General features: G+C 34.3%; 3 protein-coding genes across 3 annotated transcripts; 2 read left to right on the top strand and 1 right to left on the bottom strand.

The window, feature by feature from the left end:
• Window positions 1–30,165: 30,165 nt before the first annotated feature.
• LOC139885717 (chloride channel protein CLC-c-like) lies at window positions 30,166–35,512 on the top strand. Its single transcript, XM_071869467.1, has 7 exons — window positions 30,166–30,593; window positions 31,599–31,799; window positions 31,877–32,054; window positions 32,692–32,954; window positions 33,170–33,439; window positions 33,595–34,726; window positions 35,175–35,512. Exons 1-7 carry the CDS (start codon window positions 30,412–30,414, stop codon window positions 35,262–35,264), a joined length of 2,316 nt encoding a protein of 771 aa, XP_071725568.1. The 5' UTR covers window positions 30,166–30,411; the 3' UTR covers window positions 35,265–35,512.
• Window positions 35,513–40,341: 4,829 nt separating this feature from the next.
• On the top strand, window positions 40,342–50,815 carry LOC139885716 (dynamin-2A-like). The gene is made up of 22 exons (XM_071869466.1): window positions 40,342–40,694; window positions 41,961–42,011; window positions 42,243–42,363; window positions 42,492–42,581; window positions 42,662–42,723; window positions 42,822–42,936; window positions 43,372–43,714; window positions 44,481–44,628; window positions 44,784–44,885; window positions 44,966–45,085; window positions 45,552–45,635; window positions 45,747–45,874; window positions 46,108–46,192; window positions 46,347–46,464; window positions 46,913–46,989; window positions 47,422–47,478; window positions 47,837–47,975; window positions 48,081–48,232; window positions 48,543–48,656; window positions 48,763–48,830; window positions 49,379–49,551; window positions 50,206–50,815. The coding sequence occupies exons 1-22, from the start codon at window positions 40,548–40,550 to the stop codon at window positions 50,445–50,447; spliced, it is 2,736 nt and encodes a 911-aa protein (XP_071725567.1). The 5' UTR covers window positions 40,342–40,547; the 3' UTR covers window positions 50,448–50,815.
• A 1,593-nt stretch (window positions 50,816–52,408) lies between these two features.
• On the bottom strand, window positions 52,409–53,710 carry LOC139885715 (F-box protein CPR1-like). Its single transcript, XM_071869465.1, has one exon. The coding sequence runs from the start codon at window positions 53,669–53,671 to the stop codon at window positions 52,541–52,543; it is 1,131 nt and encodes a 376-aa protein (XP_071725566.1). The 5' UTR covers window positions 53,672–53,710; the 3' UTR covers window positions 52,409–52,540.
• Between the last annotated feature and the right edge of the window lie 18,379 nt (window positions 53,711–72,089).

The raw sequence follows: 72,089 nt of genomic DNA, 5'->3' as shown, positions 1-72,089 counted from the left end.
GTAGTAATGAATCTTATATAGTGTAAGTATATCATGGATGCAGTAACAAGATTTGATAGATGGTTGTTTGTAGTGAAGATATTGAATCGACAAGAAGAATCAATCAAGAGAGAATACATAAAGTAAAAGAAAGGAAAGCGATGGCTAACAGATTCGTACAATTTTGTGAATTTGATATCTACAATATTAAATAGAAAGACTCATAAGCAGGAGGAGAACAAGAACAGAGAAAGGAAGAAGAAAAAGATAAAAATAAAAAATAAAAGTAGACTGTGATGTTCAATAAATTTTGTATGGATTGTGAAATGAATTCGATGTGTAACAGGGAGACAGAAAAACAAAATTAAATAAAATTTGATCATGATGGGTAACAGAATTGATTCTTTATCTGATTTTTGATATTTAATAATTTTTGTATGTATCTGCATAAATATGCTAATAAATAAATTCTGTAATTTTTATATTATTACTAATTATAAAGATACTAATAATAATAATAATAATAATAGAAATATTGATAAAATATAATGACAATAAAATTTTAAATGAAAATGATAATTTTAGTAGTAATAATATATATTCATAATAATAATTAAAAATTATAATTTTTCTATTAATAATAATAATGATAATGATATTACTAATTATAATAATATTAATAATTATAACACCTTAATTGTATTAAATTTCATAAATATATATTATAGATAGTAATATTAATAATACTGATATTAACATTCATATTAATATTAATGATAATAGTGAACAAATAATATTAGTATAATAATTATATTTTTAACTTATAACCCCATTTAATATATTAATATTACAATTTATTATATATATCGTATATTGTGTAATATCATTCAATGAATATTTAATATTTATAACTTATATATATTACATTATATCTATAATAATAATAATAGAAATCATACATCTTTATATATAGATTTATTTTAATTGCAACTTAATTACTCTGTATATTACTTTATATATATATATATATATATATATATATATATATATATATATATATATATATATACTTATATATATATATATATATATATATATATATATATATATATACTTATATTTATATTTATATAAACATATACATGTTTATTTACAAAGCAATTGTTCGTGAATCGTCGGGCACAGTCGGAGGTCCAATGAATGTATAGAAACGGTTCAAAAATTTTGAGACTCGGGATAACAGACTTAGCTTATCGTGTCAAAAAATATTAAATCGTATCAAGAGTTCAGTTTAAAATTAGTCGAAAATTTCCGGGTCACTACAGTACCTACCCGTTAAAGAAATTTCGTCCCAAAATTTGAGTGGTGACAGTTGGAATTGAAATCGAGAAAGTTTTAGTATCAGGTTTAAACTCAGATTCTTAATAGAAAGATTTTCATTGTCTAAGAATGTTTCATCGAAAGAAATGTAAAGATTTCTTAAGGATAGATATGCAGATAGTTTTATGAATGCCCTACTCGAGTCGAGTTCGGGTTCATAATGAATTCGAATCAAGTAACATGGTTCATAATGAATATAAGTCAAGTAACACGGTTTGTGGTGATGGTAAGGTCGATCAAGCATTACCACCATCACGTTCCATTAGAGCTTTCGCATGATTTACTGTAATATAATTACGTTGATCAAGTATTATTATATTACATTAACTCATGTTTTCATTCCAATATTACTCAAGAATATCCACGAATTTAAACTTCAGTGTTTCACTGAAATTTAGAAGTCAAAACAGTTTTCGATATGATGTACTAATGATAGAATGACGGCGAATATAATCACGAATGAGAACGATATAAAGATACCTTCGGGAATGTCGAGGATATTTACGACTAAGGAAGATATAACGATATCATAGAAATATTGAAGATATTATAATGTAGAAAGCAGATTTCGATGTTTTTTCGAGCTTTTTCCACGGACCATTATTTTATTATCAAACTTTTGACTGTTACAGTCATTCGTAGTTTTTGATGATTTATCAGCTCTTTTAATACTCCGAGAATTGATTTCGTAGATTGGGGTGCTTATTCAGAATTTCAGAATGGAAGATCATAATTCTAAAAGATACATGTTATATGTATACATATAACTGTTGATGTAGAAATGCTGCGAGATTCAAAATAATGATTGAAGCTTTTTGGTATGGCAACTATCGTCACAAGATCCAGATGGGCACATGATGGGGTTTCGACAAATATAATGATCAAAGATCAAAGAAGTTGTCAATAAGTTTACTGCTAATGTGATGAGATATAAAGGGTTCTCCGGTAACAATGACGAAAGGCAACTTATATATCAAAGTTATAATAAGGCTAATCTGAATGAAAGTCGAAGTTAATTTGCTGGAGCTGTGACAAAATTAGCTAATTTTGAAAAGGTATTGTAAAGTTATTTTCGGTAATAATACGCCAATGGATCTAGCACAGTTTTGACTTCAAAGTATGGCTTCGAAAGATGTAGGAATCTAAAAGTGATGTCTTCTGTTAAATCTTGACTTGGATTTTGATCGGTCAAAATCCGAATATGAAATTAAATTTGAATGAGAATAGTTGTTCTTTGGTGAACGGGTACGTATATGTGTGGTTGTATGTAGGATAGTAAGTGGCTGTTGAAACGGATTTGACGAATGTATAGTGTAACATATTAATATGAAATCTTAAATATTCCTCGGGTATTACCTACCCGTTAAAATATTTTCATCATTAACAATTTGTACGAAAGGATTTTTAATCACAATCTTTATGAAAACATATATACATATATATTTTCTTCGGATGTAATCATGGATTTAATGAGTTAATATGATATTAAACTCATTTGATTTTTGGTTTGAGCTAGAATAAGTAATCTCTAAAACTATTAGGAACCACATATTCTTCGCAGAATATTAATGAAGTTATGGTTCAAGACTTCATCGTTAATTATTAGGATCCACATATTCTTCGCAGAATATTAATGAAGTTATGGTCCAATACTTCATCGTTAATTATTAGGATCCACATATTCTTCGTAGAATATTAATGAAGTTATGGTTCAATACTTCATTGTTAATTGTTGTTGGTACTCCTTGGTATCTATGGTGAGTATGATGTTGATGTTCGTGGGACAGATTGTGAAATTGAGGCTTGGGATGCGGATGTTGTTGGTGGCGGTACTGTTGATGTCTGTAATGTTGCTGAAGCTGGTACATTTTGCACCATATTTTTCAAATTGATTATTCGAGCGCGAAATTCATTGACTCCTTATATTATTCCGGAATGATTGGCGGTTTGAACAAGCGGATGAATAAGGTTTTGGAATTGAGATAGTATATAATCATGGCGAGATATTCTAGAAATGAAGGTGAACATGGTATTACGAACAGATTCACCGGTGAGTGCTTCAGGTTCATCGCCAATAGGTGAATTCGGTTGGTGGAAGGGATCGCCTTCTTCTCGTCTCCATTGATTAAGTTGACTACAAATTCATCAGATGAATTGGGGATGGCTGATTGATTGATTCATTCATTCTGGTGACGCTGCTTTCGGTGCTGGAGTGGGACTCCATGTCGGAATCCGAGGGACTTGAAATGGTTGCAGAATTCATCTTGCATGGTTAGATAAAGGATTTTCGATGTGAAATGATTTTCGGATATCGGATGATATTCTATCTACATAGAATACCTATATATAGCAAAGAAGATCCCGTAGATTACGGAGGAATTTAAGGAAACGTGTCAGATAAGGTCTAACGTGATGGAATATGAATTCGTCTGTACACCATCTATGCAATAATTGCAATAAGACGTGTCGAGACTGAAAATGATAGGTAAATATTTTTCTACATGGAATGATATGCAAAACTTTTTAACATGCAGATCAGGTTCAAGTCCAGACTTATTAATATAACCTAAAAACTACTAGGTCGAAGTCCAGACTTCACTAATGCATCCTAACAACTAACTGTTAGACACACTAATGCAGACTCACTAATGCATCCTAACAACTACCTGTTAGACACACTAATGCAGACTCACTAATGCATCCTAACAACTACCTGTTAGACACACTAATGCAGACATGGTTCGCTAAGACCACCGCTCTGATACCAACTGAAAGGACCCGTCCTAATCCATCTGGACGAAATCACAAACATCTGGTCCCATTGCGATGATCGACTCCAAATAATGTCTTTAAAATGAGCAAATGCACAGCGGAAGATTTCTTTCATACCTGAGAATAAACATGCTTAAAAGTGTCAACCAAAAGGTTGGTGAGTTCATAAGTTTATCATAAACAATAAAATTCATCATTTTGATAGACCACAAGATTTAAATCCTGCATGGTACAAATGGGCCCGAATCCTATACCCACCTGTAATGTACATGCGATATCTTTTATATACAGTACACATTTCTCGTGTACGAAATCATCTTTCATAAATCTTACTAACCGTACACATATCTCGTGCACAAAAATAACATACACATAACCTGTGTATAAAATCATTATCTCTATACATAACATTCACATCAATTGGTGGCAATTATCATGTCCACATAATTCAATGGTGGCAATTATCATGTCCACATAATTCAATGGTGGCAATTATCATGTCCACATAATTCAATAATAATCCGCAGAACTTCTGTCTGCATAATAATTCATTCGAGGAATGTTTTGCTTGTGTCTATCTCGTCAAACATTTATAAAAGCATTTCATGTATTCGCAATTCAAAATATATTTCAAAAGCATTTAGTAAAGCAGTTATAAAAATAGCGTATGTATTCTCAGTCCCAAAAATGTAATGAGTAAAAGGGAATCAAATGAACTCACAATACTGTATTTCGTAGTAAAAATACATATAACATCATTGAACAAGTGTAAGGTTGGCCTCGGATTCACGAACCTATATCATTTATATATATTAACACATATAATTGTAATCGTACATTTTATATATATATTATTATTAGTTGTTATTTTAGTAACTTGTATATTTCATTAATGGCTTAGTTAACTATATTTATTTTATATACTTTAGATAAATACTTAGTATTTATTATACAAATATCAGTATAGTTAGGTTATATGTAATAAATATATTTTCCTTATATATATAATATTTATTGAGTAAATTAATAATAGTAATCCTAATAGTGATAATGAAAATAACAATTTTGATGATAACAATAGCTAATTTGTTTGTAGTAATAATAATATTGCAATAATGATAATAAAAGTAATGTAAATAAAATTAAGTAAAAATCATGTTAATGAATGTAATAATTTTAATTATAATGTTAATTTTAATGTTAATGATAATAACGATAATAATGATAAAAATAATGCTAATGCTAATAATAATAATAATAATAATAATAAGAGTTCTAATAATAAATATGATAATTTTTATAAAAATTTTAGTTTCAAATATAATACTACTTACCTTAAAATGATAATAATAATAATGATAATAATGATAATGATAATAATAATATCAAAAATAATAAGTGTGCTACCTTAATCAAACAATCTCCAAAAAGGAAAAAATAACTGCCCATGCCCGAGCTCGAACCCGCGACTTCTCGAATAACCTGAAGCACTCCTAACCATTCCTCTATACGTTATCTTATGAAATAATTAGGATTTTAAATCCTTTTAACTCGATTTATGTCTATTTCCTTCTTCTTAAAACAAAACCCATTTAACATCATCATCATCATATATAGCTAGCATCATCATCAAGGTCAGTACCCACGCATCATAATCTTATTCATATTCTATCATCATCGTTACTTAAACATCCCCATCATCATTTCCCTCATGATCATCTCATAGTCATCTCGTTCATTACCTTATCACACTCGTGGCTTCTTCACAAGATCATTAACATCATAATAACCTCACACTATCATCCTACATGTGTCTTCATCATCGTTATCTTCAATATCGATCACCAACCTTCATCACTCATCATCACCAAATCGTATCATAAATCACTTGTATTTCATGTACCGAATAAAAAAAAATAATAACATTTACAGCGAGTATAGGAGCTAGTGCCGTGATCTTTGTATGTCAAAACAGTCCACCAGGAAGCCCATTTGATTCATCAGTCCACCACAGAATTTAAAGGCCTGCGGCCTAGTTATGAAAGTCCAAAAAAAAAAAAAAACCCAACAACTAGAAGGAAAGTTTAACGGAAATTTTGGATTTTTGGAATGAATTTGAATAGCAGAAAAAATTATGCGTCACTTTATCCTTTTTACATCATCATACAGCATGATTCATCCTTCCATGATTTCGATTGTCCACATAAAATAATAAAAAGATAAACCATCCATATGAATGACCAATCAATATGTCGACCACAAGTAACCACATTCATCATAGCCTTTATTATGCTTTTAACTCCCTCTTTGTATTTATTTCACTCGAAAAGTTTGGAAAGAAAAAAAAATACGCAGTTGTATATTCAAACCATAAAGGTTGTGTTGTGGTTTCATGAAGTAATAACAAGAAACGATTTGGTTTCCGGATTGTTTGTTGTCTGCATTAGTCGAATAAACAGAAAAAAAATGGAAGTTGCTATTCGATTCTTGGGTTTTAACCAAATCAAATGCAGAAAAGAAAAAGAAAAAAAAATATGGGTGTTTGGTTTATGAGGAATTCGACCCAAAGGGTTTTTGTTGTGGTTATTCACTACGGTTTGCAAAGAAGAATAGAAAGACTCGATGGTGTTTAAGGTGGGTGTTGATTTATCATGCATCATTTTCTTAAACCATAATCATCGCTCATCATCATAATTGTTTAACAAATCATTATTTTGTTTATTGTTGTACAGGAATAAACTAGAAAAATTGCAACAGATCGTTGTAACAAATGGGTGTGTTGGTTTGTTTTCAAGAGAGAGATAGAAGGGGATAGAGAGAGAGAGATGGTGTCGTGAAGGTGAGTTTGAATGGTGGTTGTTTCTTGTTACTTCCCGACTACTCAAATAAAAATAGAAGATCATAAGTGGCACGGTGGTGATGAATGCTAGTGGTGGTGTGTGGTGATACCCGATGTGGGTGTTTACATATGTGTAAGTAATTTATGTATATCTATCTTAATATTTCTGTTTTTCCAATTCTCAAATGCAACAATGTATATATAAAATATGTTTATTATCAATTACTACCCCATTAAGATTCGGTCGTAATTTGTTTTATAGCTAAGATTGGGTCGACAGATGATATTCGATCAGAAGATTTTTAAATAATAAACAAATTAAAAGAAGACTTTGATACTCCATATTGGTACGGTTTGAATGAGATGTGTAACAAATTTTGTAACTATCTGTTTGATTTTTCTCATTAAATTGTAGTAATGAATCTTATATAGTGTAAGTATATCATGGATGCAGTAACAAGATTTGATAGATGGTTGTTTGTAGTGAAGATATTGAATCGACAAGAAGAATCAATCAAGAGAGAATACATAAAGTAAAAGAAAGGAAAGCGATGGCTAACAGATTCGTACAATTTTGTGAATTTGATATCTACAATATTAAACAGAAAGACTCATAAGCAGGAGGAGAACAAGAACAGAGAAAGGAAGAAGAAAAAGATAAAAATAAAAAATAAAAGTAGACTGTGATGTTCAATAAATTTTGTATGGATTGTGAAATGAATTCGATGTGTAACAGGGAGACAGAAAAACAAAACTAAATAAAATTTGATCATGATGGGTAACAGAATTGATTATTTATCTGATTTTTGATATTTAATAATTTTTGTATGTATCTGCATAAATATGCTAATAAATAAATTTTGTAATTTTTATATTATTACTAATTATAAAGATACTAATAATAATAGAAATATTGATAAAATTTAATGATAATAAAATTTTAAATGAAAATGATAATTTTAGTAGTAATAATATATATTCATAATAATAATTAAAAATTATAATTTTTCTATTAATAATAATAATGATAATGATATTACTAATTATAATAATATTAATAATTATAACACCTTAATTGTATTAAATTTCATAAATATATATTATAGATAGTAATATTAATAATACTGATATTAACATTCATATTAATATTAATGATAATAGTGAACAAATAATATTAGTATAATAATTATATTTTTAACTTATAACCCCATTTAATATATTAATATTACAATTTATTATTTATATCGTATATTGTGTAATATCATTCAATGAATATTTAATATTTATAACTTATATATATTACATTATATCTATAATAATAATAATAGAAATCATACATCTTTATATATAGATTTATTTTAATTGCAACTTAATTACTCTCTATATTACTTTATATATATATATATATATATATATATATATATATATATATATATATATATATATATATATATTATATACTTATATTTATATTTATATAAACATATACATGTTTATTTATAAAGCAATTGTTCGTGAATCGTCTGGCACAGTCGGAGGTCCAATGAATGTATAGAAACGGTTTAAAAATTTTGAGACTCGGGATAACAGACTTAGCTTATCGTGTCAAAAAATATTAAATCGTATCAAGAGTTCAGTTTAAAATTAGTCGAAAATTTCCGGGTCACTACAGTACCTACCCGTTAAAGAAATTTCGTCCCGAAATTTGAGTGGTGACAGTTGGAATTGAAATCGAGAAAGTTTTAGTATGAGGTTTGAACTCAGATTCTTAATAGAAAGATTTTCATCGTCTAAGAATGTTTCATCGAAAGAAATGTAAAGATTTCTTAAGGATAGATACGCAGATAGTTTTATGAATGCCCTACTCGGGTCGAGTTCGGGTTCATAATGAATTCGAATCAAGTAACATGGTTCATAATGAATATTAGTCAAGTAACACGGTTCCTGGTGATGGTAAGGTCGATCAAGCATTACCATCATTACGTTCCATTAGAACTTCCGCATGATTTACTGTAATATAATTACGTTGATCAAGTGTCATTATATTACATTAACTCATGTTTTCATTCCAATATTACTCAAGAATATCCACGGATTTAAACTTCAGTGTTTCACTGAAATTTAGAAGTCAAAACAGTTTTCGATATGATGTACTAATGATAGAATGACGGCGAATATAATTACGAATGAGAACGATATAAAGATACCTTCGGGAATGTCGAGGATATTTACGACTAAGGAAGATATAACGATATCATAGAAATATTGAAGATATTATAATGTAGAAAGCAGATTTCGATGTTTTTCCGAGCTTTTTCCATGGACCATTATTTTATTATCAAACTTTTGACTGTTACAGTCATTCGTAGTTTTTGATGATTTATCAGCTCTTTTAATACTCCGAGAATTGATTTCGTAGATTGGGGTGCTTATTCAGAATTTCAGAATGGAAGATCATAATTCTAAAAGATACATGTTATATGTATACATATAACTGTTGATGTAGAAATGCTGCGAGATTCAAAATAATGATTGAAGCTTTTTGGTATGGCAACTATCGTCACAAGATGCAGATGGGCACATGATGGGGTTTCGACAAATATAATGATCAAAGATCAAAGAAGTTGTCGATAAGTTTACTGCTAATGTGATGAGATATAAAGGGTTCTCCGGTAACAATGACGAAAGGCAACTTATATATCAAAGTTATAATAAGGCTAATCCGAATGAAAGTCGAAGTTGATTTGCTGGAGCTGTGACAAAATTGGCTAATTTTGAAAAGGTATTGTAAAGTTATTTTCGGTAATAATACGCCAATGGATCTAGCACAGTTTTGACTTCAAAGTATGGCTTCGAAAGATGTAGGAATCTAAAAGTGATGTCTTCTGTTAAATCTTGACTTGGATTTTGATCGGTCAAAATCCGAATATGAAATTAAATTTGAATGAGAATAGTTGCTCTTTGGTGAACGGGTACGTATATGTGTGGTTGTATGTAGGATAGTAAGTGGCTGTTGAAACGGATTTGACGAATGTACAGTGTAACTTATTAATATGAAATCTTAAATATTCCTCCGGTATTACCTACCCGTTAAAATATTTTCATCATTAACAGTTTGTACGAAAGGATTTTTAATCACAATCTTTATGAAAACATATATACTTATATATTTTCTTCGGATGTAATCATGGATTTAATGAGTTAATATGATATTAAACTCATTTGATTTTTGGTTTGAGCTAGAATAAGTAATCTCTAAAACTATTAGGAACCTCATATTCTTCGCAGAATATTAATGAAGTTATGGTTCAATACTTCATCGTTAATTATTAGGATCCACATATTCTTCGCAGAATATTAATGAAGTTATGGTCCAATACTTCATCGTTAATTATTAGGATCCACATATTCTTCGCAGAATATTATTGAAGTTATGGTTCAATACTTCATTGTTAATTGTTGTTGGTACTCCTTGGTATCTATGGTGAGTATGATGTTGATGTTCGTGGGACAGATTGTGAAATTGAGGCTTGGGATGCGGATGTTGTTGGTGGCGGTACTGTTGATGCCGGTAATGTTGCTGAAGCTGGTACATTTTGCACCATATTTTTCAAATTGATTATTCGAGCGCGAAGTTCATTGACTCCTTATATTATTCCGGAATGATTGGCGATTTGAACAAGCGGATGAATAAGGTTTTGGAATTGAGATAGTATATAATCATGGTGAGATATTCTAGAAATGAAGGTGAACATGGTATTACAAATAGGTTCGCCGGTGAGTGCTTCAGGTTCATCGCCAATAGGTGAATCTGTTGGTGGAAGGGATAACCTTCTTCTCGTCTCCATTGATTAAATCGACTACAAATTCATCAGATGAATTGGGGATGGCTAATTGATTGATTCATTCTGGTGACGCTGCTTTCGGAGCTGGAGTGAGACTCCATGTCGGAATCCGAGGGACTTGAAATGGTTGCAGAATTCATCTTGCATGGTTAGATAAAAGATTTTCGATGTGAAATGATTTTCGGATATCGGATGATATTCTATCTACATAGAATACCTATATATAACAAAGAAGATCCCGTAGATTACGGAGGAATTTAAGGAAACGTGTCAGACAAGGTCTAACGTGATGGAATATGAATTCGTCTGTACACCATCTATGCAATAATTGCAATAAGACGTGTCGAGACTGAAAATGATAGGTAAATATTTTTCTACCTGGAATGATATGCAAAACTTTTTAACATGCAGACCAGGTTCAAGTCCAGACTTATTAATATAACCTAAAAACTACTAGGTCGAAGTTCAGACTTCACTAATGCATCCTAACAACTAACTGTTAGACACACTAATGCAGACTCACTAATGCATCCTAACAACTACCTGTAAGACACACAAATGCAGACTCACTAATGCATCCTAACAACTACCTGTTAGACACACTAATGCAGACCTGGTTCGCTAAGACCACCGCTCTGATACCAACTGAAAGGACCTGTCCTAATCCATCTGGATGAAGTCACAAACATCTGGTCCCATTGCGATGATCGACTCCAAATAATGTATTTAAAATGAGCAAATGCACAGCGGAAGATTTCTTTCATACCTGAGAATAAACATGCTTAAAAGTGTCAACCAAAAGGTTGGTGAGTTCATAAGTTTATCATAAACAATAAAATTCATCATTTTGATAGACCACAAGATTTAAATCCTGCATGGTACAAATGGGCCCGAATCCTATACCCACCTGTAATGTACATGCGATATCTTTTAAATACAGTACACATTTCTCGTGTACGAAATCATATTTCATAAATCTTAATAACCGTACACATATCTCGTGCACAAAAATAACATACACATAACCTGTGTATAAAATCATTCTCTCGATACATAACATTCACATCAATTAGTGGCAATTATCATGTCCACATAATTCAATGGTGGCAATTATCATGTCCACATAATTCAATGGTGGCAATTATCATGTCCACATAATTCAATGGTGGCAATTATCATGTCCACATAATTCAATAATAATCCGCAGAACTTCTGTCTGCATAATAATTCATTCGAGGGAATGTTTTGCTTGTATCTATCTCGTCAAACATTTATAAAAGCATTTCATGTATTCGCAGTTCAAAATATATTTCAAAAGCATTTAGTAAAGCAGTTGTAAAAATAGCTTATGTATTCTCAGTCCCAAAAATGTAAAGAGTAAAAGGGAATCAAATGAACTCACCATACTGTATTTCGTAGTAAAAATACATATAACATCATTGAACAAGTGTAAGGTTGGCCTCGGATTCACGAACCTATATCATTTATATATATTAACACATATAATTGTAATCGTACATTATATATATATATATTATTATTATTATTAGTTGTAATTTTAGTAACTTATATATTTCATTAATGGCTTAGTTAACTATATTTATTTTATATACTTTTGATAAATACTTAGTATTTATTATACAAATATCAGTATAGTTAGGTTATATGTAATAAATATATTTTCCTTATATATATAATATTTATTGAGTAAATTAATAATAGTAATCCTAATAGTGATAATGAAAATAACAATTTTGATGATAACAATAGCTAATTTGTTTGTAGTAATAATAATATTGTAATAATGATAATAAAAGTAATGTAAATAAAATTATGTAAAAATCATTTTAATGAATGTAATAATTTTAATTATAATGTTAATTTTAATGTTAATGATAATAACGATAATAATGATAAAAATAATGATAATGCTAATAATAATAATAATAATAATAATAATAATAATAATAATAATAATAATAATAATAATAATAATAATAAGAGTTCTAATAATAAATATGATAATTTTTATAAAAATTTTAGTTTCAAATATAATACTACTTACCTTAAAATGATAATAATAATAATGATAATAATGATAATGATAATAATAATATCAAAAATAATAAGTGTGCTACCTTAATCAAACAAGCTCCAAAAAGGAAAAATAACTGCCCATGCCCGGGCTCGAACCCGCGACTTCTCGAATAACCTGAAGTACTCCTAACCATTCCTCTATACGTTATCTTATGAAATAATTAGGATTTTAAATCCTTTTAACTCGATTTATGTCGATTTCCTTCTTCTTAAAACAAAACCCATTTAACATCATCATCATCATATATAGCTAGCATCATCATCAAGGTCATTACCCACGCATCATAATCTTATTCATATTCTATCATCATCGTTATTTAAACATCCCCATCATCATTTCCCTCATGATCATCTCATAGTCATCTCGGTCATTCCCTTATCACCCTCGTGGCTTCTTCACAAGATCATTAACATCATAATAACCTCACATTATCATCCTACATGTGTCTTCATCATCGTTATCTCGATATCTTCCTCACGGACACATTACAATTCTTACACACATCGACCACTAGCACCGTCTTGCCATCCGCTATTTTGACTTCTACCGGACGACTTAACTTAGCTAATGGTTTATTAAGTTTAGGCACAAATTTTGGAGACACAAACGATAAATTTGCACCGCTATCAAAGAGAATCCTTGCCGGATTAGAGTTAACCATGAAAGTACCTGAAACGACTTCATTGGATTGCTTGGCTTCGTCATTAGTCGTCAAATAATTATGTCCCCTAGCCGACCCCGCCTCCTTCTCCATTCTTTTAACATGATCATTTCGGAGTTCGGGGCACTCCGACTTTCGGTGCCCTTCTTTTTGACAATTAAAACACGTGATTGTATTAGTAGACGGTTTTGGACAATCACGAGAGTAGTGACCCTTTTGCCCACAATTGAAACATGTGACCATGTGACCACTAGAAGCACCCCTCTTCACACTACCGACACTTTCGGTTGCTCCCTTACTCTTCTTGTTCGAAAAACTAGAAGCTTCAAACTTTCTTTTACTTGGCGCATAACTAACCGGACTCGAAGCTTGCCCTTCAAACCTCTTCGCCACCGCCAAAAGCTTAGCAAAAGTCTCAACATGACCAATACTAATTTTACCCTTCAAATCGTCTCTAAGGGTCGCATGAAAGTCTTCCATTAATAATTGATTGTTCCCCACATACTCTGGGCAAAAACGCACCTTAGCGAGAAAGTTGGTTTTAAGAGTGTTTAGGTCCAAAGACCCTTAACGCATGTTCCTTAACTCGTTGCGCAATTTGGAAAGATCCGCTTGCGTACGATATTCGAGGAAAAACTCCTTCTTGAACTCTGCCCAAGACAACCCCACAAAGGCCGCATCACCCACCATATCAATTTTACCATCGAGCCAATCTTTAGCATGGCCCCTCAACAAACTAGTAGCAAGTCTAGTCTTCTTCTCGGGTGGGCACTCGGTCGTGCGAAAACAACCTTCAATATCGGAAATCCAAGCCGCACTCTTCATGGGGTCGGGATCCCCGTGAAAGTGAGGAGGCTTAGTTGCCAAGAAGTTCTTATAGCTAAACTCCAACTCGCCCACATTTTGAGGTCTAGGAAACCTCCTTTCAACTTCTTCTTTAACGGCATTAGTCATCCGTTCTTGAATCATATCGACGATTTGTTCCGAAACCGACTCTTCGAATATTTGTTTTACCCTTCGGGAGAAAACCGAAACATAGTTTTCTAAAGCGGTCTCAATCTTGGTAGTCATCTCATCTTCCTCCACATGAGAGGGCCCACCATTGCCATTCGTATTCGTTCCTTTTCTCGTCTTCATTCTAAAGATTAAAAATGGATTAGACATCACCAACAATTTAATACCCAAATATACCTATGCATATGACCGCACACACACCACATCTAGCTCGATACTTGTCGCACATCCCTGCTTGACTTGACTTGCAACCGTAATAGTGGTCGCGACTCACTATTACGCTTACATGCCATGCCATGCTCAAAAGTATCACAACCATCTTGCTCGACGTTCAACATAATAACACACGATTAGTATCATCATAATATAGCATAGTTAGTCCACCTATGCATCAAAGTACTAATCAAACCCCACACTGACCCGTAATCCTACAAGTCCCGCATATAATTCCACAACACAAAAGTCTAAGTCTAGGCGCCTATCTCAAGTCACCTAAATCCCTTAGACCATGCTCTGATACCACTTGTAACGACCCAACCCGTTAACCAACCAAAACTGCGAAATAAAAAAAAAAATTCGAAGCAGGCCTGCCCAGGCTGGGTGCGCGGCTCGCACCCCTACCTGTGCGCGGCGCGCACAGGGCCTGGCAGTCCGCTGTCCAAATTGTTCCATTTTCGTAAAAAGATCTAACACTTACCATCATTTTTAGACGATACGCTTTTCACATCATAATAGTATAAGTAAAACAAGCACGAATCAATGATAAAATGAGTTTTACATTGCGGGGCCCACATACGCCCAAAATACCATTAAGTACGAAATACGAGTTTCGACCACAAAATGTTTAATTCCCAAATGTCACTAGAGCATGGTGTTTGGGGTTAAACTACTCAAATCTTGGTCGAACTTCCAAAAAGCTAACACCTCCGAGAACCACTAATCCAAGCGAATACCTTTGTCCTTATCCAAGCCGGATCCTAAAAAGGTAAACAACGAGAGGGTAAGCTAACACTTAGTGAATGCAATAATTATACACATACATATATAACCTACTTACTTGCAATCACGTACACAATTACCTCATACACGCTAGCAATTTAAATGACATACCAACGCAAGGTATAACGCTAAATCACCAAGATCACAAGCTAGCACAAACAAATAGCATATATAACTCAAATAATATAAAGTACCACGCTACAAACACATAACCATGGTTAACCAATAGTACAAAGGAATGGTACTTCGAATTTCCCATCGGTGTTCCCAACAACCGTTAGCGTACAATGAATCATAACACTAACCCCGGAGTGGTATCAATCGCCCGAACTTTAAACCCACCCGTTACGCAAGATGTGGTATCCATCGCCCGAACTTAAAACCCACACTTTACGCCCACACATAATGATATGGTATCGATTGCCCGAACTTAAAGCCCATATCATATATTAACCCGATGTGGTATCGATCGCCCGAACTTAAAACCCACATCGAATCTCGTATAAGTAAATACATTATATACACACATGTATAATCATTCCACTCACCTTGTCGACTTGGCGAGATTTCCAACAATAACTTGTAACCTTCAAAGCGAGTCACCTAACATAATTAATTCTCAATTAATTCACATAATAAGTTGGACTACCTACCAACTAACCTCACTAGTGCATTTATGACCCATTTGCACTAGATTCACACATTAAAGGTCAAGTCTCCCAACTAATCACTAAAAGCTAGTGATTAAGGTTCTAAGACTTCCATCAACACATAACTAGGGTGTTTTCATACTCAATTTAACCCGCTAGGTCAAACCCACCCATTTGACCCATTTCAAGTCAACCATAAACCCTAGAACCCATTTTTACTAACAACACAAGTGAGCTAGTGAATAACTAACCATTTTAGACTCAATAACACCAATTATTACTTTGAAACCCTAGGTTAATCATTCTTGAGTCCTCTTGACTCAATCTTACCCAAAACCCCCAAAATCACCAACAATAGGTTTTATGTTCAACACTAACCCAAGTTCTAACCCTTAAACAAATTAAATTAGGGAAATCAAAATTAGAACTTACCACCACAACCAAAACGTAGCTAGAGAGGGGATGAACAACTTTATAACTCGATCTAAGACCCGACACTAGCTCCTTCTTCCTTTACTTGAGCTTTCCCTCACTCAAATTTGGGTTTCTCTCACTAGAATTAAAGTAGAAAGAAAATGGTGGTTGAAAGTGGAGTTATGACTCCCAACCCACTGATCTGTGATCTTAACTCGTCCCCAAGTGAAATTACCACAATGCCCTTCCAAAATATCTAATTTAAAAGGCAGAACCCGGCTACAGTAGGAGTGCGCCGCGCGCACCCCTAAGTGTGCGATGAGCGCACTTAGGCCTGATCAGAAATCCGACTTCTGTTTAAAACCAGAATTTATTCCCCCGCTTTATGTACTATATTTACACTTATGTACAATATATATTAGGGTGTTACAACTCTCCCCCACTTGAATCGGAGCGCGTCCTCGCGATCCAAGCCGCATGACAAGCAGGAAGATAAACCAACACGAATTCTTCGGGTTCCCATGTAAACTAGGAACCTTTACTACGATGCCATTGGACCTTAAAGGTCCTCACCTCTTTATTACGCAACATTTTCACCTTTTCATCAAGTATAGCAATTGGCTCTTCAACATACTCTAACTTGTTGTTTAGCTCAATCTCATCCAATGGCATCCATGACGAATCATCCGCAAGACACTTACGGAGATGGGACACATGGAATGTATTATGGATCCCCGCAAGCTCTTCGGGCAATTCCAAACGATACGCAACTTCGCCAACACGAGCTAAGATCTTAAATGGTCCAATAAACCGAGGAGCTAACTTTCCCCGTTTTCGAAATCGAATAATACCCTTCCATGGCGAAACCTTAAGCATCACCATATCGCCTTCTTCAAATTCGATCAAACGTCTACGCTTATCGGCATAAGACTTTTGCCTATCTTGCGCCTTTTTCAAATGTTCCCGAATCATAACGATTTTATCATTTGTTTCCAATACCAAGTCGGAGCTCCCGACTTCCCTTTGACCCACATCACCCCAACAAATCGGGGTTCGACACCTTCTACCATACAACATCTCATATGGTGGCATTCCAATACTAGAGTGAAAACTATTATTGTACGAGAATTCCACTAAAGGTAAATGTTCATCCCAACTACCACCGAAGTCAATGATACACGCACGTAACATATCCTCCAATGCTTGATTTGTACGTTCGGTTTGACCGTCCGTTTGAGGATGGTACGCCGTACTCATATTTACCCTCGTACCCATGTCTTCATGAAACTTCTTCCAAAATCGAGAAGTAAAACGCGTGTCCCGATCCGAAACAATAGACGCGGGAACGCCATGTCTCGATATCACCTCTTTAATGAACATCTTCGCGAGTGCCTCCGACGATATTGCTTCTTTAATAGGAAGAAACAACGCACTCTTCGTCAATCTATCGACAATCACCCAAATAGTGTCAAATTGGGTTCTCGCCGTTTTCGGCAACTTGGTAATAAAATCCATGGTAATATGCTCCCACTTCCACATCGAAATTTCTAGCGGTTGCAACTTACCATACGGCTTTTGGTGTTCGGCTTTAACTTGCAAACACGTGATGCATTGCTCAACATACTTAACAACATCGCGTTTCATGCCCGGCCACCAATAATCTTTCTTCAAATCATGGTACATCTTTGTTGCCCCCGGATGTATGGAATACTTAGACTTATGCGCCTCATCAGGAAGCACCTTTCGGAAATCACCCATCTTAGGCACCCACACTCTTTCTTGAAAAGACAATAAACCACGCGAACCCATCATAATGAATTCGGATTGCCCCACAATTCGTTCCGTATGCTTGTTATGAACGTAAGCCTCTATTTGAATCACACCAAGTTTCTCAAGAAAATCATTAGTAATAGTCATACGTAACAATCCCAATCGTAAAGCCGAGTGGTGACTCTTTCGGCTTAACGCATCCGCGACCACATTCGCTTTGCCCGGATGATAAAGTATCTCACAATCATAGTCTTTCACCACATCCATCCATCTATGTTGACGAAAATTCAAATCCCGTTGATCAAAAAGATGTTTCAAACTCTTGTGATCCGAATTAATCGTACACTTGACACCATACAAGTAATGGCGCCAAATTTTCAAAGCATGGACCACCGCCGCTAATTCGAGATCATGAGTCGGGTATCTCTTTTCATGTTCCTTTAATTGGCGAGAGGCGTAAGCGATGACTTTACCTCGTTGCATTAGAACACACCCGAGCCCATTCAAAGAAGCATCACAATAGACTGTCATATCATCTACACCTTCCGGCAATACTAAGACCGGAGCTTTACACAATTTCTCTTTCAATAATTGAAAAGCGATTTCTTGCTCGCCTTCCCAATTAAAACTCGCGTTCTTCCTCGTCAATTTCGTCAATGGAGAAGCAATTTTTGAAAAGTCTTGGATAAACCGACGATAGTAACCGGCCAATCCGAGAAAACTTCGGATTTCCGTAGGCGTAGTCGGTCGTCCCCAATCCTTCACCGTCTCTATCTTCCCCGGATCTACTTGAATACCAACCTTGTTCACAATATGGCCAAGGAATTGGACCTCCCTTAGCCAAAATTCACATTTTGAGAATTTAGCATACAATTTCTCTTTTCTCAACGTCTTCAATACTTCGCGCAAGTGGTGTTCATGTTCCGTCATGCTCTTAGAATAGACAAGAATATCGTCAATGAACACAATTACCGACTTGTCCAACATAGGTTGGCACACTCGGTTCATAAGATCCATGAATGCCGCCGGTGCATTCGTAAGACCGAAAGGCATAACCACAAATTCGAAATGCCCATAACGAGTACGAAAGGCCGTTTTCTCGATATCTTCCTCACGGACCTGCATTTGATGATAGCAGGACCGTACGTCAATTTTAGAGAAGTACGTAGCGCCTTGAAGTTGGTCGAATAAATCGTCAATCCTAGGCAACGGATAACGATTTTTGATCGTCACTTTATTTAACTCCAGATAGTCGATGCACATACGCATACTACCATCTTTCTTCTTCACGAACAAGACCGGAGCACCCCATGGCGAAGCACTCGGCCGAATAAAACCCTTCTCAAGTAACTCTTGAATTTGATTCAACAATTCTTGCATTTCCGTCGGTGCTAAACGGTACGGAGTTTTAGCAATGGGAGTAGCTCCCGGAACCAACTCAATGCAAAATTCGACTTGTCTTTCCGCCGGAACACCCAGTAACTCATCCGAAAAAACATCTTCAAACTCACTTACCACCGGAATTTCATGAATAGGTGGTGGCTCATCACGAGTATCAACAACATGAGCAAGGAAAACCATTCCACCAGAAACAACGAGTCGACGTGCCCGTGCAAAAGTGCATATCGGCACCGGTCTCCTTCGTTTATCACCATGAATAATTAACTCTCCCCCACTTGGGGTCTTCACACGAATAGATTTTTCATGGCACGTAATATCGGCTCTGTTATGATTGAGCCAATCCATACCAACCACGATATCAAAATCACCAAACGTCATCAGAATGAGATCAATATTAAAGTTCTCGAAACCAAACACAACATTACAATTCTTACACACATCGACCACTAGCACCGTCTTGCCATCCGCTATTTCGACTTCTACCGGACGACTTAACTTAGCTAACGGTTTATTAAGTTTAGGCACAAATTTTGGAGACATAAACGATAAATTTGCACCGCTATCAAAGAGAATCCTTGCCGGATTAGAGTTAACCATGAAAGTACCTGAAATGACTTCATTGGATTGCTTGGCTTCATCATTAGTCATCAAATAATTACGTCCCCTAGCCGACCCCACCGCCTTCTCCATTCTTTTAACATGATCATTTCAGAGTTCGGGGCACTCCGACTTTCGGTGCCCTTCTTTTTGACAATTAAAACACGTGATTGTATTAGTAGACGGTTTTGGACAATCACGAGAGTAGTGACCCTTTTGCCCACAATTGAAACATGTGACCATGTGACCACTAGAAGCAACCCTCTTCACACTACCGACACTTTCGATTGCTCCCTTACTCTTCTTGTTCGAAAAACTAGAAGCTTCAAACTTTCTTTTACTTGGCGCATAACTAACCGGACTTGAAGCTTGTGCTTCAAACCCCTTTGCCACCACCAAAAGCTTAGCAAAAGTCTCAACATGACCAATACTAATTTTACCCTTCAAATCGTCTCTAAGGGTCGCATGAAAGTCTTCCATTAATAATTGATCGTTCCCTTCATACTCGGGGCAAAAACGCGCCTTAGCGAGAAAGTTGGTTTTAAGAGTGTTTAGGTCCAAAGACCCTTGACGCATGTTCCTTAACTCGTTGTGCAATTTGGAAAGATCCGCTTGCGTACGATATTCGAGGAAAAACTCCTTCTTGAACTCTGCCCAAGACAACCCCACAAAGGCCGCATCACCCACCATATCAATTTTACCATCGAGCCAATCTTTAGCATGGCCCCTCAACAAACTAGTAGCAAGTCTAGTCTTCTTCTCGGGTGGGCACTCGGTCGTGCGAAAACAACCTTCAACATCGGAAATCCAAGCCGCACTCTTCATGGGGTCGGGATCCCCGTGAAAGTGAGGAGGCTTAGTTTCCAAGAAGTTCTTATAGCTAAACTCCAACTCGCCCACATTTTGAGGTCTAGGAAACCTCCTTTCAACTTCTTCTTTAACGGCATTAGTCATCCGTTCTTGAATCATATCGATGATTTGTTCCAAAACCGACTCTTCGAATATTTGTTTAACCCTTCGGGAGAAAACCGAAACATAGTTTTCTAAAGTGGTCTCAATCTTGGTAGTCATCTCATCTTCCTCCACATGAGAGGGACCACCATTGCCATTCGTATTCGTTCCTTTTCTCGTCTTCATTCTAAAGATTAAAAATGGATTAGACATCACCAACAATTTAATACCCAAATATACCTATGCATATGACCGCACACACACCACATCTAGCTCGATACTTGTCGCACATCCTTGCTTGACTTGACTTGCAACCGTAATAGTGGTCGCGACTCACTATTACGCTCACATGCCATGCCATGCTCAAACGTATCACAACCATCTTGCTCGACGTTCAACATAATAACACACGATTAGTATCATCATAATATAGCATAGTTAGTCCACCTATGCATCAAAGTACTAATCAAACCCCACACTGACCCGTAATCCTACAAGTCCCGCATATAATTCCACAACACAAAAGTCTAAGTCTAGGCGCCTATCTCAAGTCACCTAAATCCCTTAGACCATGCTCTGATACCACTTGTAACGACCCAACCCGTTAACCAACCAAAACTGCGAAATAAAAAAAAAAAATTCGAAGTAGGCGTGCCCAGGCTGGGTGCGCGGTGTGCAACCCTACCTGTGCGCGGCGCGCACAGGGCCTGGCAGCCCGCTGTCCAAATTGTTCCATTTTCATAAAAAGATCTAACACTTCCCATCATTTTTAGACGATACGCTTTTCACATCATAATAGTATAAGTAAAACAAGCACGAATCAATGATAAAACGAGTTTTACATTGCGGGGCCCACATACGCCCAAAATACCATTAAGTACGAAATACGAGTTTCGACCACAAAATGTTTAATTGCCAAACGTCACTAGAGCATGGTGTTTGGGGTTAAACTACTCAAATCTTGGTCGAACTTCCAAAAAGCTAACACCCCCGAGAACCACTAATCCAAGCGAATACCTTTGCCCTTATCCAAGCCGGATCCTAAAAAGGTAAACAACGAGAGGGTAAGCTAACGCTTAGTGAATGCAATAATTATACACATACATATATAACCTACTTACTTGCAATCACGTACACAATTACCTCATACACGCTAGCAATTTAAATGACATACCAACGCAAGGTATAACGCTAAATCACCAAGATCACAAGCTAGCACAAACAAATAGCATATATAACTCGAATAATATAAAGTGCCACGCTACAAACACATAACTATGGTTAACCAATAGTACATAGGAATGGTACTTCGAATTTCTCATCGGTGTTCCCAACAACCGTTAGCGTACAACGAATCATAACATTAACCCAGGAGTGGTATCGATCGCCCGAACTTTAAACCCACCCATTACCCAAGATGTGGTATCGATCGCCCGAACTTAAAACCCACACTTTACGCCCACACATAATGATATGGTATCGATCGCCCGAACTTAAAGCCCATATCATATATTAACCCGATGTGGTATCGATCGCCCGAACTTAAAACCCACATCGAATCTCGTACAAGTAAATACATTATATACACACATGTATAATCATTCCACTCACCTTGTCGACTTGGCGAGATTTCCAACAATAACTTGTAACCTTCAAAGCGAGTCACCTAACATAATTAATTCTCAATTAATTCACATAATAAGTTGGACTACCTACCAACTAACCTCACTAGTGCATTTATGACCCATTTGCACTAGATTCACACATTAAAGGTCAAGTCTCCCAACTAATCACTAAAAGCTAGTGATTAAGGTTATAAGACTTCCATCAACACATAACTAGGGTGTTTTCATACTCAATTTAACCCGCTAGGTCAAACCCACCCATTTGACCCATTTCAAGTCAACCATAAACCCTAGAACCCGTTTTTACTAACAACACAAGTGAGCTAGTGAATAACTAACCATTTTAGACTCAATAACACCAATTATTACTTTGAAACCCTAGGTTAGTCATTCTTGAGTCCTCTTGACTCAATCTTACCCAAAACCCCCAAAATCACCAACAATAGGTTTTATGTTCAACACTAACCCAAGTTCTAACCCTTAAACAAATTAAATTAGGGAAATCAAAATTAGAACTTACCACCACAACCAAAATGTAGCTAGAGAGGAGATGAACAACTTTATAACTCGAGCTAAGACCCGACACTAGCTCCTTCTTCCTTTACTTGAGCTTTCCCTCACTCAAATTTGGGTTTCTCTCACTAGAATTAAAGTAGAAAGAAAATGGTGGTTGAAAGTGGAGTTATGACTCCCAACCCACTGATCTGTGATCTTAACTCGTCCCCAAGTGAAATTACCACAATGCCCTTCCAAAATATCTAATTTATAAGGCAGAACCCGGCTACAGTAGGAGTGCACCGCGCGCACCCCTAAGTGTGCGCTGAGCGCACTTAGGCCTGATCAGAAATCCGACTTCTGTTTAAAACCAGAATTTATTCCCACACTTTATGTACTATATTAACACTTATGTACAATAGATATTAGGGTGTTACAATGAAGTAATAACAAGAAACGATTTGGTTTCCGGATTGTTTGTTGTCTGCATTAGTCGAATAAACAGAAAAAAAATGGAGGTGTGGTGGTTGTATGTAACAGAAGAATAAAAAGGAAGTTGCTATTCGATTCTTGGGGTTTAACCAAATCAAATGTAGAAAAGAAAAAGAGAAAAAAAAATATGGGTGTTTGGTTTATGAGGAATTCGACCCAAAGGGTTTTTGTTGTGGTTATTCACTACGGTTTGCAAAGAAGAATAGAAAGACTCGATGGTGTTTAAGGTGGGTGTTGATTTATCATGCATCATTTTCTTAAACCATAGTCATCGCTCATCATCATAATTGTTTAACAAATCATTATATTGTTTATTGTTGTACAGGAATAAACTAGAAAAATTGCAACAGATCGTTGTAACAAATGGGTGTGTTGGTTTGTTTTCAAGAGAGAGATAGAAGGGGATAGAGAGAGAGAGAGAGGGAGAGATGGTGTCGTGAAGGTGAGTTTGAATGGTGGTTGTTTCTTGTTACTTCCCGACTACTTAAATAAAAATAGAAGATCATAAGTGGCACGGTGGTGATGAATGCTAGTGGTGGTGTGTGGTGATACCCGATGTGGGTGTTTACATATGTGTAAGTAATTTATGTATATCTATCTTAATATTTCTGTTTTCCCAATTCTCAAATGCAACAATGTATATATAAAATATGTTTATTATCAATTACTACCCCATTAAGATTCGGTCGTAATTTGTTTTATAGCTAAGATTGGGTAGTCAGATGATATTCGATCAGAAGATTTTTAAATAATAAACAAATTAAAAGAAGACTTTGATACTCCATATTGGTACGGTTTGAATGAGATGTGTAACAAATTTTGTAACTATCTGTTTGATTTTTCTCATTAAATTGTAGTAATGAATCTTATATAGTGTAAGTATATCATGGATGCAGTAACAAGATTTGATAGATGGTTATTTGTAGTGAAGATATTGAATCGACAAGAAGGATCAATCAAGAGAGAATATATAAAGTAAAAGAAAGGAAAACGATGGCTAACAGATTCGTACAATTCTGTGAATTTGATATCTACAATATTAAACAGAAGGACTCATAAGCAGGAGGAGAACAAGAACAGAGAAAGGAAGAAGAAAAAGATAAAAATAAAAAATAAAAGTAGACTGTGATGTTCAATAAATTTTGTATGGATTGTGAAATGAATTCGATGTGTAACAGGGAGACAGAAAAACAAAACTAAATAAAATTTGATCATGATGGGTAACAGAATTGATTCTTTATCTGATTTTTGATATTAATAATTTTTGTATGTATCTGCATAAATATGCTAATAAATAAATTCTGTAATTTTTATATTATTACTAATTATAAAGATACTAATAATAATAGAAATATTGATAAAATATAATGACAATAAAATTTTAAATGAAAATGATAATTTTAGTAGTAATAATATATATTCATAATAATAATTAAAAATTATAATTTTTCTATTAATAATAATAATAATAATGATAATGATATTACTAATTACAATAATATTAATAATTATAACACCTTAATTGTATTAAATTTCATAAATATATATTATAGATAGTAATATTAATAATACTGATATTAACATTCATATTAATATTAATGATAATAGTGAACAAATAATATTAGTATAATAATTATATTTTTAACTTATAACCCCATTTAATATATTAATATTACAATTTATTATTTATATCGTATATTGTGTAATATCATTCAATGAATATTTAATATTTATAACTTATATATATTACATTATATCTATAATAATAATAATAGAAATCATACATCCTTATATATAGATTTATTTTAATTGCAACTTAATTACTCTGTATATTACTTTATATATATATATATATATATATATATATATATATATATATATATATATATATATATATACTTATATTTATATTTATATAAACATATACATGTTTATTTACAAAGCAATTGTTCGTGAATCGTCGGGCATAGTCGGAGGTCCAATGAATGTATAGAAACGGTTCAAAAATTTTGAGACTCGGGATAACAGACTTAGCTTATCATGTCAAAAAATATTAAATCGTATCGAGAGTTCAGTTTAAAATTAGTCGAAAATTTCCGGGTCACTACAGTGGGTGCCTAAGATGGGTGATTACCGGCGGGTGCTACTTGATGAAGCACATAAGTCAAAGTATTCCATTCATCTGGGTGCGACAAAAATGTATCATGATTTGAGGAAGGATTATTGGTGGTCGGGCATGAAGCGTGATGTTGTAAAATATGTCGAACGATGTGTCACTTGTTTGCAAGTTAAGGCCGAGTACCAAAAGCCGTATGGTAAATTGCAACCGTTAGAAATCTTGAAGTGGAAATGGGAGCACATTACCATGGATTTCATCACAAAGTTACCTAAGACGGCGAGAACCCAATTTGATTCAATTTGGGTAATAGTTGATCGTTTAACGAAAAGTACCTTGTTTCTTCCCATTAAAGAAGCAATATCGTCGGAGGCCTTGGCTAAATTGTTTATCAAGGAAGTGGTCTCGCGATATGGGGTTCCTATATCTATTATTTCGGATCGAGACACCCGTTTTACATCTCGATTTTGGGAAAAGTTTCATGAAGATATGGGTACACAATTAAAGTTGAGCACGGCGTATCATCCTCAAACGGACGGTCAAACCGAACGTACGAATCAAACTTTGGAAGATATGTTACGGGCGTGCATTATTGATTTTGGTGGAAGTTGGGATGAGCATTTTCCTTTGGTGGAATTCTCGTACAATAATAGTTATCATACTAGTATCGGGATGCCACCTTATGAGATGCTATATGGGCGTAGGTGTCGAACTCCAATTTGTTGGGGTGAAGTGGGTCAAAGGGAAATCGGGAGTATCGATTTGGTTTTGGAGATGAATAATAAGATTGATATTATTCGGGATCATTTGAAGAAGGCTTAAGATAGACAAAAGTCGTATGCCGATAAACGTAGATGAACGATCGAATTTCAAGAATGCGACATGGTAATGCTTAAGGTTTCGCCATGGAAGGGTATTATTCGATTTCGAAGACGGGGAAAGTTAGCTCCTCGGTTTATTGGGCCATTTAAAGTTTTAGCTCGTGTTGGTGAAGTTGCATATCGATTGGAATTACCCGAAGATCTTGCGGGGATCCATAATACATTTCATGTTTCCCATCTCCGTAAGTGTCTTGCGGATGATTCTTCGCGGGTGTTGTTAGACGAGATTGAGCTAAATAATAAGTTAGAGTATGTTGAGGAGCCGGTTGCTATACTTGATGAAAAGGTTAAGAAATTGAGAAATAAAGAGGTGAGGACTTTTAAAGTCCAATGGCATCGAAGTATAGGTTCCGAGTTTACCTGGGAGCCCGAAGAGTTTGTCTTGGTTTATCTTCCTGCTTGTCATGCGGCATGGATTTCGAGGTCGCAATCCGGTTCAAGTGGGGGAGAGTTGTAAGATCCGGTTTCCTCAGACTGGTGGGACGCCGTCCAAATGGGCTGGACGCCGTCCCAGATTAAAGGCCTGGACGCCGTCCAACTTTCTGGACGCCATCCAGAATGGCTGGCAGACAAGCCTTTTTGTTTTTTAAAAATTTTAGATGGGCATTTTGGTAATTTCACTTTGTGGACGAATTAAAGGCCCTAGATCAGTTTTGTTGAGCTTCATTACTCCATTTCCAACCACCAAACCTCATCCACTTCAATTCTAGAGTGAGAGTGCATTTAAGTGTGAGAAAGCTCAAATAGGAGAGGAAGAAGCTTGTTTCGGGTTCTAGCTCGAGCATTAAAGTTGTTCATCTCCTCGTTAGCTTCGTTTTGATTGTGGTGGTAAGCCCTAAACTTGATTACCTTAGTTTAATGTGTTTAAGGGTTAGGGTTTGGGTTAGTGTTGCACATAAAACCCATTTGTGAGTAATTTGGGGGTTTTGGGTAAGTTTGGGTCATGAAGACCCAAATGGTGACTAACCTAGGGTTTTGAAAGGGTAAATGGGTCTTAAAGGCCTAGCAAATCACTAGTACACTTATAGTTAATGTTAGTGGGTGTCATTTGGGTTGCGGGTGACCCAAATGGGTGTGTTGACCTTGAAATGGGTCAAATGGGTCTTTGATGACCTAGGTTGTCTTGCATGTATGAAAACGAGTCAACTTGGTGATTAAATGTGTGTTAAGACCTTAATGGCTAGAATTAGGGTTTTTGGTGAAGTTAACCCCTTATTAGGGTTAAGGGTGCAAAATGGGTCGGGATTGCACCTTGGGTCAAAAGACTCTAGATTTTTGAGTGAGTTGCTTGACCGACTTGAGTTGTGAATTGATTATGTGCTAAAATGTAATAGGTACGTTACATTGAATTTGCAAGTTCGGTTATCTTTCACGAAGACTCTAACGTGAGTGGAATAATTATATGCGTAGATATATAATGTGTTTATTTGTGTAGTGTGAGATGTGAAGTGTCGATGTGCTAAGACACCACGTCCACATGGCGAGTGAAGTGTCGATGTGTTAAGACGCCACTCGAGAGGGAAGTATCGATGTGTTAAGATGCCACTCCAAGTAAGGTGAAGAGTGAAGTGTCGAAGTGTTAAGACACCACTCGGGTTGAAGTGCCGAAGTGTTAAGGTGCCACCCGGGGTGAAGCATCGAAGTGTTAAGATGCCACCCGTGGGGTTAGTGTGCGAAGTGTTAAGTGCACTAATGGTTGTTGTGAACACCGACGGTCTTTAAACACCGTTCCTTGTACGATTGGTTAACCATGGTCATTGTGTTGTAGTGTAAGCATATTACTTTGTTCATGTTATATACGCTTGTGTTATGCTAGCTTGATTATTGGAGGTTATAGCTTGTATTTGTGACGATAAGCTAATTGTGTTTGCTAGCATATTTGCGGTATTTGTGTAAGTGATTGCAAGTAGGTAAATTATATATGTATTCGTATAATTATTGCATTCACTAAGCTTTGCTTACCCTCTCGTTGTTTATCTTTTTATAGGCTCGGGCGTTGACAAGGGTAAGAGCGTTCAATTGGATTAGTGGTCTCCCGCTCGTTTTGATAGGGGATGCTTTTGGGTGTTAGCTTTTGGAGTTCGACCGAGATTGGGTAGTTTAACCCCAAACACCATGCTCTAGTGTCGTTTGGAACTTAAACTTGTATTTGGTCGAAACTTGTATTTTTGAACGAAACTCGTAAAATAGGCGACTTGGGCCCGATGATGTAAAACTTGTTTTGATTATGCAAAACTCTTAGTTTCACTTATATTGACTTGTGGCAAAAAGGGTTTTCGTTTAAAAATGTCAGGAAGCGGGTTTTCCGCGTACGTGAAACGGGACACAGGGTCAGTCCCTGGCAGTTCATTGGGACGCCGTCCCAATTTCTTGGACGCCGTCCCAGTTTTAAAAGCTGGACGCCGTCCAGATGGTCAGGCCCAGAAAAAAAAATTTGGAATTTAAGATGTCGGGTTGTTACACTTGGATAATTTATATATATCTATATCTATATATATATATATATATATATATATATATATATATATATATATATATATATATACATACATACATACTAGTGAAATGACCCGTGAAAACATGGGTTTGTTTAAACGAAATAGTTTAATGATATGTTTTAGGTATTAAGTGAATGTAAATGTTAAAGTCATTTAGTTTATAGCCCCGTGAAACCACGGATTCCGACTAAGAAACTTGCCGTTAATTTTAAAAACATAAAGTTCGCTCAAAGTTGAATATTTATATTTTTAATAATGATAATTATAATTAATAATAATAATAATAAATGCCTTTTAAATATTTTTAGAAAAATAAAATTACAATTTAGGAGAGATTAATATTTCCTTTTATAAAAGATTTTGTATTATTTTTTAATTAAATTAATATATAATTATGACATAATCATTATAAAAAATAAAGGGTAATTTAGCTTAATAATGATTTCATCATTTTAGAGGTTTATTAGATTATATAGATAGATAGATATAGATATCTAATATTATATCTATATCTTCTATATCTATCCATCTATATTTTAAGCGTATTTAAAAAGATTTTAAATCTTTCGTTTATTATCTATCTATCCTCTAATTCAGCATCTTTAAATACATGTTTCTATATTTTTTGTGGTTCCTACTAAAATATACAGTCATTATTAAATTATGCTCCTACCTTTTATACAAAATGTCAGCTTTTTATTCACCTTCACGATATATATTCATTCACAACAACCAAAATCATATTATAAAATTCAAACTGTCACACAGATTGAGTGTTGCTGACATAGCTATGCATCACTGACTTTCAATATTCCATCTCATCATACTTACAATCCACGTTTTCCCGGCGCATATACGTATACACATAACACATCTGTATGTATATATATTTCATCATCATTTAGTTTAATTATTACGTAGAAAAACAGAGAATATGGAGAGTAATGGTGTCGATATCGAATCCGAAGGAGGAGGAAAAATGGAAAGAAATGGATCGGCGTATGAAAGTGGAGTGATGAACCGGCAACCGCTTCTTTCGAAAAACAGAGTTAACACGTCATCACAGATCGCCATTGTTGGTTCTAATATTTGTCCGATTGAATCTCTTGATTATGAGTAACGATTTCGCTTCTTCTTTTTTCATTGCTTAATTTGTTTAATATAATTTATTGATTACGTAATATATAAAATGTGTTTTAATGATTTTTTAGGTTTTTGTTTCTTGCACGCTGATGAACATACTTATTGTTATCTCATTATCTGTTTTTTTTTTTTTTTTATTACTGAGGCAAATAAGCAATATTTTTAATTTGTTTTTTTACTATAATGTTCAAATAAAATAGATCATCGCTGAATATCGAGTAAAAATGAGATAATTTACGATAAATAAGCAAGGATCCATTAGATATGTATAGTTGTAACAGTTGGATCTTTGCTGTTTGAGGCATGTTCTTAAGTTCTTGAATAAATTGTTTGATTTATTACATTTAAATAATCAAAATTTAATGTCATGATTCTAGATTAATGGTGTTAATTTGGATGATTGGTACCAGTGAAGATATTTTAATTTGGTAGTGTTTTTTTTTTGGGGAGATGTGTGAATAGAAAAAAGTGCAAGAATTCACATGAGGCTCATGAAAGTAAAGTTGTGACCTCAAGTTGCTTTTTTTTTTTCTTTTTTTTTTTTGGCTTTTTTGATTGTAACTGGAACCACACTATGACAGTTGTACTAGGATCATACTCCGTATGATTTAGTTACTATTTCTGTACATTTGTTTAATTGATTATGATTCTTTTACTATGAAGGAATTTAAAATAAAATAGTTTGGACTTTACACCAAAAGGGTATCAGATGATAAAAAAATGGAAAAAATAAGTACTTTTTTGTCTTTTGTTCATTTATTGTTTGTTAGGCATTCTGTTTCTGAAGTCCATGAATTGTTTTCAGAAACAAGTATAAACATGTAAAATTGTCATTTACTTAGCTGATATTGAAGTAATTACATTGCTGCAAATTTGTGTTAACGCGTTACAAATTTAAAAGCGACAATGTTTTTTTTTTTTTTTTACTATAATTATACTAATAATTAATTAATTAATCTTGATTCACACTGTTTGTAGGATTCTTGAAAACGATCTTTTTAAGCAAGACTGGAGGTCTAGGAAGAAAACGGAGATATTACAGTACGTTGTCTTGAAGTGGGGACTAGCACTTTGTATAGGATTATGTACCGGGCTTGTGGGCTTTTTCAATAACCTTGCAGTCGAAAACATTGCTGGTTTCAAATTTCTTCTCACTAGCCAGCTTATGCTTAACCAAAAGTACACCTGACTTTAATCTTCTTAGCAAAAAAATTAAAACTTTGGAGAAACCATTAATGATTATCGTTTCAGTGCAGTTATTATCTGGCATTTGTTGCATTTGCTGGTACAAATCTGGTTCTTGCGGTGTCTGCTGGAGTTCTTTGTGCTTATGTGGCCCCCGCAGCAGCAGGATCTGGCATTCCCGAAGTTAAAGCTTATCTTAATGGCATAGATGCGCATACAATTCTCGCTCCAAGTACACTCTTTGTTAAGGTATGCATTAATACTTTGCGCTGCATGAAACTCGCTCGCTATTTATTACTTTACTTTATTACTTTATGAGGAAATTGGAAACTGTTGTAGTGTTTATAAGTAAATAAACATGTATACTCTTCGTTCTGCGCTTCACATCATATGATACAGATGTTTTTTAGCATACCAATTTGGAATCTTTAATTTTTTATTTTCCTATTCTGTGATTAAATTTGGCTGCTTGAAAGCAGGTGCTAGTATTGACCCTTTTTTTATTTGTTTAATGAGTGTTTATCATAACTGTTAATTAAGTTTAAAATGGACTGATAAGTTGGTTGGCTATTGAGTACTAAATGCATATGTATTAAAGTTAACAAATAATTAACTTGTTAATCTGATCACAAAACCTGTATAACTATAAAACATATTTAACTTATTTCCATAAAGCTATATACGAGGTTTTTTGCATCTGAATAGAAACGACTTTTGAGTTGTTAGACCCGTTCGACACATCTGACATGTCTCCTTTTAAGTTGTAAGTATCTTTTAACTTGACCCATATGACCATTCGAGATATAACACAACCCTAATCAATCCAATGATTGGTAAACTGATTGAATTTGCCACATTTAGTTAACATCTAAAGTGAATTAAATAGATACTTGGATCCATACTTGGTTGTGCTGCCGGATTTGTTGTGGGGAAGGAAGGACCGATGGTGCATACCGGTGCTTGCATTGCCAACTTACTCGGTCAAGGTGGTTCACGCAAGTATCATTTGACATGGAGATGGCTTAGATACTTTAAAAACGACAGGGACCGTAGGGACCTCATTACCTGTGGAGCTGCTGCCGGTGTTGCAGCCGCCTTTCGTGCCCCAGTTGGTGGGGTCCTCTTTGCCCTCGAAGAAGCTGCCTCATGGTTTCTCTCCATCTCTATTCATAAACATAAACAGTTTCTATCAAGAGACTAGTAAAACTGACGGGCAGTGATCCGTACACAACCAAAATTTATCCATACACCAGGGTTGTACAGTACAACATTATAATGCATGCTTAGTGGTGTATGGATAATTTTAGTGGTGTACGGATCATCACCCAAACTGACTGTATTACTTATTTTTGTTAATTTTGTAGGTGGCGGAGTGCGCTTTTATGGAGAACTTTTTTTACTACTGCAGTAGTAGCTGTGGTTTTGAGATCTCTTATAGGATTTTGTCGAAGTGGAAAATGTGGATTATTTGGAGAAGGCGGTCTTATCATGTTTGATATCAATAGTTCAATACCAGATTATAATATGGTCGATCTTTTGGCTGTTACGCTACTTGGAGTTGTTGGAGGAATTTTAGGAAGTTTATACAATTATCTTGTCGACAAAGTCCTCCGTACTTATAGCATCATCAACGAGTAAGCATTTCTTAATTTTCATCTACTTAAATATCTTAACTTTTTAAGCTGATTATCTGATTCTGATTATCACAATCACTCTCACAAAAAGCATAAACTGAATAGTAATTGCCTTATGTTTCACTTGACTACGTTATATTTTATGATTTTTGCAGGAGAGGTCCTAGTTTCAGGGTGTTTTTGGTTGTAATCATTTCACTTTTAACCTCTTGTTGTGCTTACGGTCTACCCTGGCTCACAACGTGCACCCCGTGCCCAATTGGGTTAGACGTCGAATGTCCTACAGTAGGCCGTTCGGGGAACTACAAACACTTCCAATGTCCACCTGGTCACTATAACGATCTCGCTTCTCTCGTACTCAACACTAACGATGATGCCATCCGCAGCTTTTTTAGTTCAGTTAACGAAAACGAATTCCGTACATCAACCCTTTTTCTTTACTTCATTGTTATGTACGCACTTGGTATCATAACTTATGGCATTGCAATTCCTTCTGGACTATTTATCCCCGTTATTCTTGCTGGTGCATCTTATGGTCGCCTTGTTGGCAGTTTACTTGTTTCCGTTTCAAATCTGAATGTCGGCCTCTTTGCTCTCCTGGGGTCCGCTTCTTTCCTAGGTGGCACAATGAGAATGACTGTTTCACTCTGTGTCATACTTCTCGAACTCACAAATAATCTTTTAATGCTTCCGTTAATAATGCTCGTTCTCCTTATTTCGAAATCTGTTGCTGATAATTTCAACAAAGGTGTTTATGACCAAATTGTGAAAATGAAAGGGTTACCGTTTCTAGAACCCCATGCTGAACCATACATGAGACAGTTAGTTGCTGGTGATGTTGTTTCTGGCCCGTTAATATCGTTTACTGGTGTTGAAAAAGTTGGTAACATTGTACATTCTTTAAGGTTGACTTCACATAACGGTTTTCCTGTTATTGACGAGCCGCCTTTTTTGGAAGCACCGGAACTTTGTGGGGTCGTTTTGAGGTCGCATTTGATTGTTTTGCTTAAAGGAAAAAAGATGTTCACTAAAGATAAACGTTTGACTGGGACTGAAATGTTAAAAAGGTATCATGCGGTTGATTTTGCCAAAGCGGGTTTAGGAAAAGGGCCGAAGTTGGAAGATTTGGATATTAAGCCTGAAGAGATGGATATGTATGTTGACTTACATCCGATTACGAATACGTCACCTTACACCGTTGTGGAGTCCATGTCACTCGCAAAAGCTGCTGTTGCTTTTAGGGAACTCGGGCTTAGGCACTTGTGTGTAGTTCCAAAGACTCCCGGAGTAAGTTCAATTTTCTGTTACAGTGTAAATAAGGTGTCAAATTGGATGGGTCAGTGGTTGGGTAATGGGGAGAACTGGATGCAGAGAAAATGACTACTTATTTGTTACATGTCGAAGTGGGTCGGGTCAGGCAGGGTTTACTAGAATCCTTCTCATTGCTTCAAGTACAATCACCAATCACCAAAATTCTATTATTTCAATTTCAATAATCGATAAAAAGATATTTGAGTGCCTTATGATATGTTTGATGTGTGCACTGTTTAGTTTTAAATAAATCCTTATTTAATTCAGTTGACCCATTAGAGATAAAAAATAACCCGACTTCTCATCATTAATTAGTAAATTATCAAATGGGTCAAGATTGCCACCTACAATGGAATCAATACGATGCTTGACAAAAATCCTGTTATGTGACTGACACTTGTTTTCTACTTTTTTTTTTTTGCAGAGGCCACCAATTGTTGGTATTTTGACGCGTCATGACTTTATGCCCGAGCACGTATTGGGTCTTTACCCGGGCATTGACAAGCAGAAATAGATGGATAAGGTGATAAACAGTCAAACACACCATGACCACCATATGAGGATGCTTTAGGTATTTTTAGTATTTATATGTGATTTTAGTGACCTGATAACGTTTATTAATTATTAATTGCGAAATGCCATACCTGGAAAGTTTTTTATGCTTAGTTTTAGTGATGTTGACGTAAAAATGTAATAGGAAATAAGAAAAAAAATATAGAATATGGAAATAATAAAAGAAACAGGTAATATGGATATGTTGTTGTGGTCAATTGTTAATTTTCGTATCATAAAAAGCTTAAATCGTCTATGCAAAACACAAGTGAAATGTCTCATTTTGAGGTTGGAAGCAATAGCTGCATATAATTTTGGTTTCAATTTTTAAAGTCATTTGGTATCTTGCAATTACTAGAGTGCTGCAAAAAAGGAACAGGTAAGGGAAACATAAAAAATAAATAATGTATGTTTGATGCGTTACGTTTATGAAGTTATTTAACTCAATTGTCTATTTTCATGACTTTATCAGTTACTACTTTTTATTTGTGAGATTTTCTTCCATTACAAGTTAAAAAGGTATTCCTTTTTATCTGTACCATTAATTTTGCTTATTACTATACCCCTTTATTCTCATTTTTTTTTTATCTCACTTTTTATTTAACAGCAAATATGTATTACTCCATAAACAAAGGTTTCTAGTTATAGCAAAAAGCTGGAAGAGATTGCAGAAACTTACATAACCAAGAGTTCTAACAATATCACTTCTTTAATGAATAAGTGTTCAAATAAATGCTATTTCGATAACACCATAAACATAATCACAGTGACGACGAATGTAAAATCCCGATGTATTCTAGTCATCAAAACATAACGACCACTATGTCCAATAATGAAGAATCGACATATGGCAGTCCGTCCATATTCGGATCTTCCTCCACACATTACAAAGTTAACCTTTATAAAATTTAATCTAAAGATTATAAATTAGGCTTATCAGACTGCTAGTATTAGTGGCGTAGTTGGAGCTTCGTTGCCACCGCAGTGTATGCCGTTGATACTAGCTGCCTTCTTTCATACTTTTAGAACACACCTCGAATTATCACTAAAATTCTCTCTATAATTGTATTTTATTCTCGTTCGTAAATGGATAACGACGATCCAAATTATAAAGAAAGGGTAGCACTTGCAAATGCTTACAATCCTTTACAAGCTCTGCTTACAATCCTTTACAAGCTCTCGATGCTATCCATTTTTTTGAAGAAGATGATGACGATAATGTTGTTGAATCTTTAGCTAGAGCTTCTAGAAGACATTTCCCGAGAAATCATAATGGAACGGCCAAGCGATTGTTCGATGATTGTTTTTCCGATACACCCACTTTCCCGCATGATGTTTTCCGAAGACGCTTCCCAATGAGTAGGTATGAGTTTATCCGTATATGCCAATGTATAATTAATTTTAATCAGGAAGATATTCTCAATTATATTCGTTATTTTATTCAAAAGCGGGATGTTGCCGATTTTTATGGTTTTAATGTTTTTACAAAATGTACGTCCGCTATATGACAATAACCGCACGATGTTGCACACGATTATATGGGTGAAGCAACATCTTATAGATGTTCGGACAACTTTTGAAAGAGTGTGTTACACTTATACTCAATCGAGTACATGAGAGTCAAAATGCACAAGATGTCCAACGTTTAATTTCAAAACTTGCAAAGATACATGGTTTTTCAGGGATGCTCGAAAGTATCGATTGTATGCATTGGGGTTGGAGAAATTGCCCAGTTGCTTGAAAATGGCAATATACACGAGGTGATCATGGTCACCCGACAATAATGTAAGATGCGGTGGCCTCGTATGATACATGGATTGGCATGATTTTTTTGACCCGCAGGTTCAAAGAACGACATCAACGTACTAAATCAGTCGAATTTATTTGATGAATTATTACAAGATATGTCACCTATGTGTGACTATATGGTGAATGGGAAACAATTCACTAAAGGGTATTATTAAGCCGATGGAATTTATCCAGAATGGACAACACTTATTAAATCGTTAAAAAGTACGTTTGACCCAAAGCCAGCAAAATTTAAAAGATCCCAAAAGTCTGCAAGAAACAATATTGAATGAATTTTCAGTATAAAATCGTTAAAAATCCAGCAAGACAATTCTTATCAGCAAAATTCAAATCATTATGTATAGTTGTGTTCTCTTACACAATATGATAACCGAAGACAATGAGCGTGCATTTTATGAACTGAGGGAAGGTTACCCACCTGCTCATCGTCCTCGACAATTAAACAATCGAGAAAGGGTTGACCTACATACGGGAAAGGATAGAGAACTATAAGATTCAACCATTCATCATTTTCTCCGAACATGATGAATGACGAAGATGTAGATGAAGAAGAGGATGAAGATGAAGAAGCCGACGAAGAGGAATAAGATAACGAGAGTTGTTTTATATTTTTAGTTATGTTTTTGTTAATTTATTTTTAATTTAGTTGTATATTTCTTAAATTTAATGTAATGTTATTTTGAATTAATGAGATCTTTTAATGTTAAATAATTACCCACTTTGTCCCAAAAAAAGTGTCAGGTTTGACTATTTGTTGGATTTAAGATATATTAGTGAAATGTCTAATTTGTCCCTCATTTAATGTTGTTGTAAAGAGTAAGTAATAAATTAATTGGTATATTTGATATTGAATTTTCAATAATAAAATGGTAGAATTGGAACATTAGTGGCTTATAATAGTTATTTAAAGTAAGGGACAATATTTTTGAGACAACAAAAATAGTAAGGAGGATAGTTTTTTTAGGACGGAGGGAGTATATTTTAATTAATTATAATAGATATTACTCCTATAATTTATTTATTATATATAATTATAATTATAAATAATAATAATTAATAATAATAATAATAATAATAATAATAATAATAATAATAATAATAATAATAATGAATAATAATAATGAATAATAATAATGAATAATTATTTATACATAATATAAATTAATAATATTAGATATTTAGATATAATAAGTATAAATACTCCATTCGTTCCAAATCTATTTCCTGTTTTGACTTTAAAGGCCTTTTCTTTCAAACTTTGACCTTAAATTATTTTTTATGTGTTACATAATACTTTATGAACGTTATACCGTTAAAAATATATTTCTAAAAAACTAATTCATTGATATAAAATTTATCAATTAATATATACTGTAATACAAAAAAAAAAGTCAAAGTTGTAAGAAAAAAACCTCAAAAGTCAAAAATGACAACAGATTTGGGACGGGGGGAGTAATATAAGTGGGTCTAGTGTGGTTGTGAAAAAATATGTTATGGATACTGGTGTAGTGTGATGGGTTAGTGTTGGAAAGAAAATAGTGAGATGACGTTGATGTGACACAATGTCATTATGAAAACATGTGTCATGAATAAAAGTAGTCTCAATAACTCATTATGTTTCCTTTCATAAAACTTATCAATAGTTTAAAGTTGTGAATATATGCACTGACTACACGTTATGGGGTCTCAACAATGGGGCTCGTTGAACCATAACAATGACGACCCTTGTGCCATCGTTGTCAATGCCATCGCGGTGATGTTGTAGGGGCGGTCCACGGTTACGAGAACGGAAAGGGAGGAATTTGATTGGTCAATTTTTTTTTAAATTTTTCTATTAACTCAACTATTAATAATATTTTATTACATTATCCACAACACAATATTTACCACATCACCAAGTCACCAACTCTATCCCAAAACACTGTAACATTAGCATAAAATAAATCAACTTCACAATTTCACAACATCGCAACATTTACCATTATCATTTTAATATTAGTTTTAAAACTTCTTACGTTAATATTAGATCATTCATCGCTTCAATTTTTAATTTTGTCGATTTATATACAACATTTACCATTTTATTTATTAGTAGTTATAAATACTTTTAAAACTTCTTTACATTAATATTTTAATATTGTATTAATTATTAATTATAATTATAATATTCATATGATAAATAAGTATCAATTTTTTCAATAAAATGAGAAATTAAATAAACAAAAGTGGATTAAATCATCAAAACGATGAAGAGACTACAAGAACACAACTGGACAAACTTTACGACAAACACATGTAATTGACTAGAAACTAACAATTGAAAACTTAACTATTAAACGAACTAAACATAGCTGGTATATGGTAAAACCCAATAACTAAATCACCGAGCTCCAAAACCAAAGTAAAAGGACACCCCAACTATCCAAAACTCTTGAGCCATCCGGATCTTTACTTCGTCATCACATCCAAGTTGGCGAAAGCCAAACCAAAGAAAACATAAGCATTACCGAGCTATGAACATCGTGAAAAAGCCGGGCGAAAAAAAACTAGAAAGACATTGAAGTATAAACGGTTATTAACAAATAGAAAACAAATGGAAAACTAAAACTCAAATCCAAAGACCTATTATAAATCGTCAAAGCCTCTAAGTAAATAATTATTGTTATAATTATTGGACTAAACAAGTTAGTTGACCAAGTGGGTGATGAATTTTATCACGCATCACTTGTTATTAGGTCTTTACCTTAAGTTTTAAGTTAAATAACATTACATACATGGTAATTTTGTAGTATATATACACTCTGAATGTATGCTTGTAAACTTGTACTCGTATCATTTAACATTTATTTGACGTGTTTTCTTTCTCCACATTCTACTCTTGCATTATTAAGAAATTTATTATAGTAAGATACTAAGATTAGCACTAAAAGTTATTAATGACAACTTAATCACAACAAATATTAACTTTTGAAAATTTTGTGGTAAATATTTCAAAAGCTACGTATTTTAATCAATGAAGAAATAAGTGATCCAAAATTCCATTATCAGGCACCATAAATGTAAAAATGAAATTTTGGATTTAACACAGGCAAATCTAAAATCTACTGTCAGTGTAACGTTAAATCCCTAAAGATTCACATTTCTCCGAAGTGGTGAGAGGAATCACATCACATCTCATACTCGTATTTCATCTCATGTTTTAAAAAATCTCCCAAAAATTCATTCCTCCTTTTGTTTTGCATCATCATCATCATTATCATTCTCTCTGTTAACTCCCAACCAATTTAAATTTCAAAACACATTTTTAAATCTCACTGTAGAACCCTAACAAAAACCACCCGATCCATTGCTTTTTCATCAAAAACCTCTCGTTTACTTCGATTCAACTCCCTTACATACACGATCTGTGATTACATAACATTCGATCTGATCGAACATGGATGCGATTGAAGAATTAGCGCAACTTGCAGATTCGATGCTGCAAGCTGCCGCGCTGTTGAACGATGAAGATGTTGACGAAAACTCACCGTCTGATTCAAGACGTCCTTCTACATTTTTGAACGTCGTAGCTCTTGGAAATACCGTAAGTGTTTATTTTACGTGATATGATTTAATTAGTTATCTGATTGTGTTGATTTATTGGTGTAGTCGGTGGATCTGCTGATATGTTTGTGTTAGAGCCCTAATTTGATGAATATTTAGATTGATTGATGAGTTTGTTGAATCTGATATTTGAAGTAATTAGTTGAGCTGAAACTAAGGTTACTTTATTATCTGATAGATTATTTTTTTTGTACACAACACTGTTATACTTATATTGAACGTTATTTTTCATATATGCTTGGGAGGTACTAACATTATTTTTATTTTAGACATGTGGATCTTTAATAACGCTGGGATTTAATTGGATTTAATTTCGCTGGAAGGTAATTATTGATAGTTGAGAAGTGATGCTTGTTTGGTTTAGGATATAGGATTTAGGAATTAGGATTTAGAAAATCGTGTGGAATGACAGAATTTTGATAGTATGGTCACACATTGGGTGAGTTTGTTCTCTGGCCTGTAGCTATTAGACAGCAGTTTGTTTGATAATGTGATTGTAATTTAACGGTGTAATCTGTTACAAACTGAATCGTCTAAGTTGGTTGGGTAGTTTGTTGCCAAAATGTTATTGAGATAAGGGAGGTAGTATTTGTTGGTTCTATTGATGGATTTAGAGGATGAGGAGATATTTGTGTGCGGATTTATTTTCTTCAGCAAATTTTAGGGTATGTGTGTTTCGGTTATATTTACTTACTGTATGTAACCTGGGCTAAATGACGACATTATCACTGCATTTCTCATGTTTATGTCATAGTAACTATTGTTGCATCCATGTTGATGTATTGTTTATTTGTTTATGGCCTTTTAAGTGGCATTGGTAGTTAAAGAAATTGGTATGTAATTTCATTATTCTGTGATTTGGATGCAGCTAAAGTTCTTTTTCATGTTCCTAAAAGTGTTACCCCTTACTTGTAAACACTTTTCTACTTGTCTCCGATTTCTAACATTTGTTGCATACATAAAACATTAAAAAGTGATGGCTTGAAAATACAGTTATCCTACTGACAACTGACCTCAATCCCAATTTAGTTCCTGAAGATGAGTGAAGTTCCAGTATCGTCTACTTGAAGTATTTGTACTAAATGCTAACCACATCTTATTCTTGCACCTATTTCATTTCATTGCTTTAAAGAGTTTAACTGTCTTCTTTATTTCCTGCCTTTTGTTTACTTCTTTAAATCTTTGGTTCTTTATCATCGACTTAAGCATGGTAGCTAGTTTTGATCATGGGTTACCAATTGTACAGAGTGCAGGTAAATCTGCAGTTTTGAACAGTTTGATTGGACATCCTGCTTTGGTACGTTTTTCCTTATATCCATTTATCAATCTGGTCCTTAATCTTCAGTTTATAACTTCACTAAAAAAATTATGATTAGCACACAAGTTGTAATAAATTCACAAGATAAGAATTTGTTACATCAGTTACTAGTGCACATTACATATGTTGCTAGAGTATTCTTATTTTTCAGTAGTGTAGAGGTCTGGAACCGTGAGCTTAAATTTGTTAATTCTCACCTTTATTTCACAGCCAACGGGCGAAGGTGGTGCAACCCGTGCACCTATATGCATTGATTTAAAAAGGGATGATAACTTAAGCAGCAAATCAATTGTACTGCAGATTGATAGTAAATCCCAGCCTGTGTCTGCAAGTGAGTTCTCATATCATATTTTAGGTCATTTAACGTATCCATATACATGTAGGAAGTGGGTTGTATACCAAATGTGAGTTCTATTCTAACGATGTTGAGTGTGAATGCTTTCTTGGGTCCAACAACAGGTGCTCTTCGGCATTCATTACAAGATAGGCTAAGTAAAATTTCAAGCAAGAGTCGGGATGAAATATATCTGAAGCTTAAAACAAGTACAGGTGAGTTTTGATATATTCATTACTTGGAGTAACTTAGAATTTGGACACTTGATTTCCTAACTATAATACATGTTCTGCAGCTCCTCCTTTGAAATTGGTTGATTTACCTGGAGTAGATAAGGGAAATCTTGATGAGTTTTTGGTTAGTACCTCTGAAACCGACTGTTTTGATGTCTTCAATATTAATTATATAGACAACACACAGTTGCAATTTATTTATTTATTTATTTATTCTTGCAGAGTCAGTATGCTCAACACAATGATGCAATTTTGCTGGTTGTGATACCTGCTGCTCAGGCACCCGAAATTGCTTCTGCAAAAGCCCTCAGAATTGCAAAGGAATATGATGGAGAATGTGAGTTTGCTTCTGCATCTGTAGTTCTTTCTTAAAAAGCATTTGGCACACTAGAATCATGGAAGGAATTGAATGCACCATTAGTTGGAATGAAAAATGTCGTTTGTCTTTATTATCACTACATAAAAAGTTCTTTAAGTTCTTTCAAATATCCTTTAAAGTAGAGATGCAATTAAGTATCCTCTTCCTAAATATGGATTGAATAAACTGCCTATAAATGTTCATTCTGTTCCCATTGGCCAACCAAATAGGATAATGGAAGTATGGACTGTATGATCAATTCATTACCTTGCTTATACAATTACCCTGTTTGTTCCATTTCAACATAATTTGATTTTAGCCAACGAGGCCCCTATATACTCGTTCGGCATCACATTTTTTTGCCAGCTTGTTATTCTATTCAGCTCTTAATTATTTCTTATGTGTTTACTGTAGCAACAAGAACAATTGGTGTCATCAGTAAAATAGATCAAGCATCTTCGGATCCCAAAATCCTTGCTGCCGTTCAGGCACTGCTGCTGGGCCAAGGCCCACGGAGTACAGCTGATATCCCATGGGTTGCTCTAATTGGGCAGTCAGTTTCAATTGCTTCAGCACAATCGGGAAACGTGGGGTCCGATAACTCGTTAGAAACTGCTTGGCGAGCTGAAAGTGAAAGTCTAAAATCTATATTGACGGGAGCCCCTCAGAGCAAGCTTGGTAGATTAGCCCTTGTGGAAACTCTTGCTAATCAAATTCGTAGCCGAATGAAAGTTAGGGTTCCAAGTCTTTTATCAGGGTATGTTTGTTTATCTATAAACATTTTCTACAAAGCTGTTCATTTATGTGCTGATTTTCTGTATATCGTTATTATTTTTTGAATACCTTTGTGTGCTCTATGCGTAATATCCATGTCTTATCTATGATATTGTATCACTTTAGTAGTGATTTTGCACTGCTTCTCTCAAGTATGAAATACATGAAGAGTTGCTACCCGATGTTGGTAAACGTATGTGTTACAGATAGTGTGTACTCCACCTCTGTCCCAAATCTATTGTCCCAAGACAAAAAACACACATTTTAAGAAAAAGTAACTAACACATGTACTTTTTTATGAAATTTCCAGTTTTACTCCTTACTTTTTACCTCTGTTTTTGTCTTGCATGTATAAAGTAGGGAACAAAAGAACTTTATCACATTATTCTCATCCATTTATGGAAGTGGACAATTGATTTGGGATATCCCAGAATGGAATAGTGGACAATAGAAATGGGACGGAGAGTATTACATAAGAAAAGAACCTTAATAATTGTTTTACATGTTTGTAGATCATGTTATGTTATCTACTTGTAATAGATAAAATCCTGTGAATGGGCTTTGATACTGAACCGGATTTTGTGTATACAGCTATACGTCTTCCTCAACTTTATCATTGTTTTTATGTCATTAATGGATAATTGTATGGCACAACCAACGCAATAGTTGTTATCATCATCATCATCATCCGTTTGGTTATATGCTGTATGAGGCTTTAGATTAATTTGTTCTTATTATTTTTCACACAGGCTTCAGGGTAAGTCGCAAATTGTGCAAGATGAGTTGGTAAGGCTTGGAGAATCAATGGTCACCAGTTCCGAAGGTACACGAGCTTTAGCTTTAGAGCTTTGTCGAGAATTTGAGGACAAATTTCTTCAACATATTATGACCGGGGAGGTAAGAACATAGTACAAAAAGTATCAGTTATACTGTAGTAATTTACTACATTCTCCCACTAATCATAGATACAAATGTTATACATTTATCTTTACAATATTGTAGAAACATAATAATGTTGGTTTTGTTTACCTACGTGTTTTCATCTATTACAGGGTAGTGGTTGGAAGGTTGTTGCAAGTTTTGAAGGTAACTTTCCAAATAGGATCAAACAGCTTCCTCTTGACAGACATTTCGACCTACAAAACGTCAAGAGAGTATGTTCTTTAGGTTATTTTTTCAGTGATTAACTCGATATATTTTTGATACTCTATAATGACTGCTGACTTGGCACCAGATTGTCCTAGAAGCAGATGGTTATCAACCTTACCTCATATCTCCTGAGAAAGGATTGCGGTCCCTAATAAAAATTGTTTTAGATATGGCAAAGGAGCCATCACGTCTATGTGTTGATGAGGTAACTATGCACTTTTTTTTGTTTTGTTTTTTGTTTTTTTTTTTTGTTTTTTATGATTTCTTTTCATTATTGGAGGACTCCATAATGTGGATGCTGCTTAATTTGTCTCCCTTTTTGTTTTTAATTGGAAATGTCCATCTTTTGTGTACAAATTTTTTACATTTTGGTGCCATTTAGGAACTTAGTGTTTCTAATGTTGAGAAGTCATTGGTAAAATGCCATTTAGGAACTTAGTGTTTCTAATGTTGAGAAGTCATTGGTAAAATCAAGTTACTAATTTTTCGATCGAAGCATATGTTTCTCTTTTATTGCACTCACTTTTTACTCGGTTCTTCACCAAATTTATTGATATTTGTTCTCAATAATGCTAATTAGTTCGGACATTTTATATACGTGGGAGGATATTATTTGTTAATTTTCTGATTAACTGTAACTGTCGTTTTTATCATTAATTTGATGAATTCAGGTTCATCGTGTACTTGCCGACATTGTCTCAGCATCAGCTAATGCTACACCAGGGCTCGGTAGATATCCTGTGTTCAAGAGAGAGGTACTTATATATAAATTGATATTTCCTGTTTAACATCTGCAAGAGTTTTTTGCTTTTGATGCTTTATCCTCATTAATAATTAATTATCTATGTTAAAATTGTTTAAAATAGGTGGTGGCAATTGCTACTACTGCTCTGGAGGGATTTAAAAATGAGGCAAAGACCATGGTGACTGCACTTGTTGACATGGAGCGTGTATTTGTTCCACCACAACATTTCATTCGTTTGGTACAGAGAAGGTACATTCAATATAGCTTAACTGATTGTGATTAAAATGGGCTTTGACCTTTGCTGATTTTTGTCTTTTTATATCTATTTTTTATTTTTATTGATAATGATAATTTTTTTACTTTTCATCATTTGATGGGGGTATCAACTGCATGAAATTTTATGGGTTTAGCATGTTTTCGAATATGACACAAGTGTGGGTTGATATCTTTATATATAAACTTATGCCTTTTTCTTGTATCAGGATGGATAGGCAGAGACGAGAGGAGGAGATTAAAAACAAATCTTCCAAGAAAGCTGTTGATGCAGAACAATCCTTACTAAATAGGGTAAGTCACGGTTGACTCTATAGCATCCTTCATTATTTCATTTAATTCATCTAAATAGAATTTGGGGAGTTTTTTTTCCCTTTTCTGAAGCTTTCTTTCACTTGTTTATTTTTAATTTCTTTTATTATAGTTCTATTTTCTTATTTGGTTATAGGCAGCAAGTCCTCAAACAGGTGGGACCTCAAAATCATTGAAGGATACAAAGCAAGATAAAGATGCACAAGAGGAACCTACTTTAAAGACTGCAGGACCTGAGGGGGAGATAACAGCAGGTTTACACCTTGGCATTTAATTGATTTTACCGTGTGATACTTAACATTAATAATTATCTTATATCTAGAGCAATCATCATAACTTGATAAGTTATCTTCAATAGATCATCAGTCGTTTGTATATCCCTATATGGTTTGTGCCTTTGTGGTGAGATATTGATACATAGAACATCTAGCATTGTATGATTTAGGCCAACATATTTTAATATTGGAGACGATACACATATGTAAGCAGTCGGGCTCAATTAAAAAGATTTGGGGCTACTATATCATAACAGCAAATGGAATAATATTTGTTATGGAATACAACATCATCTGAATTGCTTTTCGTGTTTACAATCTCATAACAGCAAGTGGAACGGATATTGCCTTTAAGGACATATCCAGATGATTCTATGCATTTAAAAATGTTTATGATGTATCTATGGCGTTTCTTTTTTTCATGCAGGATTCTTATTGAAGAAAAGTGCAAAAACTAATGGATGGAGTAGAAGATGGTTCGTCTTAAATGAAAAAACTGGAAAGGTTAGTAACGTGGTAGGAGCTTTTTGGTATACTTGATAGCAGTTTTAAACACCCATTAAAACAGTCTCGTAGGCTTACGTGTACGTCTTAGATGGATCATTTGGTACAATTGGATTGTGTTGTTTATGCCGATGGAGTATTTAATCACTGTTTGAGATTTTATGATTCCAGTTTTGCCAGTGAATAGTTTGATATTGGTTTCGTTAATTTCATAAAAATTATTATTTCGGTTAAATATTTTCAAATGCTAATGAGAAATAGACCAATACATGTATCTGAAATCATCATTCTATCTGTTTTTTTATTTATTTATTTATATTTTTTTCTTTGAAACTTCTTTTTGTTGAACACTGTAATTTGTTGGTTGCTTGTCACATTGTTTTAAATTCATCTTAGCTTGTGAATTTAGACATGTTAGCTCTTTTTATGCAGCTTGGATATACTAAGAAACAAGAAGAGAGAAATTTCCGTGGCGTGATCACTTTAGAGGTATGTGCCGAGTATCTTTTTCACAAAATTCATGTTAATTTTAATTACTTAAACATAATTAGATTATATTGTCTGTTGATTATCTAGTTCAACTTAATAATTTTAGTTGTTGATGAGATTATGGATCTTCACTATGAATAGTATCAAATATCAACACCATATATGCTTCTCAATTCTTTGCTTATTTTTTGACTGATTGTTTTATCAACCCTTGATATTTGTTGGTAACTTTTTGTATTTACTAAGTTCGAATATCTTCTCTGAACGCGCGAAGTATCAATGCTGTTTTTTGTTTATTATATGGAAATTTGCCAAACATATTTAGTTTTATTTATAAATCATTGGATGTATTCATCAGGATTGTGTCGTAGAAGAAGTTGAAGATGATGAGCCCCCATCCAAAAGTTCAAAAGATAAGAAGTCAAAAGTGGAAGAAAAACCACCTAGTCTGGTTTTTAAGATAACGAGCAAGGTTGCATATAAGACCGTGCTAAAAGGTAAATTTTTGGGGTGAAACGTCATTCTGGTCATGTTTACTAAGTAGGCATATTTTCTCTAAGATGCATGCCAATGCAGACCTAAAGTTTAAAGTGGTTATACAGCTCATAGTGCTGTTCTATTGAAGGCGGAGAGTCCCGTAGATAAAGCTGAATGGTTAAACAAGTTAAGAGTTGTAATGGGTGCTAAAGGGGGTGAAGTCAAATTGAAGCCTGATGGTCCTCCCATTCGACACACTCATTCAGACGGTTCTCTTGTAAGTTATATCATATTGATTTTTGCCTGCCATTTAACTCTTCATTCAAGTGATTGGGGTTTTGTTCTAATAGAGGTGTCATTTTGAATCATTTACTTAAAGATATGCCAATTATCTTCATGTGTTGTCTCTAAAAGGTAAATGAATCAAGTGGGTCCAACTTTGCTCAAAGTGTGTTGTTAAAGTGTAAAGCCTTCTAAGTATTTTAATCAAAATATCAGATTATTATTAAAAATTGAAAATATAATTATTCAACTGTGTGGTAGGAGTTAGTAGTATCAAGTATTAACTAGTTGCTTTTGAATTATAGGATACAATGGCTAGAAAGCCTGTAGATCCAGAGGAAGAACTTCGTTGGATGGCCCAAGAAGTACGTGGTTATGTTGAAGCAGTTCTCAACAGTCTTGCAGCCAATGTCCCAAAGGTAATTAATTATCCTTTATACCCCTGTCCAAGTTTATGCTCTTCTATCTGTCCTATTGTTATTTGAGTATATTTCTGTCATTTATATTTTGGATCTGGTTTTGCAGGCGGTTGTACTTTGCCAAGTTGAAAAGGCCAAAGAAGATATGCTGAATAAACTCTACAGTTCTATAAGGTTAGTTGTTATATCTTATTCTCCTCGAGTACTACACTATTGAAAGAAAACATAGATTCTACACTATTCCTTGCCATTATCTAATGTCAACGAATTATATAAACCAAAATCACAATGGTTTTTGAAACGTAATGTAAAGTTGGTGACTATTGAGGTTAAATGCACATCATAACATAAACATGGTGACAATTTTGACCATTTACTTATGAATAGGGTTGGTTGGGTTGGTTTCCATAATCATCTGTTCAAACTGATGAAAATAAAACTTGCTTTAGAAAAAAAAAATAGGCAACATGAGTCAAAGTCAACAAAATGTATTTTTAAACATAAATTATCCACTATGTATTACTATAGGAGTATTTATTAAGGTAAGAGAAGTAAGAGCTTTGTAGTCCCGTCCGAGGCATTATCTATACGAGAATTGGAATGTTAAGCAAAAGCTTATTCGGGTCAACCTGACCATTGTATAAATCTGATCTTATTTGTTATACAACGCAAGTGTTTTATTCTCTATTTTTGTTGCTAACTTTCGTTTACATGGTCAAAAGTTCCCAAAGTACAGCGAAGATTGAGGAGCTACTTCAAGAGGATGGTAATGTTAAACGTAAAAGAGAGAAAGTACAGAAACAATCTTCCCTGCTTTCCAAACTCACCAGGCAACTCAGTATACATGATAATAGAGCAGCTGCAGCGACAGGCAGCTCAAATGATAGTCCTGCAGGTAATAATTCGTTAAAACTTCCATTGTCTCTCTTCATAAAAGCTAGAAGTGACAAAATTGGTGTGTCAACTTAACAAGTCAAATTGGTAGTTTTGTTGGCCGGGGTGGCCCACAACACAATTTGTTCAAATTATTTGGACTTATGGTTAAAGTTACAAATATTTATTTCTGATACTCCCCTCCATCCCAAAATATTGTCCTGCTTTGACTTTTTAAGTCTTTCTTGTGCAACTTATAATTTTCTATATTTTTGTTTGTGTTATATAATATTTGACGAAATTTATACCAGCGAAGACATATTTAAAACCGAATCCATTTATATACAAGTGTACAACACAAATAAAAATATTGAAAGTCAAAATTTAAAAAGAAAGACTTTGAAAAGTCAAACGGGACAGTTATAAATGGGACGGAGGGAGTAACATATTTATATTTATTGGATAAAATGATATAGGAAATTATATGCATTGTGAGGTAATCCTTAAACCCATCTCAAGCTTTTAATAGCTTGCTTGCCAAAAAATAATAATCCAGAATTGGCCAATGATAAAATCGTAAACAAATGAGCTAAAATTGCCACTTTTAGTATTTGAAATCCATGTCATCATCTAGATATTCATGATCTGACCATTTTTATTATGGTGTCATTAACAGAAAGTCCAAGAAATGGTGGAGCCTCAGGAGGTGACTGGAGATCTGCTTTTGATTCTGCTGCCAATGGCCCCTCATCCCTCGACTCTAGATTTGGATCCAATGGCCACAGTCGCAGGAGCATTTCGCCTTCTGAGAACGGTGACGATGGCCCACGCGCCAGATCAAGCTCCGCCGGTCGCCGCAGCACACCTAACCGATTGCCACCAGCACCACCTGGTTCTGGTTCTGGCTATAGGTTTTAGATTATAGTTATTAAAAAAAATATTGGACCTGAATCAAGCATTCTTGTTGGGATGGGTGTATGGCCTTGTCCCTGATCTAGATACGGAGCTTCTCGTGCACGTGTTCAAACTATGTTATGGCATGTTCTTTTTTGAACACATTTATTGTAGATAGATATATTTGATATTAATCTCTGGTAATTTGGTCCGTGCGGGGTGGTGTATTTTGTATTCTTTATTTTCTACATAGAGGTATTATTCAACTTATTTCCCACTATGAGGGATGGATTTGTATTTTCTAAGAGTTTTGATGCTTGGAAACTAGATCTGTTTGTATGATTATTCGATTCGATGATGTTAAATAACTGATCACCGGACTTGTTTGAGTACACGCCTACAAGTTCAGTTTCCTTTAAAACCTAAAGAATGGTATATTTTTATTGGTGTCTATAAATTGCTTGGTCTATCTTCCTGTAAATCGTACATTGGCAATAGATAGCAAAAAAGGCATTTCAAAGGCAAACTAGCTAATTCCATACATGTTGAAAAACTAACTTCATTTTGTTGAAGTTTTGTTTTTGTAGATGAAACTAGATCCGGATCGGCCCGCGCGATGCGGCGGGACCTTCCGGGTTGATTATTCATATTTAACGTAGCGTTTTGTATTTATAGAATTAAAAATGCGTTGTGGCGGGTGTGTGTGGATACACGTGTTTAGTACTCAGTATACCTAATGGCATGCACGTTTTAAACACTGTTTTGAGTTGTTTATTACACGTGTATATATATATGTATAAAAGATAGCCCGAAATATTTGGCGATTTTTAAAAAAACATCCGTTTCGCGTATAGTTAGTTGCATTGTGTTCGTAAAATTATTTCGAGTTGAACGGTGGTGATTGAAAAATTAATTGTGTGGCGAGCGGGAAGATATGAGCCGTTAAAAAATTTGATGAAGTTTATTCAAGTGTTTTCAATAAAATAATAATTTTACACTATTTACGTCTGAGAAGTTGACAAAATGAACATTGTTTGAGGGGTAGTTCTATAAATTTGTTGTGTTGTCGTTTTGAAAAGCGTAAAGATGCTTAAACGACGAAAACCTCCACCTCTTTTAGTATTATAGGATTAATAACTAGTTTACGAACCCTCGCTTCGCGCCGGGGGTTCGGTTTTCAATGTATTTTAGTGCGTTTAGTTTGTAAAATTATTTCGTGGCTAACGATGATGTCGTTGAAGCGCAACTCGAGGCGAACTAAAAGGTATAATCCGTTAAAGATTTAAATGTTATTTTAAATTAACAATATATGTGCTATGTGCATCTCCGCGTTTCGCTATGGAATTGTCGACTTTTAAAAATTTAACGCAAAATCAACGTGTATGAAAAGTACCTCAAATATTTAGCGTTTTTTAAAAAGATTCCATTTTGCGTATAGTTAGTGACATTGTGTTCCTAAAATTATTTCGAGTTTAACGATGGTGTCGGAAAAATTTAACTCGTTGCGAGCAAGAAGATATGACCCGTTGAATATTTGGGTGGAGTTTAGTTAAGATTTTTTATGAAGCAAATCGAGCTTGTCACTTAAAAGAGTGGCTGAAGGTATCGTGTTCTTATGTTTGCACCAATCACCATCATATTCAGCATGATCATACATGCAGATGAATCTCATGTAACACCATTTCTATCTGAATGGTGATGTGCTTTCCTAGACTAAATCAAATGGCCACATGTTTCACATTCAAAACCAAAGTAGTAGCAGGCTGCCGTGTGCCCATGGCCACTACCTCTAAACTTCGTTTCTCTCCAAGAAAGAACGAAAAAACCATAAACAATGGAGTCCTTCAAATTTCGTTTAGCAATTACCCAAGTAAACATATGCATTCTGTTTAATTTATAAATTTATACACATTTATATTCACGATATTAGTTTAGAAGAAATGAAGTTGACGTATTATTTCCAAGATGAAAGAGTGCACGTACCCTTGAGAATCCAATTTTTAATACAACATAAGCATCAAGATAATGGAAAAAGCAGCTTAAATGACTATCAACTCTAATAACTAACATGACTGCACAAGATAAACGGAAACCAACCATGAAGCAACTTGCCGACATCAATGATCAAATAACAAAAGGCTTTCCGTATAATTAACATCAACCGCAGACCGACTAACAGCAACTTCAAGATGATGAACTTCAGTTTGAAGGCTTTCAAGATCAAATGAAACAAGCTCCCTCTCCAAATTAGCATATAAAAACTTCCCACTTCTCGTAAACCCTAATGTCCACCACACACCTCTATAACACTGAATCGTATACGCTTTTGTCCAACTCCGGCTATACAAATCCAACTTCCACAACACCAGAATATCATTTTGTCCACCAAAGAACTTCGAGTATATAGCAAACAACGATTCAGCTGATCCCCTCACCGCCAATAAAGAAAACGGAAAATCAACTGAAGGCTGTTCAATCTCCCTAAACTTCTCATCATCAAGATCAAATGACATGATGTAGTTCTCCAAAGGATCATCTCGAATACTTTTAAATCCCATCCAATAAAAAACCCCTTTATGAGACGTCACTACACTTTGTGTCACAATCGGCGGAACTTCAGTACAAACAATCTTCCACGCATTCGTTTTCAAACTATAAATCTCAACTAAAGGGGACACATCTACAGACGTAAAACTACGGCCTTCCGTAAAGTAAACAAGACGAATCACCTTATAATCGTTACTCAATTCATGAAAACCAAACCCTAGTCGCAACACGATCCATTTGTCATCCGTAAACTCGTCCGAAAACTGCGATGGTGGAAGCTTCTTACTAGCATTAACTAATGGGTTCCATATATACACATCATTACCTAAATTATAATCCAATCCAGGTGCTAAACACAACAATCCGTTACACGAACCGATGAAATTTAAAGATGATTTATGATTAGGACTGACAATGAAGGGAGTCTGAATAACAGACAATAATTTAAAAGTGGTATCAAATACTAGATGACAGGAATTAGGGCTACCAAACAGTATATATCCGTTATCATGATGCTTATAACGATTAATGAACGAATTGAAATGTGAAATGACGAAATTAGGGTTTCTGATGAGAGTGTACCATGATTTGCAAACGGAGGTGCATCGGATTAGGGTTTTGACTGGTAATCGTATGAATATATCGATTATAAGCTCCGGTAGTAAGTAGTCAAAACTTGATTCAATCATCTGTTCTACCATGGAATTCAATCAATTTTGATGAAAGTAGCAGAAGTGTTATTTACAGACACCGTTGAATTTGGATTTTTTTTTTTTTTTTAAATAGTAATTTTATTAAACTCCCAAAAATAGAAATTTTACATAATTCGTTACGAAAATGGTAAAACCGAAGTTCCAGACTTCGGATTTGACAAAACCGAAGTTTGGAACTTCGGTTTTAGGTGAGGTGTCAGTAGAAAACCAAAAACGAAGTTTGGAACTACGGTTTTGGTCAAATCCGAAGTTCCAAACTTCGGTTTAGGGTTTTCTGTATTTTTAAACCTTTAATTTACTTAAATAACTTAGATTTGATAGGTTTTTTTACTACTATTACCTTAAAATCAATAATAACATTACAAACAATATAATATTAACAGTAGTAAGATGCAAATACAAATTTTTTGAACAACACTTTTATTAATATCAAAATCACGGTTACATTTTTTTGAAAATAAAAAATACGTAATTAAATATAAACAACACATACAACACATAGAAATTTAACACATAATTAAATTAGATGCAATGGAAGAGGTTGGTTTTTCACAATTGCTTCGTTTTTGATTAAATTCCATTCATCTTCCTCGCAAAGATGCTCGAACTTTCCTTTACCTTCATTTCAAAACATCACGCCCGAGTGTTCTACCGTAGTGTTTTCTTTCAGCCACTCAAACACCTTTGAAATTTTTCATTGACTAACATCCACATTTTGAAAGTACTTATATTTGTACCCATAGTAAAACTTGAATTGTGGTGAAAACTGACCATTCCAATACACATTAATCTGAACAAGAGTTGGTGACATGTTTACAAATTTAAAATTTAGGTATGGAGAAGAGAATGATACATTCGTTTCTTCTAATAGATGTCGGTTTATATAGAGTAGTTTAAAATTGAAAACCGGCATCTCAAAATTCGGTTTCAGTAAAAGCTGCCGAACAGTAAAAGGTAACAGTAAAAGGTAATAGGTAACAGTCTAGTACCTGAGAAACCGAAGTTTCAAACATCGGTTTTGCATGCTTTTTCTAAAAGGTCTGAAACCTAACTTTAAAACTTCGGATTATTTGTAGATTTACGATTATAAAAGTGAATTTTGATTGTTTCACAAACACATAACAAAAATGGATCCGAAATACGTATCAATTGACGTGTATCATGGTTGTGATTTTGAATGGAATGATGGCAAAACGGAACTCTCTAAAGGGCCTAAAATGACGTTTGATAACGTAGATGTTCGGGGCTTTAATATGGAGAAGTTGAATGAGTTTCTTCGAGAAAAGCTAGCAAAGAACCCACGTTCAATGGACATATACTACTACAAACCAGGAGTTGTTGAACCCGAAGCAATGTGCTATGATGAAGAATGGTATACATTAGTAGGGAAAGAGTGTATACTTTCAGAAAAGATAGAGTTGTATGTTTTATTTGGAGTTTTTGAAGGCGCACTTGAGTTCGATACGATGTATGATAGTCATGGTGAATACTATTATGCACCTAGACCTTTTATAAATTAAAGTTACTTGTAATAGATTAGTACTTGAATATGATAAGTAACGTGCAATTTCATTATTTCAACAACACTTTTTTTATTCATAAACATAATTAGCGATTACAACAAACAAAGTACAACAAATTACTACTGAAAACCTATGGCATTCTAGTAGTTGGACAGGTGTTCCTGTTGTGACCTGTTGCCCTGCATATACCACACTTTGGTTTTTTCTTTTCACGTTCATCCATCTGGTTCTTAATACGTTTTGATTGCTTCCTCCCCCTGTGCTTAATCAATCTTGATGGATCGGCCATAATGTTCCATTGTATATGTGCCCAGTAGCTCGCGTCTCTTAGTGGATTAAAATGATGACTATATTGCTCTCTCCATGTAGGTATGAGAGCAAGGTAATCTTTGGTGTTGCCAAATTCCTTGCCAAATTCCACATGAACACCTTTTCTCTTTAAACTCCACTGTGTAATCGGTGCCACCTTCACCACTTCTTTGATAAGTTGACTGAACCTTGAACACACCTTGTTGTTCGTTATAACATGTTGTTTTGTATCTTTGAGCTCTTTTTGCCCGTTCGTTAAAGATGTTAAACATGTTCTTGGACAGTGGTGAATTACATTGCCTTGCATCTCGACTTTGATCGTAGAAGTGTTGTCTGGTGTAATCAAATGTATATTCAATACACGCTTTGATCGGCATCATTCGGGCATGACGAAACACATTGTTGAGGGACTCAACAATATTTGTCGTTGTGTTACCCCAACGACTCCTCAGTCTGTCCCTATACACAGTCCACTTGCCTAAATCATCATCATGCAAATATTGTCAAGCCTCAATACTAGCTTGTTTGATGGCTTTGAGGGAATTCTTGTACAATATTTGATTCGTTGTTGAACCGACTGTCCAACACAAGTGTTTGAGCGATTTTACTTTAGTATATTTGCTCAACAAGTTGCTACGAATGTGGCGCAAACAGAATCTATGTTCCCAACTATACGTTTGAGTACCCATTGCATGCAAGATACCTGGATGTCGATCATGAAATGTCCCGTTCTTATTGATTAAAAACGTTCCATATTAATTGATTTCGTTGCGAGGTTTTGACCTCTATATGAGACGTTTTTCAAAGACTGCATTCATTTTTAAAACAAACCATAACCTTTATTTCATAAATAAAGGTTTAAAAAGCTTTACATAGATTATCAAATAATGATAATCTAAAATATCCTGTTTACACACGACCATTACATAATGGTTTACAATACAAATATGTTACATCGAAATCAGTTTCTTGAATGCAGTTTTTACACAATATCATACAAACATGGACTCCAAATCTTGTCCTTATTTTAGTATGCAACAGCGGAAGCTCTTAGTATTCACCTGAGAATAAACATGCTTTAAACGTCAACAAAAATGTTGGTGAGTTATAGGTTTAACCTATATATATCAAATCGTAACAATAGACCACAAGATTTCATATTTCAATACACATCCCATACATAGAGATAAAAATCATTCATATGGTGAACACCTGGTAACCGACATTAACAAGATGCATATATAAGAATATCCCCATCATTCCGGGACACCCTTCGGATATGATATAAATTTCGAAGTACTAAAGCATCCGGTACTTTGGATGGGATTTGTTAGGCCCAATAGATCTATCTTTAGGATTCGCGTCAATTAGGGTGTCTGTTCCCTAATTCTTAGATTACCAGACTTAATAAAAAGAGGCATATTCGATTTTGATAATTCAACCATAGAATGTAGTTTCACGTACTTGTGTCTATTTTGTAAATCATTTATAAAACCTGCATGTATTCTCATCCCAAAAATATTAGATTTTAAAAGTGGGACTATAACTCACTTTCACAGATTTTTACTTCGTCGGGAAGTAAGACTTGGCCACTGGTTGATTCACGAACCTATGACAATATATACATATATATCAAAGTATGTTCAAAATATATTTACAACACTTTTAATATATTTTGATGTTTTAAGTTTATTAAGTCAGCTGTCCTCGTTAGTAACCTACAACTAGTTGTCTACAGTTAGATGTACAGAAATAAATCAGTAAATATTATCTTGAATCAATCCACGACCCAGTGTATACGTATCTCAGTATTGATCACAACTCAAACTATATATATTTTGGAATCAACCTCAACCCTGTATAGCTAACTCCAACATTCACATATAGAGTGTCTATGGTTGTTCCGAAATATATATAGATGTGTCGACATGATAGGTCGAAACATTGTATACGTGTCTATGGTATCTCAAGATTACATAATATACAATACAAGTTGATTAAGTTATGGTTGGAATAGATTTGTTACCAATTTTCACGTAGCTAAAATGAGAAAAATTATCCAATCTTGTTTTACCCATAACTTCTTCATTTTAAATCCGTTTTGAGTGAATCAAATTGCTATGGTTTCATATTGAACTCTATTTTATGAATCTAAACAGAAAAAGTATAGGTTTATAGTCGGAAAAATAAGTTACAAGTCGTTTTTGTAAAGGTAGTCATTTCAGTCGAAAGAACGACGTCTAGATGACCATTTTAGAAAACATACTTCCACTTTGAGTTTAACCATAATTTTTGGATATAGTTTCATGTTCATAATAAAAATCATTTTCCCAGAATAACAACTTTTAAATCAAAGTTTATCATAGTTTTTAATTAACTAACCCAAAACAGCCCGCGGTGTTACTACGACGGCGTAAATCCAGTTTTACGGTGTTTTTCGTGTTTCCAGGTTTTAAATCATTAAGTTAGCATATCATATAGATATAGAACATGTGTTTAGTTGATTTTAAAAGTCAAGTTAGAAGGATTAACTTATATTTGCGAACAAGTTTAGAATTAACTAAACTATGTTCTAGTGATTACAAGTTTAAACCTTCGAATAAGATAGCTTTATATGTATGAATCGAATGATGTTATGAACATCATTACTACCTCAAGTTCCTTGGATAAACCTACTGGAAATGATAAAAATATATCTAGCTTCAAAGGATCCTTGGATGGCTTGAAAGTTCTTGAAGCAGAATCATGACACGAAAACAATTTCAAGTACGATTTCCACTCGAAATAAGATTGTTATAGTTATAGAAATTGAATTAAAGTTTGAATATGATTATTACATTGTATTAGAAAGATAACCTACTGTAAGTAACAAAGGTTTCTTGATCTTGGATGATTACTTGGAATGGATTTAGAAAACTTGGAAGTAAACTTGCAATCTTGGAAGTATTCTTGATTTTATGAAACTAGAACTTTTGGAATTTATGAAGAACACTTAGAACTTGAAGATAGAACTTGAGAGAGATCAATTAGATGAAGAAAATTGAAGAATGAAAGTGTTTGTAGGTGTAGTGACCCGAACTTTTCCATGTTTATATATATATTAAATGAAATTGTTATTTACATGATTAAGTGTTTCCAACATGTTAAGCAATCAAACTTGTTAAGACTTGATTAATTGAAATAGGTTTCATATAGACAATTGACCACCCAAGTTGACCGGTGATTCACGAACGTTAAAACTTGTAAAAACTATATGATGACATATATATGGATATATATATATATATATATATATATATATATATATATATATATATATATATATATATATATATATATATATATAGTTAACATGATATTATGATAAGTAAACATATCATTAAGTATATTAACAATGAACTACATATGTAAAAACAAGACTACTAACTTAATGATTTTGAAACGAGACATATATGTAATGATTATCGTTGTAACGACATTTACTGTATATATATCATACTAAGATATATTATATATCATAATATCATGATAATATAACAATTTAACATCTCATTTGTTATAATAAACAATGGGTTAACAACATTCAACAAGATCGTTAACCTAAAGGTTTCAAAACAACATTTACATGTAACGACTAACGATGACTTAACGACTCAGTTAAAATGTATATACATGTAGTGTTTTAATATGTATTCATACACTTTTGAAAGACTTCAAGACACTTATCAAAATACTTCTACTTAACAAAAATGCTTACAATTACATCCTCGTTCAATTTCATCAACAATTCTACTCGTATGCACCCGTATTCGTACTCGTACAATACACAGTTTTTAGATGTATGTACTATTGGTATATACACTCCAATGATCAGCTATTAGCAGTCCATGTGAGTCACCTAACACATGTGGGAACCATCATTTGGCAACTAGCATGAAATATCTCATAAAATTACAAAAATATGAGTAATCATTCATGACTTATTTACATGAAAACAAAATTACATATCCTTTATATCTAATCCATACACCAACGAACAAAAACACCTACAAACACTTTCATTCTTCAATTTTCTTCATCTAATTGATCTCTCTCAAGTTCTATCTTCAAGTTCTAAGTGTTCTTCATAAATTCCAAAAGTTCTAGTTTCATAAAATCAAGAATACTTCCAAGATTGCAAGTTTACTTCCAAGTTTTCTAAATCCATTCCAAGTAATCATCCAAGATCAAGAAACCTTTGTTACTTACAGTAGGTTATCTTTCTAATACAAGGTAATAATCATATTCAAACTTTAATTCAATTTCTATAACTATAACAATCTTATTTCGAGTGGAAATCTTACTTGAAATTGTTTTCGTGTCATGATTCTGCTTCAAGAACTTTCAAGCCATCCAAGGATCCTTTGAAGCTAGATCCATTTTTCTCATTTCCAGTAGGTTTATCCAAGGAACTTGAGGTAGTAATGATGTTCATAACATCATTCGATTCATACATAAAAAGCTGTCTTATTCAACGTTATAAACTTGTAATCACTAGAACATAGTTTAGTTAATTCTAAACTTGTTCGCAAATAAAGTTAATCCTTCTAACTAGACTTTTAAAATCAACTAAACACATGTTCTATATCTATATGATATGCTAACTTAATGATTTAAAACCCGAAAACACGATAAACACCATAAAACTGGATATACGCCGTCGTAGTAAAACCGGGGGCTGTTTTGGTTGGGATAATTAAAAGCTAAGAAGAACTTTGATTTAAAAGCTATACTTCTGGAAAAATAATTTTTATTATGAACATGAAACTATATCCAAAAATCATGGTTAAACTCAAAGTGAAAGTATGTTTTTCAAAATGGTCATCAAGATGTCGTTCTTTCGACGGAAATGACTACCTCTTTCAAAAATGACTTGTAACTTGTATTTCTAACAATAAACTATAATTTTTCTATTTAGATTCATAAAGTTAAGTTCAATACGAAACCGTGACCACTGGAATCACTCAAAACGGATTAGAAACAAAGAAATGGCGAGTAAAACAAGATTGATAAAAACTACTCATTTTACCTACGTGAAAGTTAGTAATAAATCTATTCCAACCATAACCTAATCAACTTATATTGTATATTATGTAATCTTGAGATACCATAGACACGTATACAATATTTTGACCTATCATGTCGACCCATCTATATATATATATATATATATATATTGCGGAACAACCATAGACACTCTATATGTGAATGTTGGAGTTAGCTATACAGGGTTGAGGTTGATTCCAAAATATATATATAGTTTGAGTTGTGATCAATACTGAGATACGTATACACTGGGTCGTGGATTGATTCAAGATAATATTTATCGATTTATTTCTATACATCTAACTGTGGACAACTAGTTGTAGGTTACTAACGAGGACAGCTGACTTAATAAACTTAAAACATCAAAATGTATTAAAAGTATTGTAAATATATTTTGAACATACTTTGATATATATGTATATATTGTTATAGGTTCGTGAATCAACCAGTGGCCAAGTCTTACTTTCCGACGAAGTAAAAATCTGTGAAAGTGAGTTATAGTCCCACTTTTAAAATCTAATATTTTTGGGATGAGAATACATGCAGGTTTTATAAATGATTTACAAAATAGACACAAGTACGTGAAACTACATTCTATGGTTGAATTATCAAAATTGAATATGCCCCTTTTTATTAAGTCTGGTAATCTAAGAATTAGGGAACAGACACCCTAATTGACCACAATCCTAAAGATAGATCTATTGGGCCTAACAAACCCCATCCAAAGTACCGGATGCTTTAGTACTTCGAAATTTATATCATATCCGAAGGGTGTCCCGGAATGATGGGGATATTCTTATATATGCATCTTGTTAATGTCGATTACCAGGTGTTCACCATATGAATGATTTTTATCTCTATGTATGGGATGTGTATTGAAATATGAAATCTTGTGGTCTATTATTATGATTTGATATATATAGGTTAAACCTATAACTCACCAAAATTTTTGTTGACGTTTTAAGCATGTTTATTCTCAGGTGATTATTAAGAGCTTCCGCTGTCGTATACTTAAATAAGGACGAGATTTGGAGTCCATGCTTGTATGATATTGTGTAAAAACTGCATTCAAGAAACTTATTTTGTTGTAACATATTTGTATTGTAAACCATTATGTAATGGTCGTGTGTAAACAGGATATTTTAGATTATCATTATTTGATAATCTACGTAAAGCTTTTTAAAACCTTTATCTATGAAATAAAGGTTATGGTTTGTTTTAAAAATGAATGCAGTCTTTGAAAAACGTCTCATATAGAGGTCAAAACTTCGCAAAGAAATCAATTAATATGGAACGTTTTTAATCAATAAGAACGGGACATTTCTGTTGGTATCCGAGCGTTGGTCTTAGAGAACCAGAATTTTGCATTAGTGTGTCTTATCGAGTTTGTTAGGATGCATTAGTGAGTCTGGACTTCGACCGTGTTTACTTGAAAAATGATTGCTTAACAAATTTTGTTGGAAACTATATATTTTTAACATGTGAATATTGAAATGTCCCGTTCTTATTGATTAAAAACGTTCCATATTAATTGATTTCGTTGCGAGGTTTTGACCTCTATATGAGACATTTTTCAAAGACTGCATTCATTGTTTTTCAAAGACTGCATTCATTTTAAAACAAACCATAACCTTTATTTCATCAATAAAGGTTTAAAAAGCTTTACGTAGATTATCAAATAATGATAATCTAAAATATCCTGTTTACACACGACCATTACATAATGGTTTACAATACAAATATGTTACAACAAAATAAGTTTCTTAAATGCAGTTTTTACACAATATCATACAAGCATGGACTCCAAATCTCGTCCTTATTTAAGTATGCGACAGCGGAAGCTCTTAATAATTACCTGAGAATAAACATGCTTAAAACATCAACAAAAATGTTGGTGAGTTATAGGTTTAACCTATATATATCAAATCATAATAATAGACCACAAGATTTCATATTTCAATACACATCCCATACATAGAGATAAAAATCATTCATATGGTGAACACCTGGTAACCGACATTAACAAGATGCATATATAAGAATATCCCCATCATTCCGGGACACCCTTCGGATATGATATAAATTTCGAAGTACTAAAGCATCCGGTACTTTGGATGGGGTTTGTTAGGCCCAATAGATCTATCTTTAGGATTCGCGTCAATTAGGGTGTCTGTTCCCTAATTCTTAGATTACCAGACTTAATAAAAAGGGGCATATTCGATTTCGATAATTCAACCATAGAATGTAGTTTCACGTACTTGTGTCTATTTTGTAAATCATTTATAAAACCTGCATGTATTCTCATCCCAAAAATATTAGATTTTAAAAGTGGGACTATAACTCACTTTCACAGATTTTTACTTCGTCGGGAAGTAAGACTTGGCCACTGGTTGATTCACGAACCTATAACAATATATACATATATATCAAAGTATGTTCAAAATATATTTACAACACTTTTAATATATTTTGATGTTTTAAGTTTATTAAGTCAGCTGTCCTCGTTAGTAACCTACAACTAGTTGTCCACAGTTAGATGTACAGAAATAAATCGATAAATATTATCTTGAATCAATCCACGACCCAGTGTATACGTATCTCAGTATTGATCACAACTCAAACTATATATATTTTGGAATCAACCTCAACCCTGTATAGCTAACTCCAACATTCACATATAGAGTGTCTATGGTTGTTCCGAAATATATATAGATGTGTCGACATGATAGGTCGAAACATTGTATACGTGTCTATGGTATCTCAAGATTACATAATATATAATACAAGTTGATTAAGTTATGGTTGGAATAGATTTGTTACCAATTTTCACGTAGCTAAAATGAGAAAAATTATCCAATCTTGTTTTACCCATAACTTCTTCATTTTAAATCCGTTTTGAGTGAATCAAATTGCTATGGTTTCATATTGAACTCTATTTTATGAATCTAAACAAAAAAAGTATAGGTTTCTAGTCGGAAAAATAAGTTACAAGTCGTTTTTGTAAAGATAGTCATTTCAGTCGAAAGAACGACGTCTAGATGACCGTTTTAGAAAACATACTTCCACTTTGAGTTTAACCATAATTTTTGGATATAGTTTCATGTTCATAATAAAAATCATTTTCTCAGAATAACAACTTTTAAATCAAAGTTTATCATAGTTTTTAATTAACTAACCCAAAACAGCCCGCGGTGTTACTACGACGGCGTAAATCCGGTTTTACGGTGTTTTTCGTGTTTCCAGGTTTTAAATCATTAAGTTAGCATATCATATAGATATAGAACATGTGTTTAGTTAATTTTAAAAGTCAAGTTAGAAGGATTAACTTTTGTTTGCGAACAAGTTTAGAATTAACTAAACTATGTTCTAGTGATTACAAGTTTAAACCTTCGAATAAGATAGCTTTATATGTATGAATCGAATGATGTTATGAACATCATTACTACCTTAAGTTCCTTGGATGAACCTACTGGAAAAGAGAAAAATGGATCTAGCTTCAATGGATCCTTGGATGGCTCAAAGTTCTGAAGCAAAATCATGACACGAAAACAAGTTCAAGTAAGATCATCACTTGAAATAAGATTGTTATAGTTATAGAAATTGAACCAAAGTTTGAATATGATTATTACCTTGTATTAGAATGATAACCTACTGTAAGAAACAAAGATTTCTTGAGGTTGGATGATCACCTTACAAGATTGGAAGTGAGCTAGCAAACTTGAAAGTATTCTTGATTTTATGAAACTAGAACTTTTGGAATTTATGAAGAACACTTAGAACTTGAAGATAGAACTTGAGAGAGATCAATTAGATGAAGAAAATTGAAGAATGAAAGTGTTTGTAGGTGTTTTTGGTCGTTGGTGTATGGATTAGATATAAAGGATATGTAATTTTGTTTTCATGTAAATAAGTCATGAATGATTACTCATATTTTTGTAATTTTATGAGATATTTCATGCTAGTTGCCAAATGATGGTTCCCACATGTGTTAGGTGACTCACATGGGCTTCTAAGAGCTGATCATTGGAGTGTATATACCAATAGTACATACATCTAAAAGCTGTGTATTGTACGAGTACGAATACGGGTGCATACGAGTAGAATTGTTGATGAAACTGAACGAGAATGTAATTGTAAGCATTTTTGTTAAGTAGAAGTATTTTGATAAGTGTATTGAAGTCTTTCAAAAGTGTATAAATACATATTAAAACACTACATGTATATACATTTTAACTGAGTCGTTAAGTCATCGTTAGTCGTTACATGTAAGTGTTGTTTTGAAACCTTTAGGTTAACGATCTTGTTAAATGTTGTTAACCCAATGTTTATAATATCAAAAGAGATTTTAAATTTAATTATCATGATATTATGATGTACGAATATCTCTTAATATGATATATATACATTAAATGTCGTTACAACGATAAACGTTACATATATGTCTCGTTTCAAAATCATTAAGTTAATAGTCTTGTTTTTACATATGTAGTTCATTGTTAATATAATTAATGATATGTTTACTTATCATAATATCATGTTAACTATATATATAACCATATATATGTCATCATATAGTTTTTTTACAAGTTTTAACGTTCGTGAATCACCGGTCAACTTGGGTGGTCAATTGTCTATATGAAACCTATTTCAATTAATCAAGTCTTAACAAGTTTGATTGCTTAACATGTTGGAAACATTTAATCATGTAAACATCAATCTCAATTAATATATATAAACATGGAAAAGTTCGGGTCACTACAGTACCTACCCGTTAAATAAATTTCGTCCCGAAATTTTAAGCTGTTGAAGGTGTTGACGAATCTTCTGGAAATAGATGCGGGTATTTCTTCTTCATCTGATCTTCACGCTCCCAGGTGAACTCGGGTCCTCTACGAGCATTCCATCGAACCTTAACAATTGGTATCTTGTTTTGCTTAAGTCTTTTAACCTCACGATCCATTATTTCGACGGGTTCTTCGATGAATTGGAGTTTTTCGTTGATTTGGATTTCATCTAACGGAATAGTGAGATCTTCTTTAGCAAAACATTTCTTCAAATTCGAGACGTGGAAAGTGTTATGTACAGCCGCGAGTTGTTGAGGTAACTCAAGTCGGTAAGCTACTGGTCCGACCCGATCAATAATCTTGAATGGTCCAATATACCTTGGATTTAATTTCCCTCGTTTACCAAATCGAACAACGCCTTTCCAAGGTGAAACTTTAAGCATGACCATCTCTCCAATTTCAAATTCTATATCTTTTCTTTTAATGTCAGCGTAGCTCTTTTGTCGACTTTGGGCGGTTTTCAACCGTTGTTGAATTTGGATGATCTTCTCGGTAGTTTCTTGTATAATCTCCGGACCCGTAATCTGTCTATCCCCCACCTCACTCCAACAAATCGGAGACCTGCACTTTCTACCATAAAGTGCTTCAAACGGCGCCATCTCAATGCTTGAATGGTAGCTGTTGTTGTAGGAAAATTCTGCTAATGGTAGATGTCGATCCCAACTATTTCCGAAATCAATAACACATGCTCGTAGCATGTCTTCAAGTGTTTGTATCGTCCTTTCGCTCTGCCCATCAGTTTGTGGATGATAGGCAGTACTCATGTCTAGACGAGTTCCTAATGCTTGCTGTAATGTCTGCCAGAATCTTGAAATAAATCTGCCATCCCTATCAGAGATAATAGAGATTGGTATTCCATGTCTGGAGACGACTTCCTTCAAATACAGCCGTGCTAACTTCTCCATCTTGTCATCTTCTCTTATTGGCAGGAAGTGTGCTGATTTGGTGAGACGATCAACTATTACCCAAATAGTATCAAAATCACTTGCAGTCCTTGGCAATTTAGTGATGAAATCCATGGTAATGTTTTCCCATTTCCATTCTGGGATTTCGGGTTGTTGAAGTAGACCTGATGGTTTCTGATGCTCAGCTTTGACCTTAGAACACGTCAAACATTCTCCTACGTATTTAGCAACATCGGCTTTCATACCCGGCCACCAAAAATGTTTCTTGAGATCCTTGTACATCTTCCCCGTTCCAGGATGTATTGAGTATCTGGTTTTATGAGCTTCTCTAAGTACCATTTCTCTCATATCTCCAAATTTTGGTACCCAAATCCTTTCAGCCCTATACCGGGTTCCGTCTTCCCGAATATTAAGATGCTTCTCCGATCCTTTGGGTATTTCATCCTTTAAATTTCCTTCTTTTAAAACTCCTTGTTGCGCCTCCTTTATTTGAGTAGTAAGGTTATTATGAATCATTATATTCATAGATTTTACTCGAATGGGTTCTCTGTCCTTCCTGCTCAAGGCATCGGCTACCACATTTGCCTTCCCCGGGTGGTAACAAATCTCAAAATCGTAATCATTCAATAATTCAATCCACCTACGCTGCCTCATATTCAGTTGTTTCTGATTAAATATGTGTTGAAGACTTTTGTGGTCGGTATATATAATACTTTTGACCCCATATAAGTAGTGCCTCCAAGTCTTTAATGCAAAAACAACCGCGCATAATTCCAAATCATGCGTCGTATAATTTTGTTCGTGAATCTTCAATTGTCTAGACGCATAAGCAATCACCTTCGTTCGTTGCATTAATACACAACCGAGACCTTGCTTTGATGCGTCACAATAAATCACAAAATCATCATTCCCTTCAGGCAATGACAATATAGGTGCCGTAGTTAGCTTTTTCTTCAATAACTGAAACGCTTTCTCTTGTTCATCATTCCATTCAAATTTCTTCCCTTTATGCGTTAATGCAGTCAAGGGTTTTGCTATTCTGGAAAAGTCTTGGATGAACCTTCTGTAGTAACCAGCTAGTCCTAAAAACTGGCGTATGTGTTTCGGAGTTTTCGGGGTTTCCCACTTTTCAACAGTTTCTATCTTTGCCGGATCCACCTTAATACCTTCTTTGTTCACTATGTGACCGAGGAAATGAACTTCTTCCAATCAAAATGCACACTTTGAAAACTTAGCGTACAATTCTTCCTTCCTCAATACTTCTAACACCTTTCTCAAATGTTCACCGTGTTCTTGGTCATTCTTTGAGTAAATAAGTATGTCATCAATGAAAACAATGACAAACTTGTCAAGGTATAGTCCACACACTCGGTTCATAAGGTCCATGAACACAGCTGGTGCATTAGTTAAACCAAACGGCATGACCATAAACTCGTAATGACCGTAACGTGTTCTGAAAGCAGTCTTTGGAATATCATCTTCTTTCACCCGCATTTGATGATACCCGGAACGTAAGTCAATCTTTGAATAAACAGATGAGCCTTGTAGTTGATCAAATAAGTCGTCGATTCTCGGTAGTGGGTAGCGGTTCTTGATGGTAAGTTTGTTCAACTCTCGGTAGTCGATACACAACCTGAATGTACCATCTTTCTTCTTGACAAACAAAACAGGAGCTCCCCACGGTGATGTGCTTGGTCGAATGAAACCACGCTCTAAAAGTTCTTGTAATTGGCTTTGCAGTTCTTTCATCTCGCTGGGTGCGAGTCTGTAAGGAGCACGAGCTATTGGTGCAGCTCCTGGTACAAGATCTATTTGAAATTCAACGGATCGATGTGGGGGTAATCCCGGTAATTCTTTCGGAAATACATCGGGAAATTCTTTTGCAATGGGAACATCATTGATGCTCTTTTCTTCAGTTTGTACTTTCTCGACGTGTGCTAGAACAGCATAGCAACCTTTTCTTATTAGTTTTTGTGCCTTCAAATTACTAATAAGATGTAGCTTCGTGTTGCCCTTTTCTCCGTACACCATTAAGGGTTTTCCTTTTTCTCGTATAATGCGAATTGCATTTTTGTAACAAACGATCTCCGCTTTCACTTCTTTCAACCAGTCCATACCGATTATCACATCAAAACTCCCTAACTCTACTGGTATCAAATCAATCTTAAATGTTTCGCTAACCAGTTTAATTTCTCGATTCCGACATATATTATCTGCTGAAATTAATTTACCATTTGCTAATTCGAGTAAAAATTTACTATCCAAAGGCGTCAATGGACAACTTAATTTAGCACAAAAATCTCTACTCATATAGCTTCTATCCGCACCCGAATCAAATAAAACGTAAGCAGATTTATTGTCAATAAGAAACGTACCCGTAACAAGCTCCGGGTCTTCCTGTGCCTCTACCGCATTAATATTGAAAACTCTTCCACGGCCTTGTCCATTCGTGTTCTCCTGGTTCGGGCAATTTCTAATAATGTGGCCTGGTTTTCCACATTTATAACAAACTACATTGGCATAACTTGCTCCGACACTACTTGCTCCGCCATTACTCGTTCCGACACCATTTGTTCCTTTCGTTCTATTAACCCCTGGTCCGTAGACCTCACACTTCGCCGCGCTATGACCATTTCTTTTACACTTGTTGCAAAATTTGGTGCAGAACCCCGAGTGATTCTTTTCACACCTTTGGCATAGTTGCTTCTGATTGTTGTTGTTGTTGCGGTTATTATTGTTGTTGGGATGATTGTTGTAGTTGCTGTTGTTGTTGTTGTTGATGTTGTTGTTGGGCCGTTTGTTGTAGTTGCGATTGATGTTGCGATTGTTGGGATAATTGTTGCGATTATTGTTGTAATTGCTGTTGTTGTTGTATTGGTGATTCTTATCACCGTTTTCCTCCCACTTTCTTTTGACTTGCTTCACATTGGCCTCTTCAGCAGTCTGTTCTTTAATTCTTTCTTCAATCTGGTTCACTAGTTTGTGAGCCATTCTACATGCCTGTTGTATGGAGGCGGGCTCGTGTGAACTTATATCTTCTTGGATTCTTTCCGGTAATCCTTTCACAAACGCGTCGATCTTCTCTTCCTCATCTTCGAATGCTCCCGGACACAATAGGCACAATTCTGTGAATCGTCTTTCGTACGTGGTAATATCAAATCCTTGGGTTCGTAACCCTCTAAGTTCTGTCTTGAGCTTATTGACCTCGGTTCTGGGACGGTACTTCTCGTTCATCAAGTGCTTGAATGCTGACCACGGTAGTGCGTACGCATCATCTTGTCCCACTTGCTCTAGATAGGTATTCCACCATGTTAACGCAGAACCTGTGAAGGTATGCGTAGCGTACTTCACTTTGTCCTCTTCAGTACACTTACTTATGGCAAACACCGATTCAACCTTCTCGGTCCACCGTTTCAATCCGATCGGTCCTTCGGTTCCATCAAATTCCAAAGGTTTGCAGGCAGTGAATTCTTTGTAGGTGCATCCTACACGATTTCCTGTACTGCTAGATCCAAGGTTATTGTTGGTATGTAGCGCAGCCTGTACTGCGGCTATGTTTGAAGCTAGAAAAGTACGGAATTCCTCTTCATTCATATTCACGGTGTGTCGAGTAGTCGGTGCCATTTCCTTCAAAATAGTCAAATGGAACAAGTTAATCATACAGAATATTAAGAGTAGTTAATAGTATATTGTAGCATAATATGAACTCATTTATAAAAGCTTTTTCTTCATATTAGCGTTTTATAAGTTTAAATTCGGGTAGTACCTACCCGTTAAGTTCATACTTAGTAGCTAATATACAATTCAACTACTACAATTCTATATGAAAAACTGATTATAATAATATTTCGCGTTCAAACTTTTACACAATTTTTTACAAACTTACAATACCGCTTATTTTACATATAGCATGAAATATAGCACACAATAACTTTGATACAAGATAGTTGTGAAGACAATTCTAGCTAGTACACAAGTCGTTCGGCAAAGGCAATAAAGACACGTAATTCATACGTCCAGAAACAAGTCATGCATTCTGGTTTTACTAGGACTACTTCCCATCCTTGGTCTTTTGCAACATAACCGTTATGGCCGTTGATAAGACAGCGTGTTGTAACGTCATCAAAGGGACAAGGGTTACGTAATGTCCAACAGTCCCGTAATAATCTAAAAACCTCATTTCTTACCCCAATTACCGACTCCGTCACTTGTGGAAACGTTTTGTTTAATAGTTGTAGCCCGATGTTCTTGTTCTCACTTTGGTGAGAAGCGAACATTACTAATCCGTAAGCATAACATGCTTCTTTATGTTGCATGTTAGCCGCTTTTTCTAAATCACGAAGTCCAATATTCGGATATATTGAGTCAAAATAATTTCTTAACCCGTTGCGTAAAATAGCATTTGGGTTCCCCGCAATATATGCGTCAAAGTAAACACATCGTAACTTATGGGTTTCCCAATGTGATATCCCCCATCTTTCAAACGAAAGTCTCTTATAAACCAAGACATTCTTGGAACGTTCTTCGAATGTCTTACAAACTGATCTCGCCTTAAATAGTTGTGCCGAAGAATTCTGGCCGACTCTAGACAAGATTTCATCAATCATGTCTCCGGGTAGGTCTCTTAAAATATTGGGTTGTCTATCCATTTTGTGTTTTTAAACTGTAAAATAGACAAGAGTTAGATTCATAAAAAAAAATACTTATTAATACAAGCAATTTTTACATATATCATAAAGCATAAGAACACTATATTCCATATATTACACCACACGAATACAACTATCTTATTCCGACTCGCTCGTTTCTTCTTCTTCGGTTTTGGTTCGTTTTGCCAAGTTTCTAGGGATATATGATGTTCCCCTAATACGAGCCGTCGTTGTCCACATTGGTTTAGAAAAACCTGGTGCTTTAGAGGTTCCCGGGTCATTGTTACAACTTAAGGACTTCGGGGGTTGACGATACATATAAAGTTCATCGGGGTTGGAATTAGATTTCTCTATTTTTATGCCCTTTCCCTTATTATTTTCTTTTGCCTTTTTAAATTCAGTTGGGGTAATTTCTATAACATCATCGGAATTCTCGTCAGAATCCGATTCATCGGAGAATTGGTAATCCTCCCAATATTTTGCTTCCTTAGCGGAAACACCATTGACCATAATTAACCTTGGTCGGTTGGTTGAGGATTTTCTTTTACTTAACCGTTTTATTATTTCCCCCACCATTTCTATTTCTTCATCCGGTTCCGATTCTTCTTCCGGTTCCGATTCTTCTTCCGATTCCGACTCTTCTTCCGGTTCCTCTTCGGGAACTTGTGAATCAGTCCACGAATCATTCCAATTTACATTTGACTCTTCATTATTATTAGGTGAGTCAATGGGACTTGTTCTAGAGGTAGACATCTATCACATAATATCAAACGCGTTAAGAGATTAATATATCACATAATATTCACATGTTAAAAATATATAGTTTCCAACAAAATTTGTTAAGCAATCATTTTTCAAGTAAACACGGTCGAAGTCCAGACTCACTAATGCATCCTAACAAACTCGATAAGACACACTAATGCAAAATTCTGGTTCTCTAAGACCAATGCTCGGATACCAACTGAAATGTCCCGTTCTTATTGATTAAAAACGTTCCATATTAATTGATTTCGTTGCGAGGTTTTGACCTCTATATGAGACATTTTTCAAAGACTGCATTCATTGTTTTTCAAAGACTGCATTCATTTTAA

The sequence above is a fragment of the Rutidosis leptorrhynchoides genome, chromosome 1 (genome assembly GCF_046630445.1).
Source record: "Rutidosis leptorrhynchoides isolate AG116_Rl617_1_P2 chromosome 1, CSIRO_AGI_Rlap_v1, whole genome shotgun sequence".
Lineage (NCBI taxonomy): Eukaryota > Viridiplantae > Streptophyta > Magnoliopsida > Asterales > Asteraceae > Rutidosis > Rutidosis leptorrhynchoides.
This window is presented reverse-complemented; position numbering and strand designations above follow the sequence as displayed.

Bases quoted from the DNA above. Each gene is read 5' to 3' on its own strand.
- LOC139885717 (XM_071869467.1), top strand. From the start codon at position 30,412: ATGGAGAGTAATGGTGTCGATATCGAATCCGAAGGAGGAGGAAAAATG. The intron at 33,440-33,594 runs GTAAGCATTTCT...TGATTTTTGCAG, and splicing joins ACTTATAGCATCATCAACGA to GAGAGGTCCTAGTTTCAGGG. The intron at 34,727-35,174 runs GTAAGTTCAATT...TTTTTTTTGCAG, and splicing joins TAGTTCCAAAGACTCCCGGA to AGGCCACCAATTGTTGGTAT.
- LOC139885716 (XM_071869466.1), top strand. From the start codon at position 40,548: ATGGATGCGATTGAAGAATTAGCGCAACTTGCAGATTCGATGCTGCAA. The intron at 46,465-46,912 runs GTTTACACCTTG...TTTTTCATGCAG, and splicing joins TGAGGGGGAGATAACAGCAG to GATTCTTATTGAAGAAAAGT. The intron at 47,479-47,836 runs GTATGTGCCGAG...TGTATTCATCAG, and splicing joins GTGGCGTGATCACTTTAGAG to GATTGTGTCGTAGAAGAAGT.
- LOC139885715 (XM_071869465.1), bottom strand. From the start codon at position 53,671: ATGGTAGAACAGATGATTGAATCAAGTTTTGACTACTTACTACCGGAG.